General features: G+C 38.7%; 1 protein-coding gene across 3 annotated transcripts; it reads right to left on the bottom strand.

The window, feature by feature from the left end:
• Positions 1 to 29,976: 29,976 nt before the first annotated feature.
• Positions 29,977 to 31,848, bottom strand: LOC111883527 (TMV resistance protein N). Of its 3 annotated transcripts, none has more exons than XR_002847476.3 (2): positions 31,313 to 31,848; positions 29,977 to 30,872 (listed from the first exon to the last, which is right to left on the bottom strand). XR_002847476.3 is itself a non-coding variant. In XM_023879850.3 (2 exons), exons 1-2 carry the CDS (start codon positions 31,714 to 31,716, stop codon positions 30,635 to 30,637), a joined length of 429 nt encoding a protein of 142 aa, XP_023735618.1. In that variant the 5' UTR covers positions 31,717 to 31,848; the 3' UTR covers positions 29,977 to 30,634. The 3 variants fall into 3 exon arrangements, 1 of the variants encoding a protein (XP_023735618.1); XR_002847477.3 differs by having other exon boundaries at positions 29,977 to 31,391; positions 31,526 to 31,848; XM_023879850.3 differs by having other exon boundaries at positions 31,526 to 31,848.
• Positions 31,849 to 72,089: the final 40,241 nt, after the last annotated feature.

Genomic DNA, 72,089 nt, shown 5'->3' with positions numbered 1-72,089 from the left:
TTGAGTTTTGTATGTTTAACTCATTTGTATCAAAAGTTGAACCGAAGACAGTGAACACTGCCCTCGATCACTCTGATTGGGTTCAAGCAATGCAAGACGAACTAAACGAGTTTGAGAGAAACAAAGTCTGGCGCCTCATTCCAACTCCTCCGGATGCTTCAGTTGTCGGTCTCAAATGGGTTTTTAGAAACAAAATGGACAAGGAAGGTAATGTCATAAGGAACAAGGCTCGTCTGGTTGTCAAAGGATACTGTCAGGAGGAAGGGATCGATTACGAAGAGACGTTCGCTCCAGTAGCTAGGCTAGAATCGGTTAGAATATTTCTGGCCTATGCTGCTCACAAAAACTTTGAGGTCTTCCAAATGGACGTCAAGTGCGCATTTCTCAATGGAGAACTTGAAGAAACGGTGTATGTGGAGCAACCTCCTGAGTTCGTGAACGAAAAGTATCCAAATCATTGCTACATTCTGGATAAAGCTGTGTACGGCCTCAAACAAGCTCCGAGAGCCTGGTATGAAACGCTTACAAAATTTTTAAAGATGTCCAAATTTAAACAAGGTTCGGTTGACCCAACCTTCTTTCGCAAAAAGGAAGGTAACCACCTTATGATAGTTCAAATTTATGTCGATGACATCATCTTTGGCTCTACGAATCCCAGCTTAACAGCTGAATTCAGAAAGTTGATGGAGACTAAGTTTGAAATGAGCTCAATGGGTCCTATTAATTTTTTCCTTGGTTTAAATATAAGACAGGGACCCAAAGGCATCTTTATCAATCAGGAAGCTTACACGAAGACTCTCCTAGCAAAGTTTGGCATGATGGGAGACTCAAAAGTCAAAGTCCCTATGGCATTCGGCACCAAACTTACCCCTTCACTAGATAAAACGGTCGTCGACATCACGCTCTATCGTCAAATGATAGGCTCACTGATGTATCTAACTGCTAGCAGGCCTGATATCATGTTTTCTGTGTGTTATTGTGCTCGATTTCAGGCTAACCCACGCGAACCTCACATGCTGGCAGTGAAGAACATCCTACGCTATCTCAAGCGAACCGCCTCCTTAGGTCTATGGTATCCATCCAATTCAGGCTTCTTCATTCAAGCCTATTCTGATGCTGACCTTGGAGGATGTGGACTCGACCGCAAAAGCACAACTGGCGGCTGTCAATTTCTTGATGGGAAGTTGGTCAGCTGGCAATCCAAGAAACAAACATGTGTGTCGCTGTCTACTGCTGAAGCGGAATACATTGCCGCTGCATCCTGCACATCACAAGTGATTTGGATCCAAAGTCAACTTCGAGACTATGGACTCAATATGAAGAAGATCCCTCTATATTGTGACTCTGAAAGTGCAATTAGGATCTGTCATAACCCGGTGCAACACTCTAAAACCAAACACATAGCACTGCGGTATCACTTCATCAAAGATCATGTGGAAGATGGAAATGTCGAAGTTCACTTCGTAAGAACCACTGATCAACTGGCTGACGTCTTCACCAAAGCTCTTCCAGAAGCTTCATTCAATAAAATTTTGCAAGGGCTAGGTATGATGGAATCAGAGTCAGTTCCTCACACTGCCTCTCAATCTCAAACGTAAGAAGCGAAACCAACCGAACGTTCGGGTTCGGTTCAACCATTTCACTCGCTCATTACTTCAAAGGTAGTTTTTCTGAGTTGTATATTTCTTGTGCAAAATTTGTTTTTCTTTATGTAAAAAGTTTTTTTATTGCATATCTAACCTCCTTGGTTTTTCAAAATTTTCTTGAACCGAAACCAACCGAAGGTTCAGGTTCGGTTTTTCAAAATTCAGGTTCGGTTTTTCAACTTTTTCCAACCGAAACCAACCGAAGGTTCGGGTTCGGTTTTTCACCTTTTTCCAACCGAAACCAACCGAACGCTCGGGTTCGGTTTTACAATCTTTTTCCAAGTTTTTTTTTATTTTTATTTTTTTTACTCTTCTATAATTTTTTTTTTTGGTCTTATTTTTCATTTTTTTTATTTATTACATAAATTTCAAAAACTCCAAAAATATTTTATTTTTCTTAGTGTGCTCATTTGTTTATGGGAATATATTCCATGCCTTACTTAAGTGTCCCTAGAAGCATGCTGTTGTATGTGTCCCAAGCCTCATAAGATTTTGAATACTAGCCTTCATGACCTGGTATACACAAACCTTGTCTTCCCAATAAGGCTAACTCATTTATTCTAATCGTGAGCTACCTCACTCTATTCTCACACGAGTTTAGATTCTCCTGCTTGGTCCTTATGTTCTCAGCAGAGGTACTATATCTTCTTTCATAATCCCCATTACACTTCTCCATAACATTCGTTTCATCATTGTAACCCTTGAGACTCTCAGAAACAACCACTGAGGTTTATGGTTACACAACCTCTGTGTTTATGATCTTAGTTTCGTGCCACTACGAACTGAGTGAAACCCAAAATTCAACACCAACGAATTGACGGTGACCAATTAACTTGATCAAGTTTTAACCAATGAATTGACGAATGTACCTTCATGAAATCTCAATTTCTTTTGTTTTTGCGTGGTTCCAATGAAATTGTTACACACCATAACATTTCTTCCCATGGGGTCCAGTTTTAAATTTTTATCTGAGATTTCATATTAATCCAAGCCACTACAGAATCAACTCAAACCTACTTGTTCAACAGACTACACTGGTCTCACAAGTACTTTGTTCACATTCGTTCTTATATCAAGAATTGGATTGATGAATCAAAGCGAAACCACCCTTAAGTTGCCTTATTAAAAGAAGCCTTTCAACATTTATTAATAAATGTTTGATCGTAATTCAACGGGATTCCACACTAACACTTTGAGGTCTCTCTTGACCTTGAAGGAAGAGATTCATGCCCGGGATCATCAGTTTTGTGTCAGTCTTGACATCACAGATTATCCTAAAAAGAGTTGCTTTATTTCTTTATTTTTTTTACACTCTTTGCACGAAAATCCTAGATTTTCAAAAATTCCGTTACTAATTATTTTACAGGCTGGATAATTAATGGATGGTTTATAATGAAGTTGTGGTTACCAATAATCCACGTGGGCGTTTTATTCAAAAGAAAGCAGATTAACAAAGGGGAAGAGACAAAAGATGCTGACGCGGCGGAAGTTCAAAGGATAGAAATTCAAACGACGGTAAAAAGGCGGGCGCGTGAATTTGCAGAGACCGCGCTTTTTCTGACACTATTGGACGCGTGTGCAGTATTGAAGCGTCATCCATCTGGCATTAATGGCGCGTGTGGAAATGGAAACGGTTCCTCTCTCTGAATCGGCGCTTATTGGGCGGCGTGATCCTCGGAATCTGACACTCTCTCTCCTACGTGATCATCGCACGTCCCAACTGTCACCAATCAATCACTCAAAAACCCTTCCGTATTTCAACAAGAGATTTGAAACGATCTTTCTCTCTCCTGTTACCTACTATAAAAAGCCATCCACACCACCTTTTACCTCTTTACTTCCCCCATAATTTCCAAAGCAAAAATACTCCCAAAGCTCTCTCCCGGTCATCTTCTTCTCCACACCTGCAACAATGGCTGAATCTTCATCTGTTCATGCCACCTCTCAAATTCTTCCCATCAGACCTCAACAATGCCTTGTCATTGATCTAAACCCACTAGCCTACGATCCCTACATGTCGCCGGTTATTGAATGCCTCAAATACTCCCAACTTGCTCCGGCATTGTCCCGGATTGAAACGGTGCCCATGGTGGCTCTCTCTCAGGTTTATGCGACGGCCTACTACGACAAGGGTGTCGACAGAATCTTTTTCGAAGTGGCGGAACACAAGACGTCGATTTCTCGTCCCCGCTTCTGCACCATGCTTGGGTTTCCTGCAGACCCATTACGTGTTAACCCGGAGACAATTCCGGTTGGCATGTTATACAGCATGTTCTACAACATGGGCTACACGGAAGTTCTAACCTCCGTTGCAAGGTTCAAGAAGTCATGCCTACCGCCCCTGTGGAATGGGTTATTTACAGTTCTCTTCAAGGGACTGTCTGAGCGGAGTTCAGGATCGGACGGGGCCAGTCGTCTTTTCCTGTCAATCATGTATGGGGTCTACAACGGGATCAACCTCGATTACGGGTCTGTCCTTTGGCAACAACTGATTCAGAGCCTTTCTTCCACATCTCGACACTCTGAAGTGTCGCTGGCCCGGTTCTGGATCTTGATCACAAGATGGGCCATGGACAGGTTTGACGTACCAACTGCTGACGATGCACCGATGTCTTCTGTTGGTACATTCCATACCAAGAAGATCATCGTATCCGATGCATCAAAGTTCTCCTTCATTGGCTCCATCCCGGAGTCGATGTATGGCAGTGTGCCATCAGACAGCAGTATGATCAAGGCGATCAAGGAGGTAGGGCCATCTGGTCCGAGGGAACTGACACCGGACTTGCTTCGCTCAATTCATGATGCCGACAAACCGGTGGCAAGGGGTAAAAAGGCAGACAAGGGGAAGAAACCATCAAAAGCCCCAAAACCCACCCCCAAGAAACGCAAACAACCAAAGCATGCTTCCTCTCCAAAACCGAAACGGAGGAAGACCCAACCGAAACAGACGCTCGTCCTTTCCTCAACCTCCAGTGAATCCGAAGGTGGGAGTTCGGACTCTGAGGGGTCACAAGGAGACGTATCTCCACAAAGAGGCAACACACCCCCTCGGTCCCCAACCCCGGAGATGGAACTTCACCAATCCCCAGTTCCTTCCCCTCCACCCACAATTCCTATTTCCATTCCCACCATAAACCCTACTATACCACCTACCTCATTTCCTATCCCACCACCCATATTCACCACATCAACCGAAACCCCACCTGTAACCGAACCTCCACAAACCGAAACCCATTCACAACCACCACCTGAAACTAACCCCCCACCCACTCAACCTGAACCAACCAAACCCACAACACCACCACCTCAATCTCCAGAAGACGCCTCCGATGGCGATGATCAATACCTAGGTGGTGATCACCTGAACTTTGATTCGGTCTACTATAGTCCATTTCAAGTTCAAAGTGATGAGGAGGATGATGCTCCTGTGACCAAGAAGCATCTTCGCGAGCTGAACGAGAAGGTTGATCAACTTCTCGCCTCCTCTTCCAATCAGCAGTCATCCTTATCTGAAGCTGCCCTTCAGAGGATTGTTGATGCCTTCTCTAGGGCTCAACATGACTCAGTGGCCTCCGCTACTGCTGCAATAGACGCCTCCACCCGAGCTTGTGAGGCTGCGACCGAAAAAGTCGATAAACTATTCCATGACGCTACACTCCTGCTGCAGTCTATGCAGGAAAGCGCCGAAGCCACCAAAACAACACTGGAACCACTTGTTAATCAATTGGCCCAGTTTGTGAAGACGGAGTTATCCTCGTTCGCTACCCTCAGACAAAACCTTAGCGACGACAACTCGGCACTCCGTGCCTCCATTGAAGCCCGCTTGGCAAAGCTACAAGAGGATCTTGCGGCTGAAAATAAACTAATGGACGTCCTGGCGAGTAAGACTACTGCCCTCAAGGTCAAGAGCACCCAACTTTCCAATTCCGAACAACAATTGGAGGCTCTTCGATCTGAAAGGGAAATCATCAAGACGTGTGTTTCGGATGTCCACGCCGCTCTATCCAACATCCTGGAAGCACACGACCCCATCCTCAATCACTCGGTGAGGCGTACCCTCGCTGAGAAACTCTCTCCGGCCATGGCTCTCTTGAGTAAAATTGAAGGCCTACCCAGTTTCGTGTTCATTCCGAAACAAGGGGGAGATGAGAAGAAAGGATCGAAACCACCTCCTACCTCAAAAGCAACTCACACAACCGAACCACCCCCAACTGTTCATGCCTCGGGTTCGGGTGTGAAGGACAAGGGCAAAAACATTGCAGAGGGAGGAGATGAAGATGAAGATGAAGATGAAGACAAGGAGACTATTGCGGACATGTTAAAGAGAAAGAACAGTCGCAATACTGATGACGATGTCAGTCGTGTGGCACGTGAAGCTGAAGAAGCCGAACGTAAACAAAAAGAAGCCAACGATCTCCTTGAGAGCCGAAAGCTGCTCTTCCCTGCCTGGACCAGGGATCGTCTGATAAAAGAGGCCATAGAGACTCCAAGCATACTATGGCTCGAGCCGGTGATATCGTTCGACTGCATCAACTCGGTCGATTCGCAATTTGATATGCCGCTGACTCGAAAGGCGTTCATCTTCCACGCCTTCTCCAACATTTTCGAAGTCCCGCATCCGAACGATGAGCTTGACAGGGAGCTCATTGACTTTTATCTGGAAGCCGCTCGCCCTCAATACCTTACATGGAGCGCCCAGAAGATTGTCAGTGTTCGGGTGATGAAGCCATTTGCCGTGGGGAGATTCACAAACGTCAAGTTCAAGCTTATCCGAGGATCTGCAAGAACTGCTCACATGATCTCTCTGGCGGATCTGCCCAATCTGAACCCTCATGATTGGATAGTCTTGTACAACATCTTGCTGACAAACGAATCCGAATATGGTCCCATCTTAGACCATGTCAAAAGGATGCTGGCATGCTACATCATGGAGGTGGCCCTAATGGATCAGGAGGTTGCCACAGTGTTTAAGAAGAAACCGAAAGTCAAGCCTGTGGGATCGGCCAGTAATCTAAACACGATGAAAATGGGCATGATAGATTCGAGGCGAAACTCTGTGATGTTCACCAGAGCCGAAGGACAGAAATGTTTGTTCGCGTTAGCTGACAAGCACCTCTACACTACTACCTGCTTGGAACACGTCCTATCAATCGTCAAGCGGTGTAAGGACAATTCGGCTGATGACATCAAATACTTTGAAGATATGATCAATTGGTACATCCGGTTTAGACAGACCATCCTTTCCATAACAAAGTGTCTGTTTAGTACCGTGAAGAAGAAGGTACCAGCTTCAGGCGCCGGCCCAAGTAAGAAGTGAAGGTCTCGCTCCAAATTGACGCAAAGGGGGAGATTGTTGGGCTGAAGTTCTGTTTTGTATTGCGTCTTTTGGGCTCGTAGATTAGCCTTGTATTCTCTGGTTTGGGCCTGTCCAACCGAGAGCCTTTTATGTATTGTATATAAGTTATCGCTTGCATGCATATTAGGTTAAGATTCAAGATTTCTGTTTTGGCATTCCAGAGTTTACGATATTGCTTTCTTGTAATCTTCCAATCCTTTACAGTTGATGTTCTTAATCGAGCTCTTCTAAGGATTTTATTTAATCATTCGACACGTTTGATTCAAGCTGTTTGTTCTTATTATTGCGTTCCGTCTTGTTATTTATGTTGTGTTCTTGCAGTTTCATATTCATATACTTGTTCACGATCTAATCGATCTTTATAGATTAAAAAGTTATAGTTTTAATCTCATCACTTATGTTATATGTTTATGAGATTGATATGATGTATTCTCATGCTAGAGTGGGCTAGGTATTCCTATTAGGACTAGAGTGGCCTGATTTGTGATGCCTTAGCCTAGGGGGAGGTAAGCTGCTATGAGATGTTTGAGAGTGAGTAGGTAGCAGTGAGGAGCTTATGAGAGATCTGTTAGAGAGTGGATTATGCATAATAGAGTACTTGAGACTTGGGATCCTAGGAGGAGGACTTGGGGTGTATACTGATACGGTGCGGACAGTAGTATTGGGCCCGTACTACTGAAAACACCGGGGCGGTGTACAGTTCAAGTAAGAATCTTCGGGATGCCAGGGATCAAGGAGGGATGAGTTATCGAGTGCGAGTATGCTCGAGTGAGTTTCTAATGTATCGTATGTTGTATTTCAGAGGCAGATCATGGTGAGGACACGTCATACGCCAGAGAGCAGCGGGACTAGTGATGAGGAGATCCGCCAGATCATCCATGAGGAGGTGGCTGCGGCCATCAGGGTAGAGATACCAGAGATGTTCGGGTCTATTAAGACCACGTTGATTGAGAATTTTGACGAGCGTTATGCCGCTCTTTCTAAGGCTGCTGTTGCAATGGCCACCGCAGTCGTCGCTGCTGCTAGGCCGCAGGGGGGTGACTCGTTGTTGTTCAGGGAGTTCAGCAACACGAAGCCACCATAGTTTGATGGGACACAGGATCTGGTTGCAGTGATGAGATGGGTATCTGACATTGAGGGGTGTTTTTATACATGCTCGTGCCCGGAGCACTTGAGGGATCGGTTTGCGCTGAACCAGCTTCGCCTGGGGTCGAAGGACTAGTGGAAGTTCGTGACAGCACACTATTCTCCAGCAGAGCTTGCTGTGGTGACCTGGGAGAGGTTCACCACCATGTTTCGGGATGAGTACGTTCCCTCGGTGGAACAGGATCGATTGGCACAGGAGTTTTTGACCCTCAAGCAGGGTACAGAGTCTGTGACGGTTATTACCAGGATGTTTCATGACAGGGCGATGTTTTACCCTGAGCACGCGTCTACTGAGCAGGCACGTATGAGCCATTATTTGAGTATTTTGAGGAGAGATATTCGGGAGTTCGTGGCGAACTCCTCATACCGGACATTTACCGAGCTTCAGGCAAATGCCCAGAAGAGGGAGATCGAGCTAGAGACTCAGGCTAGGGAGGAGGCGGAGTCTCAGGGGAGGGATCGGCGACCAGCACAGTCCCAGCCGGCAGCCAAGCGGGTCAAGCCTGCTGATCCCAGAGCAGGGAGCTAGAAGGGCCGCACTTGTGGAAAGTGCGGAAAGGGTCATGATGGAGTTTGTAGAGCTGGATCTTGCTACAAGTGTGGCAAGGAGGGGCATATGGCCAAGGACTACCCCAAGGGGTTTGCAGTGTGTTTCCACTGCAACCAGACCGGACATCGGAAGGCCGAGTGTCCGCTGCTGCGAGGGACAGCACAAGGAGCTTCTCAGGGGTCTGCCCCTACTGCTGTTAGAGCTTCTGATAGTCGACCGGTGAAGACCGAGACGCCGAAGGCTCGGGGGAGAGCCTTCCAGTTGACTGCGGAAGAGTTCCGCGCAGCGCCCGATGTCGTGGCTGGTATGTATTCTTTCATGTATTTATTTTCATGTTTGAGATTTTGTGCTTATATTATGTTATGCGTAGGTACTTTTCTTGTGAGTTCTGTACCTGCTTTGGTGTTATTTGAATCGGGTGCGAGTCGATCTTTTATATCTTTGGCTTTTAGTCAGCACATCAGTATTAGTCGAGAGGCGTTGAGTCGACCTCTGAGAGTCTCCATCACCGATGAGAGAGCAGTGTATGCCACGGAGGTGATTCGAGGATGTGTACTCGATATTTTCGGTGTAGAGTTTCCTATTGATTTGGTCCCGATTGCGATGGGGGACGTTTGTGTCATCGTAGGCATGGATTGGTTGAGCAGATTTGGAGCAGTTATCGACTGCAAGCGGCAGCTGGTGACTATACGAGACCCAAGTGGGGGAGTTTTTACGGTGTACGGCGAGGGTACCCGTCCCGATTCAGCGTTTTGTTCGGTTGCTAGAGCGAGGCAGAGTCTACAGCAGGGTTGTAGTGGTTTTGTAGCGTATGTGATGGATACGAGAGTTGGTGCAGAGAGACCGTGTACGGTTGAGGAGGTCCCGATAGTGCGTGAATTCCCGGATGTTTTCCCGAGGAGTTACCAGGTGTGCCTCCCGAGAGGCAGGTTGAGTTTCGCATTGATTTGATTCCAGGGGCGGCACCTATTGCCAAGGCGCCCTATCGCCTTGCACCTCCAGGGATGCAGGAGTTATCCTCTCAGCTTCAAGAGCTGCTGGGAAGGGGTTTATACGGCCGAGCAGCTCGCCGTGGGGAGCACCGATCCTTTTTGTGAAGAAAAAGGATGGTTCGCACCGAATGTGCATAGATTATCGAGAGCTGAATAAGTTAACGGTCAAGAACCGTTATCCTTTGCCAAGGATCGACGATTTGTTCGATCAGCTGGAGGGAGCATCTTGGTTTTCCAAGATTGATCTGAGATCTGGATATCATCAGATGAGGGTGCGCGAGGAGGATATCCAGAAGACCGCATTCAGGACTCGTTATGGGCATTACGAGTTCGTGGTGATACCATTCAGGCTCACCAATGCGCCTACAGCGTTCATGGATCTCATGAACAGGGTATGCAGACCGATGCTGGATCGATCAGTGATTGTGTTCATTGACGACATTTTGGTGTATTCGAAGTCCAGGGAACAGCATGAGGAGCATTTGCGAGAGATCCTCAGCATGCTGAGATTGAAGAGGCTTTACGCCAAATTCTCCAAGTGCGATTTTTGGTTACGAGAGGTGCAGTTTCTTGGTCACCTCGTTAACCAAAAGGGGATTTTGGTCGATCCGGCCAAGATCGAGGCGGTGATGAGTTGGGAGGTGCCGAAATCTCCTTCTGAGATCAGGAGTCTGTTGGATTAATGTCTAAGTCCATAACTATATTTGGTAAGACTTGACCCGACCCGGCATGGTCCATTTGGGTTGCATACCATCATGCACTTGGATAGACTATAATGAGAGGAATAAGACACTTATGGTTATTAATATATTATAAGTTCTAGTATATTAATAATAAGAATAATAAGATTATTTAATTAGTATTGATCAAGAATTAATCTAGGATTAATTAAGTGATCAAAAGAAGACTAATTAAATATATGGGTTGATTGTGTAAATCATCCATACTTGTATAGTGGGCTAATGCTCCATGGATAATCAAGTTGGGCTAAAACCCATAGGATGGTCCATGGATGCTCCATGGTGTATTTGTACCCATGGATCCAAGGAAATGGAAAGCCATGACAATTAAGAGTTTACCCTAATTGTGTAACTATATAATCATATTATTATTGAGAAAAAATCGGCCACTAGTGTGTGTGAAGAAAGGGCTAGCCGATTTTGGTGAGTGTAGAATTCTCTCAAGTCATTCTAAGTGTTTTGATGATTGTGATTCCATTTGAGGTGTCACACTTGGGGCACTAAGCACTCAAACTTCATGAAGACTTTCTACATCAAGAGGTATGTATTCTATCTTGTTACATTCATTGTTTTGTATGCTAGATTAGGATAATACCTTGGAAGTTCTTATTTGCATGTATAATAGAGAAAACATAGATCCAAGGTTATTAGGGTTGCATGTACACTTAGGAAGTGTTAGAATGCTCAAAACCCAACAGTGGTATCAGAGCCACGGGTTGTTTTCTGTTATATTGATGCAAATATTTTATTTTCAAAGTTGGAAAAAAAGAAAAAAAAAACCATGAAGTTTGTCAAATTTTAAGATAATTACTTGTTCTTGTGAAAAACTAATTATTTGTAAAATTTGAATAATTTGCTTTATGAGTTGAATTAGGTCAAATTTAATAAAAGATAAAATAATATGATTATTTTATTAGTTTTAAAAGTTTGATCTAAAAAGTTTTATTTTTTTTGAAACCTCCATAAGTTATGGATTTGAAAAGGTTTTAAAAAAAAAATTGATTCAAAGTTTTTTTGGAGTTACAAAATTTGGTGTTAATGTTTTAAAGGATTACATAACTTAAGAATAAGTTATGGATCACCAAAAGTTTTTTGTGTTATCTTGTTTTATGAGTGAATTTGGATTAATGATGAAATTTATGTGATAGTTGGTTTTAATCCAAATTAATCTAAGAATTGATTCAAAAATGTGTTTTTGTAACTTGTCCTCAAGTTATATGAAAAGTCACATTTAAGAATCATAAAACTCATAAAAATTGGCAAAGGTTACAAAATGAAGAGTCTAGTTCTAATTAAATGGTTTTATGACTCCATAACTTGTCCTCAAGTTATGGAGGACCAAGAGTCTCTTCATTTAATAAAATAAAATAAAATAAAAAAAAGTGTAACCTTAATTAATTCCATAAGTTATAAAATAAAGAAAAGTTAATTCTTTTATTAGTTTAAAGTCTTCCATAACTTGTCCTCAAGTTATGGAACTTGAAGAGTTTTTGGATTAAAACTACTTTAAACACATAAGTTATGGAATTAATTAGTTTTGAATAGTTTCAAAACTTGCCCTCAAGTTTTGGAATTTGTAAAGTTTTCTCTAATGAATACTTTAATTCCAAGTTAGCCCTTAGAATTTTAAAAGTTAAAATTCAACCCTTATACTTTATAATATTATAAGTTAATAATATATATATGTATAAGAGTAAAGTCAGTCTTACCGCTAGTACGCCTCATTCACGAAGCCGGTCTATAAGGTGGGTATAAGGTTGTTGCCTATAAAATGGCAACTTAATGGGTGTCCACTCTCACCCACCGCTTGCTTGACTGGTGGAGGGTCGTTAGCCGAACGGGTTTGACAGGACTAGAATTCTCCCTTCATTAAAAGTATTAATGAAAAATACTAAGTAACTAAACTCTTAATAATACCCAATCTTAGCTACTTAGGAAAAATGTGAATAAGGTGCTAATCCATGAAATTACACTTTACACTTTGTCTAAGTCGTTAGTGGAGCGTGTGTGGTTAACCGGCACACTAACTTGGACTTAACAAGGTAGGTAAAGGGTGACTTAATATTTATCATAGTATCGATGGAGCGTGTGTGGTTAACCGGCACATCGATTGAGGGGTAATTTATTAAGGGTACCAAGTGATTTGCATGGTTACTTCACACCTTGTTTTGTGATCCTCGGCATCCCAGTCACAAAACCTGAAGGGCACACTCGAGATTGAAACATGCCTTTGAAAAGTTCAATGAATCTCAAAGATCTAGGAGTTTCAAAACCAATTAAAACCTAATAATACATTTCGTTTATCTTGGTGGAAATTGGTGAATCGTCATTCACCTACCTTCAAATATTTTATAGCTTGGATTACGGCATACCTCTTCTAAGTTATAAAATAGTTTGTTGGGTCCTAGCCTTAATATTTCATATTGGGTGTCATATTAAGGACTTTAAATCAACTATCTTGAATATCTCCCAAAAGATGTCTGGTTTAGACACCTATGATCTTCCCAAATCTCTTGAAACAAGGTTTCCTAATGAAGATGATGTCCCATGGATATCATACTTCTTCACCTCTTCAAATTATTCTCCCTAACCCACAAGTTCTTGAAAAGTTTAAGGTCACTCAGGCCCTATTAGGCAAGGCAAGGTCTAGGTGTGGTCACATCTTGGAGATGTAGTCACATATTGACAAGCCGGGAGAGTTGGGTGTCAAAGTCTTGAGAAAGTTGGTGGTTCAACTACTTTCTAAGTCACATAGTGAGTTCTTTTGGAACACCTATGAAAAAGACTATGACAAGACCCTTAATGATCTTATCTATTTGTTAAGATCAACTTCCTAAAACTTTATGGACATTGACAATGATGACATTGGATATCCAGTAAAGCATTCTCTTCCCAATGGAAAGGGATCGGCTATAGTCAACTCGGTTGACCAAATGGTAAAGAGAAAAGCTAAGTCTGTGATAGTCCTGTGTACCATTATCAAAGGGTCCATATGTTTGTATTGCCAAAGAAAGGGCATTGGTTGCGAAGCTGCCAAATTTACCTAAGGATGTTAAAGTCAATAAGTTTGACTCTACTTCAGGTAAAATCCACTATCTAACTCTGTTAAGTTTCTATTCTGAGATTCTTGATACATGATGTGACCGGGTCGCATGGTGATGGTTTAAGAATCAAAGGAAAGTGAAGAAACTTAAAGGAAGAATATGCTGAATCTGATCGCATAGATGGATTTCTATCGCATAGTTTGAAAAATCGGATTCTTGAGCTACTTCTTAGGAGTTATGAGATATTGCTTAGGAATAGATAACAACAAGTTTTCATATGGATTGTAAGGATAGTTTTTCCGCAAAGTTTTAAAATAAAAGGAAATTTATGATTTTATTTATTTTAAAATATCCTTACAATGGCATCTGTGGAAATTTTTGTTGCTTATAAGATTCCATTAGTAGCAAGAGTGGAAGTATGAAATTGATTCTTTCATTTGTGGTAATGTCTAAATTTACCAAATAAGGAAAGATTCTCATCACCTTAGTTTCAATTGGACCGGAACTTGGAATCATGCAAGTTGTATAGCATGATGAATGAGAACTTTCAAGTTTTGGAAAATTAAGACTAATTACTTGTTCACATGGATGTGTGAGTCAAGTAAAGGACTTAGGGATCGAGTACACATTCTTGTGCACTGATTAAGTCCACCACTAAAGATCGATAAGAAGAATCAAATAAGGCAGAAGGATAAAAGTTTCTCAAATCTGAAAAGATGGGAGAGTACTTTAGTATCAGTTTTGTGATCATCTTAATGATTAAGAAACCATATCAAAATTAGTTCTCTAAGAAGAGGAACTTGAATTGTTGAAATGGTTAAATCAAGAAGATGAGTCATACTTCGTTCCAATACAAGTCTTAGAGTCATACTCCAAGATTGTCATTTGAGTGACATGTCTTAAAGAAGGTTTAAAACACTTGTCAAATGTAAGAGTAAAAGTTTTCTACTCTTGTACATTTGAAATTGGTAAGTTGTGATGTTTTGGATAAAACAAAGACCAACTTAGGCCAATTGGGTAAAGTGTTTTTCTTGATTAGAATCCGCACTATCTCTTGGATGTTTGACAAGGGAGTCTTATATGTCAAGAGGACAGTGGGAGTCTTAAAGGTCTTGAAAGTCTCAAGAACTAATCAAGAATAAAACCTAAAGTTCTTCTCTAGCACACAATTTGAGGTTTATAATCTATTGTGTTGACATATCAGTGCCCATTCCAGTTAAAGTTGGCTTTGCATATGAGTTCTTAGAGTTCTCAGTTTGTTGCATAACAACTTGGAAGCAATGGCAGGCCCTTGAGGTTCCAGGTGGCAAGAAGTTAAGATTGAGTTCAATCCATATGGTTTTGGATTTGTCATTATCTTTGTCTTGTGATTATGGTTTGACAAATTCATATGGGTAGGAACTCATACACCATATAAATCTAAGTGTCATAAGGTTTCTCTCCGATTCATGAAAATGATGGTGAGGAAACACTTTCACTAAGTAGATTTTATCTAGATAGCAATTTTGATATTTGCATTCTCAAAGTCGTTAGTGGAGCGCGTGTGGTTAACCGGCACACTAACCTGGACTTGTGAGAAGTGGCAAAAAGGTCTAACCATTATGATTACGGCATACCTCTTCATAATTGTTTAGACTCACAAGTGTGCTATCTAAGGGAAGGTGTATGATTTTGATACAAGACTTATCAAAACAATCTAGTATCAGAAATCTGAACTTTGGTAAGAAAGTCAGCTGATTTCTGAGTACATGTCAAAGCTAGTGGGAGCATAAGTGTTATGCTAATAATCATCATGTTAGTGGGAGCATGATAATTATGATAAGTATTGCAAGTTAGCAATGTTAATTATAGAAAACAAAAGTTTCAATTGGGAAAAAGTTGTTTTGCTATAATTAAGGGAGAGGAAATTATGCTTCATCTCAAATCTATAAGCTTAGATCGTGAGGTTTTTATCATTTAGTCAAGGATATATATGACTTTCATGTTGGAATGGCTCAACATAAGGAAATTTTGTATATGGGTCCATTATTTGCGTTCTAAAATTCGATTATGATTACGGCATCCCTTTTCATAATCTGAATTATGAGAACTTGGCAAATTGAAATGGAAATGTTATAGCAAAAGACTGGTTTAGTCTTTATGTGAGACATCATGAATCGTGTCCCATATGCTTCGGATATAGGATCAATTACATGTGCTATAATCATCCGTTCTAAAATTTTCCAAATGCCTGGGGCATTAAGAAGGGAAAAGGTTTAGAACTGGATATGACTAAAAGGATTAAACAATTGTCGAGGACAATCTAAGGTTTACCAAAGATTGGTTGCTCAAGGATAGTTGGAAGTATAGTGATAATTCTGGAAGGACCATATTGACATAATCTGTAAGGAGGCAACTCTTGTTCAGAAGTGATAGTCAAAATGGAATCTGGAAATGTTTCAAAGTTAGAATTTTCACTCTGTGTAAGATTAAGGAAACTTAATGCAAGAAGGATGGTTCCAAGGAGTTGATCTCCTTTGGAATGATCTGTAATGTTTGTTGTCAAGTCTTTATGACTTTGTGCATAATCATTACAAGAGGATCAATGCATATAAGTTTAGAATCTGACAGATTCCAGTAAATGGCATGAATTTGGAATTCTTGCATTTGCAGTAAGGATTTGCGAGTGTGAAAAGAGAATCTTTGAAGTTATGTTCAATGGATCTAGTTCACAAAGTAAAGATCATAGACAAACATAGTATGCATACTTAGTGTGTGGCATGACTAGTGTTTTGAAAAAAAACATAGTGTACATGCTTGGAGCATGGGACAACTATTGTTTTAAATTCAAGAATAAAGTTGATAGCTGAAACAGTGTACAATGAATAATGTGTAATCATATGGTGATAAATAAAAGGTGTTTTATTTATGTTCAAAGGGTTGATACCATATTGGATTCAATTATTATTGTGTTTCACTTTGCATGTTTTGACTTCCCGAATAAACTAGGTTATTCTTCCGGAATGACTAAGTTATTCAAACCATCCACAGTCGGTCGTATTTTGGAAGTAGATATGAATTAAGACTGTCATGATGGGTTGTAGAGGTCTAAGGTGTTGGACAAGGCTACAACAATCATGAGTGCTCATAAGTTCTGAGTATTGGATTCAACCCGCGCTCATTGGAATCACTTCATGGATTTTATCACGAGTGATCATGAGACGATAATATCTTATATTCTTCAAACCTAGAGATATGAGTTGTTACTATGAGTTGATAGTACATTGATAGCACGAAAACGCATTTGGTAACTCGGTGATATAAAACGTGCCTTTGTGTATGATTCAACAAGTAGTAGAACAAGCCATATGAGTCGAAGTTTATCCGTTCCTTTTACCTTCGGGATAAAAGCGATATCTGTGGGCCCCTCGATGATTTGATGATGACAAATGGAAGTGCTCGGCCGGGCCATGACTGATTTGATTTGTTCAATTAGTCAGTTGTCATAAATCGGAAATCGGGAAACAACAAATGGACAGAGAGAATGATTATAATCCATGTCTCAGTCCATATGATATCTAGAATGGAGGAATATATGATCCCTTATCTAATGGACAAGTCATTGACAAAGGTCAGAGTTCATCGACAAGCTCAGAGTTCGACAGAAGCTTTTGAGAGCTACGATTGCCGGTTGGTTCCTGAAGTCATACGCAATAATAGTTTTAGACTTATCCAAGTGGGAGACTGTTGGATTAATGTCTAAGTCCATAACTATATTTGGTAAGACTTGACCCGACCCGGCATGGTCCATTTGGGTTGCATACCATCATGCACTTGGATAGACTATAATGAGAGGAATAAGACACTTATGGTTATTAATATATTATAAGTTCTAGTATATTAATAATAAGAATAATAAGATTATTTAATTAGTATTGATCAAGAATTAATCTAGGATTAATTAAGTGATCAAAAGAAGACTAATTAAATATATGGGTTGATTGTGTAAATCATCCATACTTGTATAGTGGGCTAATGCTCCATGGATAATCAAGTTGGGCTAAAACCCATAGGATGGTCCATGGATGCTCCATGGTGTATTTGTACCCATGGATCCAAGGAAATGGAAAGCCATGACAATTAAGAGTTTACCCTAATTGTGTAACTATATAATCATATTATTATTGAGAAAAAATCGGCCACTAGTGTGTGTGAAGAAAGGGCTAGCCGATTTTGGTGAGTGTAGAATTCTCTCAAGTCATTCTAAGTGTTTTGATGATTGTGATTCCATTTGAGGTGTCACACTTGGGGCACTAAGCACTCAAACTTCATGAAGACTTTCTACATCAAGAGGTATGTATTCTATCTTGTTACATTCATTGTTTTGTATGCTAGATTAGGATAATACCTTGGAAGTTCTTATTTGCATGTATAATAGAGAAAACATAGATCCAAGGTTATTAGGGTTGCATGTACACTTAGGAAGTGTTAGAATGCTCAAAACCCAACAGAGTTTTCTAGGGTTGGCCGGCTATTATTGAAGGTTCATCAGGGATTTCTCCAAGATTGTTGTTCCTCTCACCAGGTTGACCCAGAAGGGTGTGGTGTTCAGCTGGGGCCCAGAGCAGCAGGCCTCATTTGAGACTCTTCGCCAGAGATTGTGCAAAGCCCCGGTGTTGACTCTTCCAGAGGGGATGGAGGACTTCGTGGTGTATTGTGACGCATCGATATCTGGGTTGGGCACGGTGTTGATGCAGAGGGGCATGTGATCGCGTACGCCTCGAGGCAGCTGAAGCCCCATGAGGCAAGGCATCTTACCCACGATCTCGAGTTGGGGGCTGTGGTGTTCGCCCTCAAGATTTGGCGCCATTATCTGTATGGGGCTCAGTGTACGATATACACGGACCACAAGAGTTTGAAGTATTTGATGGATCAGCCAAACCTGAACATGCGTCAGAGGAGATGGTTGGATGTGGTAACGGATTATGATTGCGAGATCCTGTACCACCTGGGCAAGGCTAATGTGGTAGCTGACGCCCTGAGTCGTAGGGCAGAGAGTGCCCCGATTCGGGATATTTATATGAGATTGACGGTAATGACTCCTGTGTTGGACACCATCAGAGGGGCTCAGGCTGAGGCAGTGAGACCGGAGAACCGTAAGAGAGAGCGAGTTATCGGACAGGTGTCGGAGTTCGTGACCGATAGCAGAGGGCTTATAACCTTCCAAGGTCGGATTTGGGTACCATTTGTTGGAGGAACGCGTACCATCTTGATGGAGGAGGCGCATAGATCGAGGTTCTCGATCCATCCCGGGGCCACTAAGATGTTTCTGGATCTAAAAAGGGAGTATTGGTGGCCCTGTATGAAGAGAGATGTAGCGTGGTTTGTTGAGAGGTGCCTAACCTGTCATAAGGTTAAGGCCGAACATCAGAGACCGCATGGTAAGTTGCAGCCATTGGAAGTCCCAGAGTGGAAATGGGAGCAAATATCCATGGATTTTATCACCAAATTGCCGAGAACGGCGAGGGGTGTCGATGTAATTTGGGTGATAGTAGACCGCTTGACAAAGAGCGATCACTTTCTCGCCATTAGTGAGAGTTCTTCTACGGAGAAGTTAGCAGAGATATATGTGAGAGAGGTGGTATCGCGGCATGGGGTGCCAATCTTGATTGTGTCAGATCGAGATGTGCGTTTCACTTCCAGATTTTGGAAGAAATACCATGAGGAGTTGGGTACGAGACTGCATTTTAGTACCGCATACCACCCACAGACTGACGGTCAGAGCGAAGGACGATTCAGACGCTCAAGGACATGCTCCGAGCATGTGTGTTGGATTTTGGCGGAAGTTGGGACACGTATTTATCCTTAGCGGAGTTCTCCTACAACAACAACCATCATTCGAGCATTGGTATGCCACCCTTTGAGCTGTTGTATGGGAGGAGGTGTCGGACTCCCATTTGTTGGGGAGAGGTAGGGCAACGAGTGATGGGTAGCACGGAGATTGTGCTTCAGACGACATAGCATATTCAGCAGGTCAGGCAGAGATTGTTGACCGCTCAGAGTCGCCAGAAGAGTTATGCGGATAGGCAACGATCCGAGCTTGAGTTCCAGGTCGGTGATTATGTTCTCCTGAAAGTATCTCCTTGGAAAGGAGTGATTCGATTCAGGAAGAGGGGCAAGCTAGGGCCCCGGTATATTGGGCCGTTCAGAGTGATCGCGAGGGTGGGCAGAGTAGCGTATCGCTTGGAGCTACCTGCGGAGTTGAGCGGATTCATAATACCTTCCATGTGTCTCAGCTGAGGAAGTGTATAGCCGACGAGTCGGCGGTAGTCCCGTTAGAGGACATTCAGGTGGATGCGAGCCTGAACTATGTGGAGAGGCCAGTTGTGATTATTGATCGGAAGATCAAGGTTCTAAGGAACAAGGAGGTGCCTCTGGTGCAGGTTCAGTGGCAACATCGGAGAGGATCCGAATTGACTTGGGATCCAGAGCGGGAGATGCGTGAGCAGCATCCAGAGCTATTTCAGGGATGAGACTTCGAGGGCGAAGTTTGATTCCAGTGGGGGAGAATTGTAACTTCCGGAATTTCAGGTATTATATTTGTTCGATTAAATTTCAAGTTTTGTGGGAGAACTCGGCGAGTTGATGCGTAGACTCGCCGAGTAGAGACGCGAATCATTATCCGGGTGGACGGCTGGACTCGGCGAGTCCACGCTGTTTAATGAAACCCTAATTCCTCGGGTTTGGATCCTATTTAAAGGGCCTTATGGCCGTCATTTGCGGCTACCAGACCCCAGAGAGAAACCCTAAGTAAGCTACAACGTTTGTGAAAGGAAAGGAGTCATTTCTTGATCTTTGTTAGTGTTTTTGCAAATAGAAGAGGACCAAGACAAGAGGAGGCTGAAGAGGGTGCTAATCCAATGATTCCAGGGCTCAGAGACTTCATTTTGAGGTATTCATTCGACCCTTCTTCAGTTTATGGTGTAATTCTTAGAGTTAGGGATTTTTAGCCCCATTAGAGGATGGTTATATGGAGTAATTGGTCCCTTCTCGTGTTGGTGCTGTAGATCTGGACCCAAAGAGGTCCAGAGACCCTTTTCCCTTGAGCTTTATGGGTATTAATGGAGGTTATGAACTTAGGATGTCATTTTAGAGGCCATATCTTCATATAAGGCCTTTGATCCTTTGCATGTGCACCAAGATGTTAGCTTTATGTGATTATAATGCTTTGGGAAGCTGGATCTATGGTTTAGTGAAGCGGATCTGACCTCAAGAGGTCAATTCAGCTTGAGCATGGCATGAACTCGTCGAGTCCAATAGCCGACTCGGCGAGTAGGACGAGGGTTTTCCCGATAATCACACAGTTGGTGACTCAATGAGTTGGGGAAGCGACACGGTGAGTCAGAGGGAATCTAGAGGACAGAGTGCACGATGCTACTCGCCGAGTCAGGAGTTGGACTCGGCGAGTTGGGCCGGGACATTTCACAGATTGTGATCAGTGATGATTTGCAGAGTTGAGGTTGACTCAGTGAGTCGAATGAGGACTAGGAGAGTGAAGAACACGTGTGGACTCGTTGAGTCACAGCTGTGCACTCGACGAGTTTGGTCAAGGTTGACCGTTGACTTCGTTGACTTTTAGGGTTAGCCAATGTTTGGACCTTAGAGTCATTGGAAGGGTAGGATAGTCTTTTACCCTTCCTAGAGGATGTATTGAGAGGAAGAGATTAGCCTAGCCCTAAGGGTTGTATTAATTAGAGTATTTATTTCATGTGATTAGGCAGGGGCTAGACCAGAGTTTACCGAGTCAGAGATTTACTGAGATATCCGAGGTGAGTCTTCTCATTATACTTTACCTTGAGTAGGTAACTAGAGTTATGTGATACAGTGTTTGTATGCTATATATGTGTTATGTGTTGCACTGCATTATTCTATGTGATTTATGTTGTGCATGTTTACAGAGTTAGAACCTGAGGGTTCACAGAGTTTGGGTGCACGGACCCATAGAGTTATAGCCTCGAGTGGCTAATATGTGTTATATGTGGTATTTTGGGGAACTCACTAAGATTTGTGCTTACAGTGTTTTATGTTATGTGTTTCAGGTACTAGTGAGGATCGCGGAAAGGCACCGGCTTGATCAGTACACACACGGGATTTTTATGTTATGAGATCTTGGGATTGATATATGTTATGAATTGAGTTTTCAAACAATGATGTTTTTATGAATAATGAATGAATTATTTTTTTATAAAATGTAAAAAATTGTTTTGGAAATTTACGGTGTTACAGACTCTTGTCTTAACATTTAAACGATTTCAAAACCGTTTCAAACCATTTGCAATTGTTTCAAACTGATTTAATATCTACATTTTATCACACACACACACATATCTATATCTATATATCTATATATATATATATATATATATATATATATATATATATATATATATATATATATATAAGGTTCAATAGACTTAGAATTCGCGATTCCATCCTAAATTTTGTTCCTTGCCTGGTTGTGGGTTTAGGATAGAATTATTTATTCGACTGTCTTTTCATTCTTAATTATATATGTTGTGAATATATATGCATATAACATATTGTTTGTTAAATTGATAACGCTTTTGTATCATATCGAGCAAAATGGTATTTTTCACAAATCTCTTACTACCGCTTTATATACATTGTTAAATTGCAAACACTTTCAGTTCATTACAGAGCATACATGTCAAATATAATAGGTATAGTTTGTGAATCACTTTTACTGAGTTCAAGAAACGATACAAGAACATACTTTTAAACTATAATATGTATAGTTTAGGGAACACTACTAAATAATTATTTAAGTATAATTATTTTACATTACAAAGTACACTACTATAATGTAATACATACAGTTTCAAGTACAAGAGAACACTATAACACTACACGTAAGCTAGTTAATACAGGGTTGTGAGGCACTACTTCATTGTACCCATCAGGGTACAGGTTCAAGTCCTATAAATTATAACCAGAGTCTTCTGGAGGGAGAGCGTGAATTTGTGTATAGATCTATACGGAACTGACAATCCCGCACCTGAGTTGCTTGTAACAGCTAGGCCGTTAGGCCTGGGGTGACAAATGCCATAACATTCAGACGCCTAAAGAACGTTGTAGAGGTCACTAGTAATTTTAGCATGGTTATATGAAACTCACAATAGTATCAACTAAACATTGTTTACGATATTAACACTACTCCAAAGGTTTTATTTTAGAAATAAGACTACACAACTTTTCTAGTAACAAGAACATACAATTTAGAAGGGGCCTATAATGCTAATTCTATGATTCCTTAGTTTATACGTTAGGGTTATATGTAAATAGGATCCGATAGGCAGCATTATGTGTGATTTCCGCTTTACTTCCTGTTCCTTGTTTGGTTGTGGGCTTAGAGCAAATCCATACAGTCTACTATCCATTCGATCCTAGCTATATATGACTTGTATACCCTAAGTGATCATAGGGGAAAACAGGTATGGGTTAGGTTACTATATACAAGTACAAAACACTATTTTCTAGTACAGAACTCACAGTTCTGGGGAAAACATATATTAACATAGTTTTATCAAGTAATAAAACTCCAAGTATACAAACTTAGTGTACATTAACATGCATACGTTTTGTTCTAAGGGTCTAAGACTACATCTCAATTATACTAAGAAAATATTGCATTTTCTGGAAGGACACACTCACATTTCAAAAAGGACCATTACAGTTAACTCTGCAAGTATCTAGTGAATACATTAGGGTTATATACAATGAAGATCCGACGGAAAATGGAATGTATGTTTTCCGCCTCATTTTCTGTTCCTTGTTTGGTTGTGAGCTTAGGGAAGAACCGCACAATCGATTGTCTGTTCGATCCGGATTGTATATAACTTGTATATACTAAGTACTCGTAGAAGGAATTAGTATGGGTCACATTTCTTACATTTCATTACATCAGAAAATATAGGATTTTCTGAAGGAACACACTAAGGTTTTCAAGGAACAAAGAACATACTTTCTAAAACAAAATGCTTATGAACTCACCAACTTTAGTGTTGACACTTTCAAAACCACTTGTATTCTCAGGACACTAGTAGACAGGTAATCGCACAGGTTTCGAGAAAATGGAGTTTGCTATTTACTTTTGGAGTCAATCATATATGATTCGAACACAATGTAAACACTATATTATCAATACAATGGTTGTTGTTACTTTGATTACTATTATTCAATTGTTGTGATATTGTACATGACATCCTCCGCCCCCAAACGTTGTCTTCGTCTTGGTTTGGGGGTGTGACAAAGAATGACGTTACCTACTATGGAGGTTGTCATGATAGAGTCCCTGGTCGAGATGTTAAGTAGGAGTGGAATTCACCAGTAGAAGATGTTGAGGAAGAGCCGACATCCTTGATCAAAGCAGCTGTGTTTTTTGTTCAATTGTTGTTTTCTTTTTAGGTCTCGACTCCCGAGGGCAGATAAAAGAAAAGAAGAGACTTTTTTTCAGCCAAAGTATTTGAGGCTTACCGAGTAGGGATAATGACTTAAAAGGGTAATATATTTTTTGATTTGTACACGTGAGTTTTTTTTCATCCATATTTACCCCTTCAACTTGTTAAACTGTACACATTCAGTCCTTATGACCGGTTACTCCAGGTTAGTTGGGAAAAATGATTTAATAGGGTAATATATTTCTCACTTTGTACAAATTTAGTCCTTAATATTTTTGTACATATTTAGTCTTAATATTTTTTGTTTCAAAATAAGTCATTTTTGTTTTGTACTCATTCATTACTTATAAATGATTTCCTTAGGTTTTTCACACCACATCCTACGTCGAACAATCCTTAATGAGGTGTTTGGGGTAGTTGATGCTTATGTGCATCGCGATCAAGATCGTTTGGTTGCGTATGTCTTGTGGTTTGGCTAAGGTCTTGTATTCTGAATGTGCTAACTTCTTCATATGATATCAGATTTTAAAAAAATTTATATCCACGTTTTCGCTTTTTGAGTCTACTACAACTTTTGTTAAGACTGCTCCCATTAAAATGTAATATATTTGTACTTATGATTTTATTAAAGAAACGTACATACATGCATTCATAAAAAAAACATACGGATATAAAGATCGTAAGTAAAAATATATTACTTTTTAATGGGAATAATCTAAATGGAAGTTGTAGTAGACTAAAATACGAACACATGAATATAAAGATCGTTAAAACTCAAGATCGTATGAAGAAGTTATAACGTTCAGAACACATGACCTAAGCAACCAAGTAGTCGAGATTGTGATGGACATAAGCATCAAAAGACCCAAACACCTCATTAATGAATGTCTCACGTAAGATGTCGTGAGAAAAACTTAAAGAAATCATTCATACGTACTAAATGAGTACAAAAACAAAAATGACTTATTTTGCAACAAAATGTGTACCAAAATATTAAGGACTAAATGTGTACCAAAATATTAAGGATTAAATGTGTACAAAGTGAGAAATATATTACCTGTTAAGTCAATTTTACCGGCTTACCTGGAGTAGCCGGTCATAAGGACTGAATGTGTACGGTTTAACAAGTTGAAGGGGTAAATGTGGACAAAAAAAACTCAATGATCAAATGTGTACAAATCGAAAAGTATGACCAAGTCAGCATAAATTTGAAGCTATAAACACGCTGATTGCTGACCAAGTCAACAGTCAGCTCTAATCGGACTTGGTAAGTGCAAAACAAACAACCCCTAATTTTCTCAAAAGGCGACAAATAATATCTTTCATTCATTTTCCTAAAACCAAAATCATACCAAAATATCTTTCATTCATTTTCCTAAAACCAAAATCATACCAAAATAGTCTGTTTTTAGGTATAACAACCAGCTTTTTTTCAATTTTGGAATCATCCTTTCGATTTTTTTTAGCCTGTAGCTTTTTTTTGTATGTATATGTATGATTAACAACTTCGTTGAGATGTCACGTGTAATATACATCTTTACTAATAACTTTTTTTGGAACGACAAATCTAATATAATCCTAAACCACTCCTAGTTCACCTATGTCTCAAACAAGACTTGAACCTTCGACCTCAAGAAAAGAGGACGACATATGATACTGTTAGGCTAGAAGTCATTTGGTCATGCTTACTAAGATGCTTACTAAGAACAACTTGATTGGGAAAACACACCATCGTTTTACTATAGTAATTATAATCTTCAAACTTTGATTTAATCCTATTGCAAAATCAACTTTTTATTACTATAATTAGTTCAATATTTCAAAAAAAAATGTCTTATTAAAAAAGTTAGAAAAAAAAATATTCTAGTCGAAAATCAAAAGTGGACAATAAATATAGGATATATGAAATATAACATAAGTTTTATCCTTTTGCATCACTAACATCCCATGTTTTGAAAACCGGACCAGACCGACCGGTTCATTGGGGAATCGGTTCTGGCTCTGGTTCTTAGAGGACAAAAACCGTTTGTCATGTGAATCGGTGAAAACCGGTCCGGTCGAACCAGTAAAAATCTGAAATTTTAACGGTCGAACCAGTAAAAACCGGTTCAGTTCGACCGGTAAAAAGGGAAATTTTCAAAAATATATTTTTTTTTATATTTTGTACATTTTATATGATTAAAATTAATAATAATATAATTATAACATTATCCGTTTTTTTTTTCGGTTTTTAAGACCGGTTGTCAGAACAGTTAAACTATCAAACCAGTAAGATAGCCAGTTCGGTCCCCGGTTTAGTTTTCAAAACCTTGCTAACATCTCACAGGAAGCTCCCTACATACAAGTTGGATAATGCTCATATGGATCTCAATTTTGACATTTTAAACCATTACTTTTGACCATTCATACATCCTATCTAATAAATGAATGTATTTTTGCCACTTTTCACACTCTCATTCAATTTGTCAAATATTATTTTTTTTTCACATAATATTTAATGTAATAATTGCAATAAATATAGTAATAAATTGATATCAATTTCATTAATAAACTTACCTTTTAATTTCAAATTTTCCAAAATTAAAGCTCATTAGTTTCTTTTATTTATTTAAATTATTTGTTTAAATTTAAAAGATAAAAAACATTTTCATTATAAAAATTTCATTATTTTTCTTATTTTCTTATAAATTCAAAGTTCTTAAATATTTTGACATATATATTTAGTTTTTTATTTTTTCAAATTAACTCATATAATACATGAGTCTCACAATTAGTATCGAATATAAGTAAACCAATGAATCAACATAACCAAATAGATTACTAAGAAAATCAACACAATCATTAAACCAATTTTGATCATTTTGAACCACTTTTGACATTCTTCTTTGACCCATCCGAAATTTCAATCAACAAACATAATATCACCAAACTTCCTATAAACAAATCCATCCCATAATCCAGTCGATTTTTCAGATCAAACACTTGACAAAAAAAATTATTGTGTTCTTGAGGGTTCTTTCAGCAACATATCTTACGAACCACATAAATGAGTAATTTTGAGATAAAGCCAAGATTAGAGTCTAACAACATCAATTCGTCCAGAATCATCAATATACAACCCAACTCATCAATATCATCGCCATACCCGAAAGATTTGCCAAAATTGTGAATGAGCTCAACTAATTTGCAAAACTCATCCACAAATAGCAAATCGTTCCACACTCATAAGCTTTTTCATATCAAAATCAATTATTATCCAAAACATCATTATCGATCTCCTCAATAACTCGAACGTAGTATTCTTCTCCAATCGATTGATTATTAATATCCAAAAAGTTTTCCAGAACAAACATAATGTTCGATTGTCAGCAGAAGAAGACCAAGAATGAGTTTGAATATTCGATTAAGAGTGTAAATGGAGAAAAGAAAGTGAAACAAAAGATGTGAATCAATATGTCGTACAAAACGAGAACAATCAGATAATGGATCTAATTGATTTACGACTTCAAACTGCACGGTAAATAGTATTGGAACTAATGATTGGGCCATGGACTTAACAAATGAATTGGATCTAAATTTGAGCTATATCAATTATAAATTAGGATTTGGGATTGAACATATCAAATATAGGAACACAGATATTAGGATTTGGGATTGAACGTATCAAATATAGGAACACAATACAATAACATTGATTCCATGAGATCTTACTAAAAACCGATTGAATTACATAGAATTGTCAAATAATCATGAACCGTTCAATATGGTTTGGCTATAGTACCACTTGCTATGACTTGAATGTTTGATTTGACAGCATAATAATAAGAACGACACAACTGACACGACTCTTTTGGTATTAAAAGATATATTCGACATACTGAGGAGAACAAAAATCATGATCAATATCTAAATCTAAATAAATAACTCAACTCACAACTCTCAATGATTACATCTCTCATGCACATCTAAGTAAATAACTCCATCAAGGAATTTTTTGAGTCTTCTCTTGTTATTTTCCATGTAGAATTTTGCATCCAATAGAGATCAATTGCGGAACACTAGGGATATTTTTGATATGTCAAGATTTGAATCATGAACCCCTACGTAGCTTCCACCCCTAAACCGTTGGGATCCAATCGCTGGAGCTTTGGTTGTTTTTGTCCATGAAATTCTTTTAATTGAAGGTAGAGGTTGTAGATTATCATTGTTTAACCTCACAATAATCCTTAAATAACACATTAGGATTGTTTTTTCCTATAAATACTAGGTGGGAGACCCGTATGTTATACGAGTTTAATAAAACAAAAAATTAAATATGAAAGTTTAAACAAAATTTTATTTAAATTTGAAATTTTAGATTCAAAATTTTAAATTTAAAATTTGAATTTAAAAGGAAACATATTAAATAATATGAGTATTAATTAATATTGTAATTTATTGGTTATTTTCAATTAAGACAATTATTGATTGAGGTGTAAATATGATGTGTTAATTAAGAAAATATAAAAAAAATAAGAAAATGACAAATGGAAAAAATATTTAATCAAAAATACCAAAAAATGACATGTGTGAAAATTAATGAGGTAGTGACATATGATAAAATTATTTTCATTTATTATGGAGGATTAACCAATTATATACATTACTAGTTTATTACCCGTGAAACCACGGTTACAAAATTAATCAGAGGCGGATTTAGGGGGTTCATCGGTGGCACCGGCAACCCCTCATTTTTTTGGCCGCAGTGAAAAATTTTTAAAAATTTTATTTTTTCTATTATCGTGCAACCCCTAATTTTCCCGTGCAACCCCTACTGTGAAATCTTGCGTCCGCCCCTAAAATTAATTAAACTTTAATAGTTAGAACACAAAATTATTAATCAATTATAATTGTTAACTTAAATAAGTATGTGAAACTATATCACTTTAAATTTGTATTAATTTTATTTTAATTTTTATTCCATTGTTATTAATTTATTGTAATTAAAGTGAAAATATTAAAATTTGAAATAGATAATTAATAGGTTGACAAGTGTCATGCATTAATTAAGAGGTTTAATATGGTGACACATGGTAAAAAAAGAATAAAGTGTGTATTAATTAGGAGGTCTAATATGATCACACATGTCAAAAGGGGGTTAAAAGCTATTCTTTTATTAGAATAGAGATGTGTAGCTGTCCCTCATCAACCAGGTTTAAGTGGATAAATCAAAAACACAAGGGTAGTGAAATTACATAAATGGTCCTTGTTTAAAACAAAAATTATAGTAATGGTCCTTGTGTAAGACAAAGTTATAGAAATAATCCTTATCTAATACGGAAATTACAGAATTGGTCAATGAGATTATGGAAATGATCATTGTGTCTGACAAAATACAGTAATGCTCTCAATCGGTGTAATAGCGGAATTACAAAAACGATCTTTGTGTAGTTGTGTAAGACAACCTTACAAATGGTATCGAAAACATAAGATTAATAAACCCATTGCAACCCTCGGACCATCCACACTAGTTATGAAGAAAAAACTAGCTAATTGGGGCAATTACACATTATGGAATGGTCCACGTGTAATTTATGCTAATAATAAACAAAGCTTATATTGGGTTGGGTTAAGGGATTTAAGGAACAAATTGATTTATAATTTACAAAAAAAAATATTGGTATTTCATCCAAAAAAAATGATTAAATGTACATGCTTAGATTGAATCGAAGCTTCTATAAGCTAAGCGCTCCAAATATGATGTGTCGCCTTTGTAAGCTAACCGGTCCATATACGATAGCTTTGTAGTCTGTCTGATGAGATTTTCTCCATCCACAAGTGTGATATTATTATTAATTTGCAGCTTTTTAATGTTGACGAAAAGCATGATCAGCTCAAAGACGAAGTTACCTTTATGGGGATTCATATCACCAACTAATATGTTTAACCAATCAGGCATCTATTAATGAGGATCTTAATTCCAGCCATTGCATGCCACTCATGCTCCAATATCGTTACCACATAATCATCATATAATCATATTCACCAACAAAGAAAAAAGCAATATGCAAAAACAACTCTTTATTACAGGCATGTGGTAAATGATTCAAATCTCTTTTGTAGTATACCTTGAATTTTACAATCAGAATCTCCTTTCAACAAATTCAATGAACTTCTCCAAAATTCTATCATGCTATTTTTTCCTCACAGATCAACAGATAAAGAATAACCTAGTACTTTAAGAGCTAGTGGGCTTCCACCCTTTAAGAGCTAGTGGGCTTCCACCACAATAATGTGCTAATTGAACTGCAAGCTCCTTGAAATCTTCCATAGGCGTCTGGAATCCAAATGCATGGTGACTTAAAAGCTCTAATGATTCATGATCATTCAACAATTCAAGTTCATGCATCCTACAGCTCCAAGATATGGACCTAAACCATGAACGTATATCTAAATGCCTAGTTGTTATTATGATCTTGATTTGTGCATGAAAAGCGATTGTTCCAAGTAAAGCGCTTAATTCATCATGTTCATCAATGTCATCAAGAACAATAAACATATTTTTCACTTGTAATGCCTCCTCAACACTCCTCGTACCTTCAGATACACTAAATATACTCACATTCTTTCCCCGTAGAATGTCTCTAAGAAGTTGTTTCTGTAGCCCAAGCAAACCATCTGATTGTTTATAATGATTTCCAATCTCTTCAAGGTAACTGCTACTTCAAAATTTTTGTTTGTTTGAGTTGTAAATGAATTGAGCCAGTGTCTTTCCAATACCACCCATGCCACAAATTGCTAGAGCATTATCCCCAGATTGCTCATTTTCCAACAAAGAGTTGATAAATCTAGCTCGAGAATCCATTCCTATTAGATTAGCTGGAGTAGCTAGTTTCATATCTAGTTTATAATTAACTATATCAACAATTTTCGCAATAAAGTCTACTTCAGAGTCTTCAGACCTGTGTGAAAAGAATAAAGAAAATAAGCACAAGGGTGAGAATGGCATGATATCTATACATAAGTGACAGAAAATATATTTCTCAGATCAAATGAAAATTTCAATTATACAAACTGTTGAAAGTTAATCTAGACTAAAGTTTACTTCAAATTTATTACGGTTAATTTGGCAATTATAGTTAGGCAGCAGTTAAATTATCAACCACAAATGAAAGGTTGCAACAATTTGTGTAGGGGTGTCTTCTTAAGAGGCACATTAGTTATCGGTTGTGATGGCTTCATAGGCTACATGTGTATGTAATATGATGTAAAATGTTGTTACAAGTGATAAATAAAAATTCTGTTTTGTTACACAAGAAACTTTCCTGTTCTATCTTGTCTTCAATGTAATTTCTCCAACACAAACACAAACACAAACACACACATGTAAGCATGTAATTACCTGGTTCTGCTCTTTGCAGTTTGCATACATTCAAAGCAATATAAGCAAAAGAAGAGACATGATGCTTGCATACCTGAATCTGATCATCAGTTAGGCACAAATTACGATTCCTTATCAAATTTAAGGCCCACAACTATTAAACAAATCAGTATTGGATCCTGGTTGCGTTATTTTTAAAGGATTAAACTTTAAGCATGAATAGAGAAAGCATACCCAGAAGCAATCATTCCGATCAAATCAGCAACCTCTGTAAGGGCTGCCTTCCATCGATTGACTTTATACTCTGTCCGTTTTGACCCTGTCACTTCTATCTCAAAATTTCGTCTGTGGTTCCTGACATGGTAAAAAATCGGTAAAATGAAATGATTAAAGTTCCGCCTCTGCGCAAGGATCAGCAGCAACATCTGGAATTCGCATATCTCTCCGACAATACAATTATAGAAGCCCTAGATTGTGTGATTGCTCTCTCGATTTCCGGCGTCAGTTCTTGACCTCGTTCTATATTATCGTTATCCCTAAAAGTGCGAAGTCGTGCTCTAACTAAGAGGTTGTTTATAAATTAAGGGGTTGTTGGGATTCCTTTTTCTACCCAATTTTTTTTTTATAAAATTTATTTTCTTAAAAGTTTTTTTAGAAAAATTAAAATTAAAAGTTGTTTTAAAAAAATGTTTTGATGATATTTTTTGATTTTTAAATCTTTTTTACCTTTTAAAATATCAAAAGTACAAAAAGATACAATTTCTGATTTTTGAAAAATTCTTTTTTTCTTCTTTGACAAAAAATTATTTTGAAAAGATCTTTTTTAATTCTCAGATATCTTTTTTTTTATTGAAATCAAATATAGTTCATTACATATGGATGGAAGTCAAATGGACAACAAGCTGCACTTCAGATATCTTTTTTTTTATTGAAATCAAATATAGTTCATTACATATGGATGGAAGTCAAATGGACAACAAGCTGCACTGCTAGTTTTTTCTTGATAGCAAAACTAATACTTTTGAAAAAAACATCTTTAGAATTTTTTAATCTTTAAAAGAAGCTAGAAGTCAAAAAATGATTTTAAAAGCAATCACAAACACCCTCTAACTTATCACAAACACCCTCTAACTTATAGCTTATTACTAGTCTATAACCCGTGAGAACCGCGGTTATAAAATTAATTAAATTTTCACATTAAAGAGTCAAAATTATTAACCAATTATTTTAAATAAATTATTACTTAAGAGATGTTTTTTTAGTTATATAAAATTATAATCATTGATTTAAATAAATACGTGAAGTTATATCATCTTATAATATATATTAATTTTATTTTATTTTTAATCTAATATTATTGATTAATATAATTAGAGTGAATTTTAAAATTTGAAATTTAAAATGGAGAATCAATTTTTAATTTAATGTAAAATGCAATTAGAATTAAAATTTGAAATTGATAATTAATAGGTTGACAAGTGTCATGATAGGTAACATATAATATTGATGAAGAGTTCTAATAGTATGACACTTGTCAATAGGAGAATAAACGTATTCGTTTATTAGAATATGAGGATGAGGATGAAGATATGGAGATATGGAGATTAGCTTATAGCGGTGTGAGAAAGTAGCTTGTTTAGCTTCTCCCCACCACAATAAGCTGGTTTTTAATATTTCCTATCCAAACACTTAAACTTAGCTTATAACAGTGTGACAACCAGGAAGTTTTTGATCCAAGCAAAGTACTTATACAGATAATATAGAAACCACATCACGTCTTCATTGTAATAAACATTCGAAAAGATTATATTGAAATTTAATTAATATAAAGAATGTATTAAGTTTGACTTGGAAGTGTTCAAATTGGACAAAGAAGCCTTTCGGCCAAGAGAACCCTCGGACCGGAGACCCTAAACGAAGGAGGGGGATTTTGGTCACCCTTGGATCAAGAACCCTCCTGATTTCAGTAAGGATCTCGGCTGGGAATTTAAGGGCCCGAGGTTTGACTTGGGATGTGACACACCAACTTTTCTTCCCTTTACCCATCAAACATCTATATTATACATATCATTATACATCAAACTTCCATACAAGACACACAAGTAACCACCAAACATCCATGTTATACATACAATTGTCCATCAAACATCCATACAAAGCACTTAAACTACCAACATGTAAAAACAAAAGGCATCACCCCTCCTTCCTTTTAAACTCGACCGAGATTGGGTTTATCCCACTCTTGCCATCTTATTTTCACTAAAACTCTCTCATACTCACAAGTTTAAGTTCAATTCCTTTCAAGAATCACCATTTCAAGGTCGGTTCTAGGGTATTTGGTAAGCATATTCGACATCCTCTAGTAGTTTAACACATTTTTGAGTAAATTTCAACATGTTTACACATATTTTTCGTGTGTGAAATCCTTAGAAGAATCATCCTACAAGAAGCTCGTCAACTTTCCACACAAGAAGCTAGGCTCGAAAGCTCTCATCTCTTTCCTTCAAACCACACACGAAATTTACTAAGGTGAGTTCATACCCCTTTATTTTCAAGTTTTTCCAAGTTTTAGGGGGGGGGGGGGATACAAGTAAACAAATCCTATTTGGATGATCTAAAGGCTTTGCAAACTAAAAATACAAGTTATGTCACTAAAACATATCTAAGCTTAAAAATCAGCTTTTTATAGAAAAGTTGTTCAACTGACTATTTCCGGATGACGACATGATTCTGTTACACAGAAAGAAAAGGAGTTAGTGAGCTATTATGGTTGAACCTAGATGTATTTCGATCGTTCAAGTAAAGAGTAGAAGTATGTTCTCGAGGGTTCGACCTACATCCCTATGATGCAGTCCTAGTACAGAGTAGAAGTAAGTTCATAGAATGATCTCAAGACGTTTGTCGTCCAAACCAGGATACCATTGGTTGGTGAATAACATGATCCAACCTTTGAAAGATAATTGGTAATGATCCCTGAGCTAAATTAACCTAGTCCAATAACTTGACTAGAGTGGGTTTCAGATAGACTCCAACGATAGTATGATGAAAGTACTCAAATAAGGAGTGACACAGAAATTAGCCAACTGTCAATACCATTGATATTCATGACATAATAAGTTTGGGAAAAATGACCTTGGAGTAGGTCTTACATCACATCCAGAGTAGAAAGGTTTTTGGCCGCATAAAGGCCTAACTAAAAGTACTTACAGTACAAGATAGTTTCATAGAAAAACACCACATAGGACATATACAGGAAAAACGATCCCTTAAAACAAAAAAAAGGAAAGTAAAGCATCTCCTACTGGTGACGGTCATCCCTCTAGTGAACTCTCAGTTCAGCTAGTTGACGTTCCATATCAAGCAGGTGTCTTTCGTACACCCTCTGGCGTACTCGGAGCTCTATGACTTCGGCTCGTGTTTCAGTTAGTGCTTGTAGCAGGGTCTCATGGTCTCTCTCAGATCTCTCCTGAGTGTGTTTAAGGCGATTGGTGCGGATGGTATGCATTCCTGCATTGGCATCAACCTCTACAATATGATGGAGAGCTGTCCTGCCCTGAATCTCGTTTCGGGCAACTTTACGGACCAGGAATTGTAGAATTCTGTCTCTCGAGTTTCCTTCACTTATGTTGTAGAAGCTTTGGTCTCCATTGAATATCATGGGCTGATTCCGCTCTTCGCTCCATGTCTCCAAGCATTCTACCCAAGGAGGCGTCGGGCCATGAAAAGTCGAACGAGGGTTAGGATTTGGAATGGGAGCTATCGAGGGTAGGTTCTCAACTTCGGGTTTGGATTTAGCATCATCCGAAAGGTCTTCAGCATGGTGATCATTCAAAGGGATTAGATGATTATCCTCTGGTTCTTCTCCAAACCATCCATCATTTCCTTCGTTCGGAAGGTACGGGTTGTCGTGGGGATGGAGTCCAGCCATGTTATCTACGCGAGAATTAGAGTAAGGAAATAATTATTAGACGAACTATCTAGATAATTATTAGATAATCTTCATTAGTTACATCACTATTTGTAAAGTGCATACAAGTTATATGTAATCAAAACAGGATAGGCCTTCGAATAAGTGACCTCAACTCCAAACTCACAAGGAATAGGGGTAAGGCAAAATTTCACATATTCTAAGTCTATGACATCCTAGTAACATATAACCTTAGTGTATCCACTTAGCAACCATTGACCTAGTAATGAAGATCTTTTTAGTTCTCAAGTAAGGAATTATAGTAACACCAAATACTCCTATAGTATTCTAGACCTATGATCTGCTCTAGAGTTCTCATTATGGTAGTGTTGGTAAGTTTTTAGACTTGTTGTCACATCACAACCATTCTTGGGCATGTGCTAATCACTCCTCCGACCAACATAGTTGATCAGGCTATGCCACTCCCAAGACTGACCATACATCCCCGAGCTTACTTGTGATATTCAACAATCGTAATACTTTTGTTCTTGTCATTGTAACACTGATTTTAGTATGAATGCATGTATGTATACTTAGTTAAATATTTTAATATTTAAAAGTATAACTCTTGGTCAGAGTATTTTAATCCCATTGTATTTATACTTAGTATATCTTTTATGGGTTGGTATACTTAATTCACTATAAACAATGTTTTGATACCAATCTGTCACACCCCAAAACCAAGAACGGCGGAAACGTTATAGGGCGGAGGACGTCATGTAAAGTATCACAACAATGCAAAGTAGTAAACAAGCAACAACATCATCCATTTCATTAATAGTATAATTTTAAATACATGTGTGCTCTTTCATAGTATAAAACAACATAATGAATTATCAAAATAAAAGACGAGTCTTGACTGCTCCGTCTTCACAAAACCTGGTCGTCGTACTTGTCTATTTGTGACATGAGAATACAATTTATTTTGAAAGCGAGTATCAGCAATAAAGCTGGTGAATTCATAAGTATTTATGTGTCTTTGACTTGTAAAAACTGTAAAGGAAAGACTTGTAAATGTTTGAAGAAAAGTTTGTATAAGTACGAAAATGTTTGCAAGTAATTGTAAACGTTTGAAAACCCTAGAAAATCTCATATTTCCTACTAGTATAAAAAGGTAGTCTTCAACTAAGACCCAACTGTTTTGAAAGTAGCATTCTACCAAGACCCGACTGTTTTGAAAGTAGCCTTTTACCAAGACCTGACTGTTTTGAAAGTAGCCTTCTACCAAGACCCGACTGTTTTGAAAGTATGAACCTCTACTTAAGTGAAGGTTTTTCCTTGTACAACTATTATTATTCAAATATAATCTACCTCATCAATTATGTGAATATGACACAAAGTAAAGGTAATAATAATATATTAATTGGAATTGTATCCTTTTGTACTTGTCGTATGTACAGTGTAAGTACTGTACTATTTGTAATAAGTGACTACTATTGTACTAATTGCCTTAATTGAGTATTAAGGTATAATGTGATGGCTAGATCCCATACTAAACGCTCCCCTGTCAAGAGATTCTGAGACCCAAACGCGACCCCTGCAATGATTGCAAGCCATGAACATCCACATTATTATGATCATGTATACCCAATATAACTATCACCTTTTGTTTAGAACAATGCGTTAGTGATTCATTGGTATAGTTAGATCCTGTAATTGTTCTATGCTATAGCACCTTTTCGTGTATTGTATCTTCCTCCCTGTTTCTCTTTATTGTGTGTTCTATGTTATCGTGTATTGTATCTATGAAATAGTATCTATGTAATAGTATCTCTTCATATAGTATGTAATGTATTAGTATGTCTGTAATTGTACTTGTGTAATTGTATCTCTTCATATAGTATGTATTGTATTAGTATAGACTCATGAATGAACTGACTCTTGTGTGATTCCCTGTACTTGGAATAGTAAGTAGTATGTCCTAACTATACCTATTATAGCTACTAGTAATGTACGTGTATAACCGAAGTATGCCTTTGCTACCCAAAGGTACTGAACTGACTAATGGAACTTTTATGTCTATATATGTATACATGATATATAACTAATATTTAGACGACATTTGGACGAATAACCGATACCCTAAGGCCACTTTCCAACGAGGAAAAAGAAATAAAGTGAGCTAGCCGTCCCAGGTCCTTTAAACATTACTTATATAACTATACATATCTGGGCATGCATTTGACAATATAAAAGTATAAAAGAAGTTTTGTAAAACCTTTGAAAAGTTTAATAACTAATAAATGATGACTTGATGTCAGGTTGTAAAACAATTTGAAAACAGTTTGTTTGATAAGAACAGTTTTAAGCATAAGAAAACCTTTGTTTGAAACACAATTGTAACAGAGTTTGAAAGGAAACATATAGTATGTAAGACAGTTTGATAAAGAGTTCTAACATGTAAAAACGTTTAAGAAAGTCATTTGAAGTAATCTGTTTGGTAAAACAACTAAAAGTGTAGTAAATCCATTTGAATGCTAGTTATTAATCACATGTGATTAATGTACTAACTAGCATGATTCAACTTGTATCCCCCCCCCCCATAAAATCATTTATAAACATTTAGAAACATTTAAAGGTTAATTAAGGGGTATGAACTCACCTGTAGTGAGTGGTTTGGATGAACGGATGGTATAGGATGCTAAGTGTCAAGTGAAGACTTGAGCACACACGGATCCTATTTATCATATAATAACACATATATGTTTCCAATTAGTCATTTAACAACTAATTAACCAATTTAAGACACCCTAGGATATGGAAAAACACTTTGATTCAAGTGCTAGAAGTATCAAGGGTTGCATCTAAGGGTTGTATAGCCACTTAAGGGGGCTTTCGGTCCAAGTGGTATGTTTCTTGTGGTTTTCGGTCCATATGGCTTTCGGTCCAAGAGGTTTTCGGTCCAAAAGGTTGGCCGAAAACTCTTGTTATTTGATGCATAAGGTGATTTCCAAGGGCTTTCAACAAGCAAATAAGTGTTCTAGACTCAATACTAAGCATTAGGAAAGGCTTAAGGTCATTTTGCACCTTTCATAAGGGTTTTCAGTCTAAGGAGATGCACTAGACCGAAAACACCTTTGTTCTTGGATAAATGGATGTTTTCAAGGCTCTAAATTAGATATCCTTACTAGATAACAAGTATAGGAGATAGATACTTACAATATGGAAGCAAAGAAGGTGCTTTCTGGCCCAAAACACTAGTGTGTGTTCTTGGTGTTCTTGAAGAACACTTGATGATATAAGAAAATGGAATGATTTCACGGATGAAATCATGTAAGATCACTAGATAATGGAAGAGATCAACTAAACAAGGAAGGAAACACTTACAATCTTGAAGATCTTGACAAAAATTCAGATGATACTTGAGAGATAATTGTTCTTGACTTGGAAATGGAAAAAGAATGGTAAAAATGACTAAGTGTCATTTATATATGTAACAACTCAAATTTTCAAACAAATTTTTCTTTTTAATAATAGAGTAATTTCATTCAAAACAAGGCATAAATAATTTAAGTGTCATGTCAAATACAAACTGTCTAAATCCCAAGATCATCAAAAACATTCTTCAGTGTGTATTGATCACGCCGGCGCCTTCCCACGGTCCTCGCTAGTACCTGAAACACATACATCACCAATGTAAGCATAAATGCTTAGTGAGTCCCCCAATATACACTTACGCACATACGCCTTTCCAGGCCCTGACCTTCCGGTCCTCAACACAACGCCTTCCGGCCCATAACATAATCGCCTTCCGGCCCATAACATATTGCCTTCCGGCCCACATAACATACATAGCACACATATAACAAATAACTTACCACATATAGCATACATATCACATATCATATCTGACCTTCCGGTCACAAAGTCAAACCCTTCCGGGTACAGTGTAGTGAGAAGACTCACCTCGTAAATGCTGAAAGCTAGCAAATCCTGAAATCACTCGTGCACAATCCGACGAGCTACAACCTCCCTATAACATCACATAACTCTCATTAACACTTATATCTTCTAAGTGTGACTATCCCTAAGAAGTCAGACTTAGGTCAACTCTGGTCAACGGTCAACGGTCAACTCGACCGGACTCGGCGAGTGCCATGGCGACTCGGCGAGTCTAGACGTTCTCCAACTCTCTGAGAGTCCCTATCTACTCGTCGAGTATCCTCCTTGACCCGACGAGTTACTCCTGGAAGAATCGCGGGGCCACCCCGACTCCACTCGCCGAGTCTGAAGAACAGCTCGACGAGTTCCAGTCAATCTCCAAGCTACTCGCCGAGTCTGTTCATCGGACTCGGCGAGTCCATGCCATGCAGTCGATCAAACTGCTTCCTGAGATAAGTTTCGTCCCGAAATACCCAAGCATGGGACCTTCTGGACCTCTAAAGGTCCTAATTTAGGATTATAGTCGTTGGGTAACAAGGTACTAATTCATCTAATCACCAAATGGGTTCCATAAACCCTAAATCCATGCACACATCAACATAACAGAAAGGAATCCGAAATATTACCTGAAATATGCACTCTCTGTGTCCCCAAACCGCAGAACTCGAATCCCTTGCTGTTCCTTTAGCCAAAGCTCTTCTCCTCCTTGCACAACCATTTCTTCAAAGCCCTAATATCCTTCAATCTTGCTCTAGATGCCCACAGCCGTTTAGGGTTCTTCTCAGTCGACTAAAGACGGACAATGACGGCCTATAAGTGCATTATATACGACCCAAACCTGAACGGTTAGGGTTTTCGCTAAACAGCGTAGACTCGCTGAGTCCATATCGGACTCGTTGAGTCCAGTCGCGAACCCGCGACCAAGTCTGCGATCCTACTCGGCGAGTCTAGGCTCCAACTCGCCGAGTCCCCTCTTAACTCACCCCAAAAACATAATTTAACAATACCTGAGATTCCGGGCTGTTACAACTCTCCCCCACTTGGATTAGACTTCGCCCTCGAAGTCTCACTCTGAAAATAGTTCCGGATGCTGCTCCCGCATCTCACGTTCCGGCTCCCAAGTCATTTCCGACCCCTTACGGTGTTGCCACTGGACCAACACCAGAGGTACTTCCTTGTTCCTCAGAACCTTGATCTTCCGATCCCTGATGGCCACTGGTCTCTCGGCATAATTCAGGCTCGCATCCACCTGAATATCCTCCAATGGAACCACTGCCGACTCATCGGCTATGCACTTCCTCAATTGCGACACATGAAAAGTGTCGTGGATCTGTCCCAACTCCGCTGGCAACTCCAACCGATATGCTACCCGGCCTATCCTTGCAATCACACGAAATGGCCCAATATACCGGGGCCCCAACTTGCCCCTCTTCCTGAATCGAATCACTCCTTTCCAAGGGGAGACCTTCAGGAGAACGAAGTCGCCGACCTGAAATTCAAGCTCGGATCGGCGCCTGTCTGCATAACTCTTCTGTCGGCTCTGGGCAGTCAATAACCTCTGCCTAACTTGCTGAATCTGCTCTGTCGTCTGAAGCACGATCTCCGTGCTGCCCATCACTCTCTGTCCCACCTCTCCCCAGCAAAGGGGGTCCGCCATCTCCTACCATACAACAGCTCAAAAGGTGGCATACCAATGCTCGAATGATGGCTGTTGTTGTAGGAAAACTATGCCAATGGTAAATACACATCCCAACTACCCCCGAAGTCTAACACACATGCCCGGAGCATGTCCTCCAGCGTCTGAATCATCCGCTCGCTCTGACCGTCTGTCTGGGGATGGTATGCGGTACTAAAATGCAATTTAGTACCCAGCTCCTCATGGAATTTCTTCCAGAATCTGGAAGTGAAGCGCACATCACGGTCTGAAACAATCGAGATCGGTACTCCATGCCGAGATACCACTTCTCTCACATATATCTCTGCCAACTTCTCCGCTGAAGAACTCTCGCTGATGGCAAGGAAGTGTGCACTCTTCGTCAACCTATCCACAATCACCCAAATTGCATCAACTCCCCTGGCAGTCCTCGGCAATTTGGTGATGAAATCCATAGTGACTTGTTCCCACTTCCACTCGGGGATCTCCAATGGCTGTAACTTGTCATGCGGTCTCTGGTGCTCGGCCTTGACCCTACGGCAGGTCAAGCACCTCTCAACGAACCATGCGACGTCCCTCTTCATACAGGGCCACTAATACTCTTTCCTCAAGTCCAAATACATCTTCGTAGCACCGGGATGGATCGAAAATTTCGATCTATGAGCCTCTTCCATCAAAGTAATACGCGTACCGCCCACAAACGGTACCCAAATCCGACCCTGAAACGTCATAAGCCCTCGCCCATCCTTAACGAACTCTGAAATTAACCCCACAACCCGCTCTTTCTTCTGCATTTCTGGTCGCACAGCTTCGGTCTGCGCCCCACGAATAGCATCCAATACTGGAGTCATCACAGTCAGTCTCAAGCATACATCTCGCAATGGAGTGCTCTCCGCCCTGCGGCTCAACGCGTCGGCTACCACATTAGCCTTACCTGGGTGGTACAGGATCTCACAATCATAATCCTTGACCACATCCAACCACCTCCTCTGACGCATATTTAGGTTGGGCTGATCCATCAAATACTTCAAGCTCTTATGGTCCGTATATATTGCACATCGAACCCCATACAGGTAGTGACGCCAAATCTTGAGAGCGAACACTACTGCTCCCAACTCTAAATCATGCGTGGGGTATCTCGCCTCATGAGGCTTCAGCTGCCTCGACGCGTAAGCTATCACATGACCCCTTTGCATCAACACTGCACCCAGTCCCGAAATCGATGCGTCGCAATATACCACAAAATCTTCCATCCCTTCTGGGAGAGCTAATACCGGGGCTTCGCACAACCTCTTGCGAAGTGTCTCAAAGGAGGTCTTCTGCTCGGGCCCCCATGAGAATGCAACACCCTTCCGGGTCAATCTGGTGAGTGGCACTGCGATCTTGGAGAAATCCTTGATGAATCTCCGATAATACCCTGCCAACCCAAGGAAGCTCCTGATCTCAGAAGGTGACTTCGGCACTTCCCAACTCATCACCGCCTCAACCTTGGCCGGATCGACCAATATCCCTTTCTGATTAACGACATGTCCTAGAAATTGGACCTCCCGCAGCCAGAAGTCACATTTGGAGAACTTTGCATAAAGCTTCTCCGACCTCAATACCTCGAGGACCTCCCTCAAATGCTCCTCATGGTGCTCTCTAGATCTAGAATACACCAGAATGTCGTCGATAAATACAATCACCGATCGATCCAACATCGGTCTGCATACCCTGTTCATGAGATCCATGAACACAGCCGGGGCATTGGTGAGCCCGAAAGGCATCACCACAAACTCATAATGCCCATATCGCGTCCTAAACGCTGTCTTCTGGACATCCTCATCCCGCACTCTCACCTGATGGTACCCTGACCTCAGATCGATCTTGGAAAACCAAGACGCTCCCTGCAACTGATCGAATAAATCATCGATCCTCGGTAACGGGTAACGGTTCTTGACCGTCAACTTGTTCAACTCCCGGTAATCAATGCACATCCGGTGTGAACCATCCTTCTTCTTGACGAACAGAATAGGTGCTCCCCACGGCGAGCTGCTCGGCCGAATGAATCCCTTCCCCAGCAACTCCTGGAGCTGCGAGGACAACTCTTGCATCTCTGGAGGTGCAAGACGATAAGACACTTTAGCAATAGGCGTGGCCCCCGGAACCAGATCGATACCAAACTCTACTTGCCTCACAGGAGGTACTCCCGGCAGCTCCTCGGGGAAAACATATGGAAACTCACGCACCACAGGGACCTCCTCAACTGACTTCGGTCTCTCGGAAACCACCCGCGTATCCATCACATACGCCACAAAACCCTTACAGCCCTGCTGTAGACACTGCCTCGCCCTAGCGGCCGAACAAAAAGTTGATCCCGAACGGGTACCCTCGCCGTACACCGAGAGAACTCCCCCACTATGGTCTCGTATGGTCACCAACTGACGCTCACAGTCGATGACAGCGCCGAATCGGCTCAACCAGTCCATGCCTACGATGACACAGACATCACCCATCACAATAGGAATCAGGTCAATCGGGAATTCGACCCCGAAAATCTCTAGCACGCATCCCCGAAGAACCTCCGTGGCACAAATCACTTTCTCGTCAGCTATAGAAACCCTCAAAGGTCGACTCAACGACTCACGACTAGCGCTGATATGCTGACTAAAGGCTAAGGACACAAAGGACCTACTCGCACCCGAGTCAAATAACACTAAGGCAGGCACAGAGTTCACAAGGAAAGTACCTACGCATATAATAACATGAGCATAACATCTCGACATTAAAATAAATACATGAATTACAACATACCTGCCACGACATCGGGCGCAGCGCGGACCTCCTCCGCAGTCAGCTGAAAGGCTCTCCCACGAGCCCTCGGGGCCTCGACCTTCACCGGTCGAGCCTCAGTAGTCCTGGCAATAGGTGCAGATCCCTGATGAAACTGCGGACACTCGGCCTTCCGATGGCCGGTCTGGTTGCAATGAAAGCAAACCATAAACCCCTTGGGGCACTCCCTAGCAATGTGCCCCTCCTTGCCGCACTTGTAGCAAGCACCGGCTCGACATGCCCCATCGTGACCCTTGCCGCACTTTCCGCAAGTGCGGCTCTTCGGACCTCCTGTCCTCGAATCGGCGGACTTGATCTGCTTGGCTGCCGGCTGAGACTGAGCCGGCCGCCGGTCTGCCTGCTGAGACTCGGCCTCCTCCCTGGCCTGAGTCTCCAACTCGATCTCACGCTTCCTGGCATTCGCCTGAAGCTCCGTAAAAGTATGATAGGTGGAGTTCGACACAAACTCCCGGATATCCCTCCTCAAGACACCCAAGTACCGGCTCATCCGAGCCTGCTCTGTGGACACCAGCTCGAGGCAAAACATCGCCCTCTCATGAAACTTCCGCGTGATCGCCGCCACCGAATCTGTACCCTGCTTGAGGGTTAAGAACTCCTGAACCAATCGTTCCCGCTCCACCGGGGGAACGTACTCATCCCTGAACATGGCAGTAAACCCCTCCCATGTCACCGCTGTAGTCTCTGCCAAAGTGAAGTTCGCCGTCACGAACTTCCACCAGTCCTTCGCTCCCAGACGGAGCTGGTTCAAAGCGAACCGTACCCTCAGGTGCTCCGGGCATGAACAAGTGTAGAAGCACCCCTCTATGTCCGCGATCCACCTCATCGCAGCAATCGGATCCTACGTCCCATCAAACTCCGGTGGCTTCGTGTTGCTGAACTCTCGGAACAGCAACGAGTCACCTCCCTGTGGCCTAGCAGCGGCCACAACTGCGGTAGCTGCAGCGGTTGCAGCCTCGGTCAATGCGGCGTACCGCTCATCGAATGTCTCCATCAGGGTGGTCTTAATAGACCCAAACATCTCCGGGATCTCAGCCCGGATCGCCGCCGCCACCTCCTCGTGAATCATCTGACGAATCTCCTCGTCACTCACACCGCTCGTACTCGCTCCGTGGCGTGGTCTAACCATGATGTCTCTGAAATACAACATAAAACTATCAGAGACTCCATCGAGTGTCATTATACTCGATAACGCAACCCTACTCAGTCTCCGATATCCAGGGATTCGTACTTGGGTCTCCCACTAACCCGGTGTCTTCGGTAGTACGGGCCCAATACTACCGACCACACCGCATCAGCATTGATCCCAAGTCTTCCTCCCCAAACCCCGGATAGTGAGTACTCTACTTCTGATATGCACTATCTACCCGCATACTAGCAAAGCATCTCATATCGGCAAACTTCCCTAGACTAAGGCATCACAAATCAGGCCACTCTAGTCCTATCATGAATACCTAGTCTTCTAGCATGCATAACAATTTACATTATATAACATTGTAAGGTATTTTGGGGATCTTTACCGTTCGGGCGCTGACTGATCGTACACACTGTTTCTTTCTTGCTTACCACAAAACCATTTACAAAAGTTTATGCCTTTATTTAAAAAGTTTTCCTCAAATCCTCGGTTTGAGTTCAGTTACTCCCGAAGGTGCACCCGAATCCCTCAAACCAAGGCTCTGATACCAATTGTAACAACTCAAATTTTCAAACAAATTTTTCTTTTTAATAATAGAGTAATTTCATTCAAAACAAGGCATAAATAATTTAAGTGTCATGTCAAATACAAACTGTCTAAATCCCAAGATCATCGAAAACATTCTTCAGTGTGTATCGATCACGCCGGCGCCTTCCCACGGTCCTCGCTAGTACCTGAAACACATACATCACCACTGTAAGCATAAATTCTTAGTGAGTCCCCCAATATACACTTACGCACATACGCCTTTCCAGGCCCTGACCTTCCGGTCCTCAACACAACGCCTTCCGGCCCATAACATAATCGCCTTCCGGCCCATAACATATTGCCTTCCGGCCCACATAACATACATAGCACACATATAACAAATAACTTACCACATATAGCATACATATCACATATCATATCTGACCTTCCGGTCACAAAGTCAAACCCTTCCGGGTACAGTGTAGTGAGAAGACTCACCTCGTAAATGCTGAAAGCTAGCAAATCCTGAAATCACTCGTGCACAATCCGACGAGCTACAACCTCCCTATAACATCACATAACTCTCATTAACACTTATATCTTCTAAGTGTGACTATCCCTAAGAAGTCAGACTTAGGTCAACTCTGGTCAACGGTCAACGGTCAACTCGACCGGACTCGGCGAGTCTAGACGTTCTCCAACTCTCTGAGAGTCCCTATCTACTCGTCGAGTATCCTCCTTGACCCGACGAGTTACTCCTGGAAGAATCGCGGGGCCACCCCGACTCCACTCGCCGAGTCTGAAGAACAGCTCGACGAGTTCCAGTCAATCTCCAAGCTACTCGCCGAGTCTGTTCATCGGACTCGGCGAGTCCATGCCATGCAGTCGATCAAACTGCTTCCTGAGATAAGTTTCGTCCCGAAATACCCAAGCATGGGACCTTCTGGACCTCTAAAGGTCCTAATTTAGGATTATAGTCGTTGGGTAACAAGGTACTAATTCATCTAATCACCAAATGGGTTCCATAAACCCTAAATCCATGCACACATCAACATAACAGAAAGGAATCCGAAATATTACCTGAAATATGCACTCTCTGTGTCCCCAAACCGCAGAACTCGAATCCCTTGCTGTTCCTTTAGCCAAAGCTCTTCTCCTTGCACAACAATTTCTTCAAAGCCCTAATATCCTTCAATCTTGCTCTAGATGCCCACAGCCGTTTAGGGTTCTTCTCAGTCGACTAAAGACGAACAATGACGGCCTATAAGTGCATTATATACGACCCAAACCTGAACGGTTAGGGTTTTCGCTAAACAGCGTAGACTCGCCGAGTCCATATCGGACTCGTCGAGTCCAGTCGCGAACCCGCGACCAAGTCTGCGATCCTACTCGGCGAGTCTAGGCTCCAACTCGCCGAGTCCCCTCTTAACTCACCCCAAAAACATAATTTAACAATACCTGAGATTCCGGGCTGTTACAATATACCCTTTAGGGTTTTCGGTCCAAACACCAATTGGGCCAAAAACTCCTAACTCTTGGAGTTTTGTGACTTAAATGTTGTACCATTAATCCTAAAGTATACTTCCTTTTGTTTTTTCTTTCGAAGGATAAATATTTAAAAATACCCAAACAGACTTTAAACTGCGCTAAAAATTAGCAGAAATGAATTGACTTTTTAATTGAAGTGTTTGACTGTAGAGTTCAAACAAAAGAAAATTTCGGGTTATCACAAGTTTTTCCAAGTTTTATGGGGGGGTGGAATACAATTAAACACATCCTATTTGGATGATCTAAAGGCTTTGCAAACTAAAAATACAAGTTATGTCACTAAAACATATCAAAGCTTAAAAATCAGCTTTTTATAGAAAAGTTATGGTCTGTTCATGGACTGTTTTACCCTGCTTAAACTTCATATCTTTCAAAACTATTCAATATGAAAATAGTTCAGGTTTATACCTTTTTAAGTACTACCCGCACACGTTCATACGATTTTTCTATAATTTATGGTGATTTTTACAAAACTGTCTATCATTTCAGAACATTTTCGAACCAGTCTGTAAAAATGAACGTTTTCATTCTGGTTAGGATCCACTTAAGGTCAGGGAAAAATATTATGGACAAAGTAGACTCATTTTCTAAACTCTGAGAGTTTATGGATCCAAATTTCGACTTACGATGATTCTTCTATAATTTTTCTAAGAACATAAACAGAAAAGTCAAAAACTAGAAATTGTCTTGATCATACTAAATGTATTTATACTTGTGTTTATATGTAAGTTTATATGTTATAATCTTTTTAAACATCTAGACATGATAACTTTCATGTATTTATATATTTGATTATATAAATGGACTTGACAAAACATACAAAACAAACTATAAAAGGTATAGTTTGGGAGTCACAAAACCACACTTTCATTTCAGAAGAACTATATAATTATTCAATGGTATAATTATTTCATTTTACAAGAAAAAAGAGTCATACATAGATCACGTAAATCTATTGATGCTCTTGTGAGACATTATCTTCACCGTACCTACCTAGCGTACACTTTAAGTCCTGCATTATAACCAGAGTCTCTTGGAGGGAGAGTGAGATAGTTTTGTATAGATCTATATGGGATTGACAACCTCACACCTCAGCTGTTTGCTATAGCTAGACCGACAAGTCTAGGGTGACAAATTTCTACCAATGTCGACGCCTGAAGAACAACGTCGTTCAGGCATATCAATCATATTTTGCATGGTTATAATAACTTACATAGGGATTAACAATACTACTCGGTTTACAGGAAGCTTACACTTCATCAGTTTTATAAAAAGAGAAAACTACATACTATCTTTCAGTATAACATTACTTACATTTCTGGTCTTAGGGTTTAAGACTACAATTCATATATAAGAAAATATTGGATTTTCTGGAAACATACATTATCATTTTACAAGGAAAATATACAAAGAAAATACATACATTTTTAGTCTTAGATATAAGACTTACAGCTCGTTTTTAAAGAAAATATCATATTTTCTGGAAATATACAAAACCATTTTACGCAAAACAGTTACAAACTCGTTTCATACAACATGCTTATGAACTCACCAACTTAATTGTTGACACTTTTCAAAATCACTTGTATTCTCAGGAAATCAGTAAATAGGTATTCAAACCATTTTGAGGGTCGGCGTCCCTGTTTCATGTTTTCTAGTTTTTAGTTATTTGTATTCAATTTTCGAGCAAACAAAGTTTTGTAAACAATTTAATACTTAAAATCTCAATGTATGAATGTTCGTGTTGCTATGTTTCATTTATATTCAATTGTTATGATACTGTACATGAAGTCATCTGCCCTCAGACGTTTTCATCGTTCCGGTTCGGGGGTGTGACAAGCGGTGGGGATAAACAATAAGTTATAAGCTCTTTTTTTTCCCTATCCAAACACCCTCTAAAGCTGCATACAGATGATCTTTAAATGTATTACGAGTATCTTCGCCCCTAACTTCTAAGATAAGAAGTTGTTTGGGAGTGTTTTTTGAACTCTAAAAAGTATTTTTAGATAAAAGTGCATATTGGTTTATAGTGGTAGTAAAATGAGTTTTTTTAAAAAGTGTTTGGATTGGTTTTTATGGTGAAAAAGCCAATAAGTCAATAAGTTAAAAAGTGTTTGGCTTAAAAAGTGTTTTTTGAAGTTATTTTGCTTAAAAATTTGAAAGCAGTTTCAAAAAGTAATGTTTTACATGTTTTTAAAAAAATCATTTTTGATGTTTATGAAAAAACTATTCTGAAAAGTGTATTTGAGTTTGTCAATTTTTTTTTGACTTATTAGCTTTTCAAAAAGTCATAAGCAAATAAGTTGTTTTGAAAAGCAATCGAAACACCCCCTAAAGCTTAACAAAACGTCAAAGCAGCTGGTACGATTTAGCAGAGAAGCAGATGCCATAAAATTAGCATACAAGAGATTGCAAAAAGAAGGAATATGAAGGTATCGAAAGGGAAAACAATTATCTTTTCGTCTTCAAAATAGGCAAAAAAATTAATAGTAACTTGTTAAATGTGTTGATATATCACATGTGGCAATGGTAATATTGATGGGTTTTAGCCATATGAACATTCCTATGTGCACATACAAAACCCTAATGCTTGGATCTAGGTTTCTCTAATTGAACATACATTGAATCCAAGACTTCTAATGGCTAATAGAGTATAATAACAATATGAAATCAGAGATTAGAAGTTTACCTTGAATCACTTGCTTGATCTTCTTGTCCTTGAGGCTTTAGAGTCACAATTATCACTCCTCTAATGGCTTACAAACACCAACTAGCAAGAAGATGATTTAGGAGAGAGGAGAGGGGATCAAATCGGCCAGGGTTTCTTTCCAAAGCACAAGTGCCGATTTCTCTTGACCCCTAGGGTCTATTTATACTAGTTAGGCTCCCAGGGTTTCACCTTTAAACCCTAATTGGATAACTTAGGCCCTAAGCAATCCTAATCCCTTCATGATAAGCCTTTGGACGATTTCAAGGCCTATCGGCCACCCTTTATCCATAAGGGATTTATAGCCCAAAGTATAACTGTCACACATTTGACAGTTTATGCCCCTTTATTCAATTAATCTCCTTAAGCCACCAAATTAATTCCTAATTAATCTATGACTTATATTACTCAAATAACAATATTATTATTCCTTATATTATTCTTATAATATATTAATAATATTCCTTCTCTCATTATAAATCATCCTGTCAAGTTGCTATGGTGAAGGCAACCAAAAAAGCATGCACAACCGGGTCAAATACTTGCCTAATATAGTTGTAGCCTTAGACACTATTCCAACAGTCTCCCACTTGGATAAGTCTAGTAACTATATATACAAGTATATTCCGATTAGCAATCGTAGCTCTCAAAGACGCTGTTAAACTCTCATATAATCAATTCTGTCCTTTAGATAAGGGATCGTACAGTCCTCTGTTCAGATATCATGCAGACATTTCTATGGAACCAATTGTCTAGCATTTGGTTTCTCGATTTCAGATTTATTCGACATAGAACTTAATCGAACACATCAATTCAGTTCTGACCGGGCCCGACACATAAGTCAAATCAAATCATTGAGCAGCCGAGATATCGCTTTTAACCTCTTAGGATAAAAGTAACAGATAAACTTCAACTTATATGCACTTACTTATTCATTAATCAATCTTACACAACAATGTGTTTTATAACATCAAGTTACTGATGCGGTTTCGCATTATCAATGTACAACCAATTAACAAATAACAAACCATATATCTAGGTTTTAAGACCATATGATATTATCGTCTTGCGATCACCCTTTTTATCATATTCCATAAGGTGATTCCAGCAAGCGCGGGTTTGTTCCAATGCTCAAAACTAGTTCATAAGCACTCATGAACGCTGCAACAATCTTTTGATATGTCTAATACCATTTAGACAATCTACATACCAATTCATGACAATCTTCATTCATACCTACTTTCAAAATATGAACGATTGTGGATTATTTGAATAATTCGATTATTCTTAATAAACTCAATTATTCTGGAAGTCAAAACATGTAAAGTGAAACAATAGTTAAATGATTAACATAAGACAGTAACATTACTCATAAATAATACTCTTTTATTTAATCATCAAATGTTAATTACATTTATCTATTACACGTTTCTAATACTATCTAATCTATACTAATATCATCCTTTAGCCCAATACTCCTAGCATGCTGCAAGAGCTTAACCCTACTCAGTCCCTTCGTAAGCGGATCTGTTGGGTTATCTTCTGATGATATCCTCTTCACAACGAGTTGTCCTTCTTCTACATGATGTCTAATAAAGTGGTATTTTTTTGTCGATATGTCGAGATCTACCATGATCCCTTGGTTCCTTGGTCAAGGCAACCGCTCCTTCATTATCACAGAAAATCTCCACAGGCTCCTTTATGGCAGGTACAACTCCAAGATCACCGATGAAGTTCTTCAACCATATTGCCTCCTTCAACGCCTCACTTGCTGAAATGTACTCTGATTCGCACGTTGAATCAGCTAAGGTTTCCTGCTTGGAACTCTTCCAAGTCACTGCTCCTCCATTAAGGGTAAAGACCCAGCCCGACTGCGAACGGTAGTTGTCTCTGTCGGTTTGAAAACTGGCGTCACTATACCCTCGCACCTTTAAGTCATCACTCCCTCCGAGAACTAAGAACCATTCCTTCGTCCTCCGAAGGTACTTAAGGATATTCTTGACCACAATCCAATGGGCTCTGCTAGGGTTCCCTTGATATCTACTAACCATGCTCAAAGCAAAGGCTACATCAAGGTGAGTAGAAGTCATAGCATACATGATTGAGCCAACTGCGGAAGCGTATGGTACTCGGCTCATTTCTGCTATTTCAGCTTCGGTACTCGGACTTTGAGTCTTACTCAACTTGGAATTACTTTGTATCGATAATTCTCCCTTCTTCGAGTTTTCCATACTAAAACGTTTTAGTACTTTATCTAAGTAAGTGTTTTGACTAAGTCCTATTAGTCTCCTACTTCGCTCTCTCACTATCCTTATTCCCAAAATATAGGAAGCTTCTCCGAGGTCCTTCATAGCGAAGCACTTCTCGAGTCAGGACTTAACTTCCTGCAGAGTCGGGATGTCGTTTCCTATGAGTAGTATGTCATCGACATACAAAACGAGAAAGCTAACTATGCTCCCACTGGCTTTGACATATACACACGATTCATCTCCGCTTCGTACAAATCCAAACTCTTTGACTTTCTCATTGAAACAAAGATTCCATCTGCGAGATGCTTGCTTAAGTCCATAGATGGACTTCTCAAGCTTACACACTCTATTCGGATGCTTCGGATCAACAAAACCCTTTGGCTGAGCCATGCAAACGTCCTCAGCCAACTTCCCGTTAAGGAAAGCGGTTTTGACATCCATTTGCCAAATCTCATACTCATGAAATGCGGCAATAGCTAGCATCACTCTAATAGATTTTATCTTTGCAACTGGTGAGAAGGTCTCATCATAGTCAACTCCGGGAGTTTGAGTAAAGCCCTTCGCGGCCAATCGCGTCTTATATGTGTGTACGTTTCCATCCATGTCGGTCTTCTTCTTGAAGATCCATTTGCACCCAACGGTCTTACGTCCGAGCACATTATCAACCAAATTCCAAACTTGGTTGTCATACATGCACTGGATCTCGCTGTCCATTGCCTCTTTCCATTTTGCAGACTCCAGGCCTACCATGGCTTCCTTAAAGCTATTAGGTTCATTTAGATTTATTAGTGTACTATCACTAATATACGTGTCCCCTTCGGTAGTAATATGAAAACCATAAAACTGGGGTTGAACTCTAACTCTAACGGAACGTTTAAGAGGTAAGGACTGGTCAATAGGCTCAACCGGAGTTTCCTCCTCGGGTTGAGTGCCAGCGGTAGAGGTTCCTTCATCTATCGACTCTTGAATCTCTTCAAGCTCGATTTGCCTCCCACTGTCCCCTTGGCTTATGAGTTATCGCTCTCGGAAAACTCCTCTCCTCGCAACGAAGACTACATTGTCCTTCGGTCTATAGAAGAGATATCCAAAGGATTTCTGCGGGTAGCCGATGAAAATACATCGCTCACTACGAGGTTCGAGCTTGTCGTGAGTATCTCGTCTTACGAAAGCCTCACAACCCCAAACCTTGATATGTGCCAACGAGGGAGCTTTCCCTGTCCACATCTCGTGAGGTGTTTTGGCAACCTTCTTGGTAGGGACGCGGTTAAGGATGTAGGCGGCAGTCTCTAAGGCATACCCCCAAAATGAGATAGATAGTGAAGCACGACTCATCATAGAGCGAACCATGTCTAACAAGGTTCGATTACGCCTTTCTGCCACACCATTCAACTGTGGTGTCCTAGGTGGCATCAATTGTGAAACTATTCCACACTCCTTGAGATAGTCGTGGAATTCAAGACTTAGGTACTCTCCTCCTCGATCGGATCGAAGTATCTTGATTTTCCTGCCCAATTGATTCTCCACTTCATTCTTGAACTCTTTGAACTTTTCAAACGTTTCTGACTTTTGCTTGATTAAGTAGATATACCCATATCTACTATAGTCATCGGTAAAAGTCACATAGAAGCGGTTCCCATCCTTTGTGGTTGATCTAAATGGTCCACATACATCGGTATGTATGAGGTCCAATAGACCCTCACCCCTTTCACATGTACTAGTGAAGGGTGACTTGGTCATCTTTCCAAGTAAACAAGACTCGCATGTGTCATCTTCCCTAAGGTCGAATGACTCCAACACTCCATCCTTTTGGAGTTGGGCAATGCGCTTCTTGTTGACATGTCCAAGACGACAATGCCACAAGGATGCTCTATCCATACTATTGGAAGAATCCATGCATAAAACATCATTTCCTAAGTTATTTACAATCATAACAGTTTCATAAATTTCATTACATGGTATAGCTTCAAAGTATAAGACACCATTTAGATAAGCATAAATAGAACCATTCTCATTATTAAAAGAAAATCTAAAACCTTGTCTAAACAAACCATGAAATGAAATGATGTTTCTTGCCATTTCTGGTGAATAGCAACAATTGTTCAAATCTAAACACAAACCATTCCTAAGCACTAAAGAATACACTCCAATCTTGGTCACAGGTGACGATCTTCTGTTCCCCATGATTAGGTTTATTCTTCCATGCTCCACATCCCTATTTCTTCTTAGTCCCTGCAATTCAGAACAAATATGGTAACCACAACCGGTATCAAGGACCCATGAAATAGCATGAGATGAATCATTAGATTTAATTGTATAAATATCTGCGAAACATGGCTTGATCTTTCCTTCCCTGATGGCTTGCAGGTAGTCTGGGCAGCTTCTCTTCCAATGCCCTATTTTATGGCAGTGGTGGCACTCTGCCTCCTTGGGGTTAGGGTTAGGCTTAGCGGGATCAACTTTGGTCCCACTAGAAGAGGAACCATCTCGGGACTTTCCCTTGCGGTGGCTCTTAGACAGAGCCTTCCTCTTCTTACCTCTTCCTTGCCCACTGGCCAAAACAGGAGCAGCTGGTGGATTGGGAGTGGGTGCAACAGACTTGTCCTTGAGGTTGCTTTCAGCAACCCTAAGGAGACCTTGGAGCTTGCTTAGGGTGACTTCTTCCTTGTTCATGTGGTAGGTCATCCTAAATTGATTGTAACACGGAGGCAAAGAGTGAAGCACCATGTCGATCGCCAAGTCTTCCCGAAAGTCAACATTCAACTTGCGAAGACGATCGACATACCTTTGCATCTTCTGCAGGTGCACGATAAGAGATTCTCCATGACCCATTTTGGCGGAAATCTTGTTAGTGAAAATCTCGTAACACTCTTGCCTCGCGTTTTGGTGGTATCGCTCAAACAAGTCTTGGTGCATTTTGTACGGATACATGTCCTCATAGGACTTTTGGAATTCGGAGTTCATGGTGGCTATCATGATGCAATGTACCTTCGTTGCATCACGCTCATGAGTTTCAAAAGCGGTGATTTTAGCTGGAGTAGCGATTTCAGGGTTGATCTTCTCGAGCTTCTCATCGAGGACATACTCCTTGTCCTCATAGCGAGTAATAGTACGAATGTATCTTATCCATTCGCTAAAGTTCGTCCCATCAAAAGTCACCTTTTGACAAAGGCTCATCAATGTGAACGAGCTTGCAGCAGCGTTGTTCGCGTTCAACATCTACAAATAGAAAGGACAAAGATAGATTAGAATTTGAATCCCTAATAATTACCCAATAAGAAAATTAGGGCTAGGATCCAACAACAATATTTACATATTAGAAAAGGGATACCGTAATCTAACATGCAAACATTTTGAAGGTAAGTGAATGACGATTCACTAATTCTCCACCATAAAACATAACTTTAAGTCTAAATGTATTGAGAATTCCTAGGTTTAGATGAGATTCATTGAAACTTTTCAATGGCATGTTTAAATCTCGATATGCCCCTCTCGTTTGTGACTGGGATACCGAGGATCACAAAGTGGGTGTGAATTACCATGCAAATTCACATGGTGCCTTCATTGTAACAATCACCTATTCGACGTGCCGGTAAACCACACACGCTCCATCGAACTATGATAAACAATGAATCACCCTTTGCCATCTTTGCTTAGAACCAATTAGTGTGCTGGTAAACCACACACGCTCCACTAACTTCTTAGCAAGGGTGCAAAGTGTAATTTCATGGGATTACATCAATTCACTTTTCCTAAAGTAACTAGGATTGGGAATATTTTTGAAAAACATGTAGTTACTTTATAGGTTCATTATACTTATTAATGAGGAGAGAGAGTTGCCCTATTTTACCCGTTCGGCTAACGACCCTCCACCGATCAAGCAAGCGGTGGGTGAGAGTGTTCACCCATTAAGCCCCATTTTATAGGCAGCAACCTTATACCCCCTTTATAGACCGGCTTCGTGAATGAGGCCTACTAACGGTAAGACTAGCATTTTAATTATACATATATACATATTAATCTTGTAATATTATATTAGTATAGGGTTGAATTTTAAACTTGTAAAATTCTAGGGTTTGAAATTTAAATTGTCTAAATTAAGCTTTTAATTACAAAACATAAATTTCAAAACTTGAGGACAAGTTTTAAACTTTTTAAAACATGAGGGATCAAGTAACAAATAATCCAAATTAACATTTAATCACATAATTATCCATATTTGATTTATTTAATGATTTCTTGCAAAACAATTTACCAATTTAATTAAAATAATTAATCAATTATCACATAAGGAAATAAATATTTTATTAATTGATAAATATCTTCAATTAGGTCAAGAATATATATATATATATATATATATATATATATATATATATATATATATATATATATATAATAAAATCGGATTTATATTGATCTAATATGATAAAGGCAAGTATTTCAAAGATAAACAACAAGAAATCCCGAAGTTATCTCTTTCTGACGCTCGAACTCGCCGAGTACCCAGATGGACTCGCCGAGTTGAGCCTACTCGCCGAGTACCACCATGGGACTCGCCGAGTTCATCAGGAAGAGGACAAAAAAACGATTTTTTAAGCAACAAACACGCAATCAATATATCAATTCAATAGAAACCAATCTAGGCTCTGATACCACTGATGGGTTTTAGCCATATGAACATTCCTATGTGCACATACAAAACCCTAATGCTTGGATCTAGGTTTCTCTAATTGAACATACATTGAATCCAAGACTTCTAATGGCTAATAGAGTATAATAACAATATGAAATCAGAGATTAGAAGTTTACCTTGAATCACTTGCTTGATCTTCTTGTCCTTGAGGCTTTAGAGTCACAATTGTCACTCCTCTAATGGCTTACAAACACCAACTAGCAAGAATATGATTTAGGAGAGAGGAGAGGGGATCAAATCGGCCACGGTTTCTTTCCAAAGCACAAGTGTCGATTTCTCTTGACCCCTAGGGTCTATTTATACTAGTTAGGCTCCTAGGGTTTCACCTTTAAACCCTAATTGGATAACTTAGGCCCTAAGCAATCCTAATCCCTTCATGATAAGCCTTTGGACGATTTCAAGGCCTATCGGCCACCCTTTATCCATAAGGGATTTATAGCCCAAAGTATAACTATCACACATTTGACAGTTTATGCTCCTTTATTCAATTAATCTCCTTAAGTCACCAAATTAATTCCTAATTAATCTATGAATTATATTAATCAAATAACAATATTATTATTATTCCTTATATTATTCTTATAATATATTAATAATATTCCTTCTCTCTCATTATAAATCATCATGTCAAGTTGTTATGGTGAAGGTAACCCAAAAGGACCATGCACAACCGGGTCAAATACTTGCCTAATATAGTTGTAGCCTTAGACACTATTCCAACAAATATGTGAATAACAAGTTAAATTGTTAAATAAGTACAAAAAATTTGCTTAAATGTGAACATTTTTAACAAGTTAAATGGTCAAATAGGTACAAAAAAAAAAAAGTTGATGAAATGTGAACATTTTTTTTTACAAATTTCTTAAGACTTTTTATAATTTTTTATGATATTTTTTTCCTATAGTTTTTCTAATACAATGTTTTAAACTTTAATTATATATTTTTTTTAACTATTTTTATACTTTTATATAGTTTTTATACAAGTGCTTTTTAAACCAAATATTTTCCAAATGTTTACAATTTTTCTTACGAGTTTTAATTTTCTTTTTTATATTTTCATACAATTTTTTTTTATAAATTTCATACAACATTTTCTAAACTTTATTCTACAACATTTTCAAAGCGTTTCCTAGATTTTGTATGACAATTTAATAACTTTATAAAACATTTTAAAATACTTTCGTTAAGTACTTGTTTAGAACATTATATTAAAAAATTAAAAAGTGTATAAACTTCTAATTAAAAAGTATAAAAAAGTTCTAATAATTTTAAACATTTAAATTATTTGGATGAAACTAAATTGTCAGTCAATTTGGATAAGACTATTTGGTTCGGATATTCGGGTTTTTGATTGACTTTCATCAAAACCGTATTATAATTTTGGATTTCAGATTGATTTTGATTTATAAAATAAGAACCGAATAGTTGTTAATAAATTTTCAATCACAACTAAGTAATTTGTTTTTGGTTTTTGAAAACCAAATTATAAAAACCGATTTGTAATTGGATCGGATCATATTTGAATTTAATTTGTACTATTTGGATCCATATTTTGAAGATCGAAATTGGATTTAGTTAATCGGATCGGATGGAACCGATCATCCAAACGAACACATTTAGGCAATTTATGTTTGAAAAATAATAACAACAAATATGAAAAATAAATCGCTATTAGAAGTGGGAAAAGTGACTTATAAGGGTAATTAATTTTTTGTTTTGTTCACATTTAGGCAATTTATGTTTTTTGTACACATTTGACCATTTAACTTGTTAAATGTGTTCATATGTTACTATAGTTACCTAAGATAGCCGGTGACAATGGTGCTATATGAACACATTTAACAAATTAAATCAAATGTGTACAGAAAAAGAAGTTGTCTAAATGTAAACAAAGCGAAACAGATGATTACCCTGGTAAGTCATGTGACATCCCCAAAATCACGGCCAGAAAAGACCGATTTAACTTATGCTTTTAAAATAATTTTCAGAGTAATCCTTTGATTAAAAGAGTTGCGGAATTTCTTCCCAAAACAAAATATGATAAACAAAATTTATCAAAGCATTCCTTAAAGAAATGTATTTTCATATATAACAAAACTCGGGATGTCATGTTCCGATATAGACCAAAAGAATAAACGGCACATTATAAGTCTTACAACAATTATATACAACTACTAGCCTATAAACAAAATAACTTGATGATTCATCCATCTTATGCTCTCGCGCCACTACCTATAATACAAATAAAACTGAGTGGGTCAGGCTTGGGATCCTGGTGAGCATATAGGGTTTTCAACCCACAATAAATAATTATATTTAATTTCACCAACCAACAATAACCCGATTACCCATTCCCGTTATCCTCACTTTACGTCTCTAAAACAACTTCTATTACCAGGGACCTAATATGGGATTTTCATCGGGATGGACATTACTGTAAAGGGGTTTCCTCAACAATAGATGTCCTAAAGGCAACCATGAGGGGGATACAGTACACTGGTGAACACATCGTTCACAACACCTACAGGTTATGAACCTGCCAGCGTTCCACTGGACAGTCTAGAAAGAGTCCGTGGTCATCATCCATACTCCGCTAGATGACTAGATTAACAACAACATCGAGGCCTCTCATCATTTTTATTTCATCACACATCACTATCTACCCATGTTCTACCCAGCATATATTTAGATAAAATATACTTGTTTATATACAACTTAAAACTTGTATAACATATTCAATTAATACTTAGATAGTCAGTTAGCATGTATTTCATAGAGTATAATTCATATATGTGTATTATCATAAAGCAACTACACACTTATATATATATATATATATATATATATATATATATATATATATATATGTATATATATATATGTATATATATATATATATATATATATATATATTCATCAATACTTGTATTAAAATCATGTATGCGAAAGGGACTATGCACTCACTTGATAAGATGATGCTTGGACAACACAACTGCTCTTAAACTTGTATTCTTCGATGAAACCGGGATGCTTCCTTGAAAACCGGGCTTCTCGCGGGCAGAGTTTCAGCTCGGGAACTCTATTTCTCGGGATCTTTGAGGCTTCGGGACTTGCTTTGGGTCTCGGGATGATACGGGGGCTTCGGGGGTATAACTTGCACGTAAATCGAGGTAATATGGAGTGAGAGGATAGAAATTGAGCAACCAATTTGGCTGGAATCGACTTCTATTTAAAGGGGGCTGAATTTCTATGCTCACGTCGTGAGCTTGAATATGTCATTGCGTTCATCATCAGGCCACTTGCCCTGGAAGACGTCCATCACCTGCTCACGTCGTGAACACTGTGCTCACGTCGTGAGCTCTAACATAGGTGGAAATTCGTGCCCCGAACTTCATATATTCATATCTTTCGCATATGAGCTACGTTTTCGACGTTCTTAATATCCACGCGTAGGTGAGATTATGCTCTACAACTCTCGTTTAGACTCCGTCGGCTAATTTTGGCTTTAACTTTTATTATATTATTTTTAGTAGGCCGAGACAGGAAAACTTCGTTAGAAATTCATAACTCCTTCATCTGATGTCAGTTTTCGTCTGTCTTTTTACTGTTGCATTACTATCGATGAGATCTTCGATTCTCTTTTAGATTTTTTCGGCTAGAAATCACTCGATCTCATATTCGAACTTTGGGTTGCATACCGCTAAGTCGAAACTTCGAAAAATCATAACTTCCTCATACGAAGTCAGATTTAGACATTCTTTTTATGCACGCTCTCGGTTTAACTTATTCTACGACTTTCGTTTAGATCACTAAGGCTAAATATCGCTCTATCATAAACTCACTATTTATGTCATACAGTGTCCCACTAATTCTGTCGCGAAACGTCGACAGGTCCTAACTCCTTCATTGTAACTCGGATTTCGGCATTGTTTATATTTTCGGAAACCTTGCAACGACCACTACGTCCTTACGTATCGATATCGGTTTTATCTACCAGTTTATTATTACGTTTAGTTTTATTCTTAATACATTTAAGCCACACAATTAAGCAAAAAACACATAATACTCAAATAATACATTCTTATTATTTCAAAATGAGTTACGAAGGTTAACCTAGACTATTACATCAACATTAATGCCTAGCTCAGAAACATGTGTTTTACAAGTCATTTTCCCTTATTCCCGGCATCAAAAGTAGGAGTGTTTTGGATGGCTTATCTAGGCCATTAATATGCATGTCACAAAACCTCTTCTCGCCTTACAAGGCAATGTGGTGAAATATGGTTTGATTACTACATCTAATTTTCTTTCTTTTTCTCTCATTCTTTTTTATATTTAAATTAATTAAAAGAATATTCTTTTTAATAAAAAATGAAAATGAAAATAATAAATATGAATGACACCACTTTTGGTGTGTGTGGTGTGATGGATATTGCTCATTGTCTTAAAAAAATGGAAAATGAACTAAAATTAACGTTTCGAATTAGGGGCGGTTTTAGTATAGGGCACGTAGTGGCACATGCAACTCCTAACTCTTTCAAGTGCAATTTTTTTTGAAATTTTTTTTCTACTATCATGCAACCCCTGACTTTCCTATAACACCCTACTATGAAATCCTGCGTCCGTCCATGTTTCAAATAATGTATTATCTTCACATTTGTAAATAGCTTATTATCTTTTTTCTATTTTTATAAAAATCATAATATTTCTGATCATATTATACTATGAAAGGTCAATCTCTTTGCATAGACACACAAATACCAATCACATACAAAATTCACAAAGAAAACAAGTCTACAAGTTTTTGTGTTGGTTTGAGGGATTTTGACCATTTTTCGAGCCATGTTATTATGTTAAATTTTTAATTTGTAAGTTTGTTATATACTAATTCTTTTTTTATTGGTTTAAGTATTCTTTTAAGACAAACATTGTATGTTGTGGTTGAAATTTTAATGTAAATTAGATTAGATTCATGTTATCGATCATATGTTATGGAATATGATATCGATAATATTTAATTAAATATTGTATATATGTTTGTATGTTTGTGTTGCTTCAAAGAAATAATTATTTAAAAATCATGGATATGTCATATTATCCATATTATCTATGTAAGTCTCTTTTAAAATGAAAATTGTCTATCTTATCATTTTATATTTTAGTATATGTTTAACATTTTAAGTATAATAATAAGTGTTTTTTAAAATTATTCTTTCACTTATTAATAATAATAAGTTGTTTTAAAATTAACGAATAACAGTTATAAATAATAAAATCAAATTATAAAAATTATGGATATATGATATTATCCATGCAAGTTTCTTTTGAAATGCAAATTGTCAATCTTATCACTTTATTATTTAGTATATGTTTCATATTTGAATAATAATATTAAGCGTTTCTTAAAGGTATTATTTAAATTATTAAGAATAATAAGTGGTTTAAAGGTAATGAACAATAATTTTAAATGATAATAACATCAAACTATAAATTACATAACATTAGCTACAAATAAATTGTATTTTAAATAAACATCAATAATGAAATTAGAAAATAATTGCATAAGTAAAAGATTTTAATTAATCAATCATAACAATTGTTAAAAATAATACTAAATAGATAATTATATTTAATTTTATTAATGAGGATTGTGGGTTGATGTCAATGAATATTATTGTTCAAAATAGTTGATATAAAATAAGTGGGTTGATGTTAATGAATATTATTGTTCAAAATAGTTGAGATAAAATAAGTGGCTTTGATGTCTTCCATTTTGTAGCACTGTTGACTATTCACTAAGTAACGCCCCAGAATTCAAAACCAAAACCTTTTCTTTTCATATTAAATAAACATCGACCAAACATGTTTATCAAAACCAAAGGTAAATCGTAATGTATTCATAATCATCCAAAACACATCAGAGTCAAAAAGTGAAAATCATGGTGTGTATGATGTGATCATCCCGAGCTCTTCCCCTTCGATCTGGAAGTACCTTAAACATAACTAAAAACTGTAAGCATAAAGCTTAGTGAGTTCCCCAAAATACCACATACCATACATATACGCCAACTCAAGGTTGTTCCGGGTCTATTTCACACTCGGGTTTATTTCACTCCCGAGTCTATTTCAACTCATATGTCAGCACAAGGCTTTACCGAGTCTATTTCACCCACACATACATATAGCAAACAAGCACACATGCATACAACATATACAAAAGGAGTCACAAAGACTAAAAGCACATAACATATCCTAGTATCCTACAATATAGTGAACAAACTTACATCGATCTGTTGTCGGTCAAACAAATGATCGGGATGCTGAACAGGAGAATCCCCATACTAACCAATCAAATAAAACCCCAATTAATAATTGGGCCATAAACCATAACCGAGAATCTAGTTCATTTGTCCAACACCCATGGTAAAAGACCATTTTACCCTTTCATCACTTGGCCCAATTACTGAGGCCCAAACTCAATGGCACTAAAAGCCCAATAGTAGCCTAATTCCTAAAGAACACCGAAAGCCCAATATGGAGGCCCAAAACCTAACAATGGCCCAAAGTTAGAAAGGCTAGTGGCCCAATAAAGCCCAAAACCCTAATAGTCCAAATATAGCCAAACTACAAAGCCCATGACCAGGCCTAGTACATTGCGCATACCAGAAGTACGCCCGACGTACTGGGTGGTTTGCCTGATCGGGGACTCGAATGCGTACGCCCAACGTACACACCCATTAAGCACTTAATATTTACAACCAGACGTCCAAATTTCAGATCTAAGCCTTGGGAAGCGTCTTAATCCATAAAGGTACTAACTTGGAGATGGGTTTGAGCCAAAAGAACATCCTATGTGCTCATGCAAACCCTAATGCTTGGATCTAGGTTTCTCTATTGTACATGCAATTCATCCAAGACTTGCAAACCCTAGATCTAGTTTATATAATTCGAAATTGACATAACAAAACAGATCCAGATGATTACCTCTTGTTCAAAACTTGAATCTTCTTGTCCTTGGAGCTTAGAGTCACAAATGTCACTCCTCTAATGGCTTACAAACACCACAAGCAAGAGGATGATCTTGGAGAGAGGTTAGAAGCTCTTGAAGTCGGCTCTGGTACTCTTAGAAGTAGGGTTAGCCGATTTCTGAAGCCTTAGGGGTCTATTTATACTTGTGCTGCTAGGGTTTCAGTCAAAACCCAAATTGGATAGCTTAGGCCTTAAGCAGTCCAAAGAACCTTCCAGAATAAAGGCCTTAGACGAAATTAGATGGGCTCTCACTCTAATTTTCATCCACCCCTTAAATCCAAAAGGATTCTCAGCCCAAATCAACTATCACACAATTGACAGTTCCAGTCCCCTTTATTTAATTAATCTCTTTTAGCTACAAAATTAATTTTTAATTAATTCTTGTCTAATATTAATTAAACTATATGATTTCTCCTTTAATATATTATTTATATAACATATTAATAAATCATAATAACCTCTTTATTCATAAATAATCCTATCATGTTGCTTTGGTGAAGGCAACCCAAAAGGACCATGCACAACCGGGTCAAATACTTACCAAATATAGTTACGGGCTTAGACACTAATCCAACAGTCTTCCACTTGGATAAGTCTAGTAATTACAAATGCAAATACAATTCGGTTAGAAATCGTAGCTCTCAAAGACGCTATCGAACTCTGATATTATCAGTAACCTATCCTTTAGATAAGGGATCGTATAGTCCTCTGTTCTAGATATCATGCGGACAATTACATGGAACATAGTTATACTTATTGTCCAGCGGTTTGTTTCTCAATCTCAGATTTGTTTGACATAGAACTTAATTGAACACATCAATTCAGTCCTGACCGGGCTCGACACATAAGTCAAACCAAATCATCGAGGGGCCCTGATATCGCTTTTACCCTCTTAGGATAAAACGAACATATAAACTTCGACTTATATGAATTTACTATCCACTAATCAAATCATACACAATAATGTGTTTTATAACATCAAGTTACTGATGCGTTTACTCATTATCAATGCACAACCAATTAGTAAACAACAAACCATATATATATATATATATATATATATATATATATATATATATATATATATAGGTTTTAAGACCATATGATATTATCGTCTTGCGATCACTCGTGATAAATTCCATGAAGTGATTCCAGCAAGCGTGGGTTTATTCCAATGCTCAAATCAAGTTCATAAGCACTCATGAACGTTGTAGCAAACTTTTGCTATGTCTAATACACTTTAGACAATCTACACACCAATTCATGACAATCTTCATTCATACCTACTTCCAACATATGAATGACTGTGGACTATTCGAATAATCTTATTATTCAGGAAGTGAAAACATGCAAAATGAAACAATAGGTAAATAATTAACATAAGACAGTAACTTTACTCATAAATAATACCCATTTATTTAATCATTGAATGTTAATTACAATTTATCTATTACACGTTTCTAAACTATCTAATCTAAATTAATATCGTCCTTCAGCCCAATGCTCCTAGCGTGCTGCAAGTGCTTAAACCTACTCAGTCCCTTCATAAGCGGATCTGTTGGGTTATCCTCCGATGATACCCTCTTCACTATGAGGAGTCCTTCTTCCACCCGATGTCGAATAAAGTGATATTTACTGTCGATATGTCAAGATCTACCATGATCCCTCGGTTCCTTTGTCAAGGGAACCGCTCCATCATTATCACAGAAAACTTCCATAGGCTCCTGTATGGCCAGCACAACTCCAAGGTCTCTAATGAAGTTCTTCAACCATATTGCCTCTTTTGACACTTCGCTTGCTACACTGTACTCTGATTCGCACGTTGAATCAGCTACGGTCTCCTGCTTGGAACTTTTCCAAGTCACTACTCCTCCATTAAGGGTAAAGACCCAGCTCGACTGCGAACGGTAGTTGTCCCTGTCGGTCTGAAAATTGGCGTCACTATACCCCCGCACCCTTAAGTCATGACTCCCACCGAGGACTAGAAACCATTCATTGGTCCTCCGAAGGTACTTAAGAATATTCTTGAATGAGGTCCAATGTGATTTGCCAGGGTTCCCCTGATATCTGTTGACCATGCTCAAGGCGAAGGCCACATCAGGGCAAGTACAAGTCATACCAAACATAATCGAGCCAACTACGGAAGTGTATGGTACTCGGCTTATTTCTGCTATCTCGACTTCGGTACTCAGGCTTTGAGTCTTACTCAACTTGGCATTACTTTGGATTGGTAATGTAGGGTTTCAAAGCACTCCATGGATGATGGCAATGGGCCCCTTTGATGAATTCTAGGTTAAAAGCCCAAGACTTGTCTTTTCCCTATAAATAGTCATGTATTATTCCCAATTAGGGTTAAGAGTGAGGCAAAATGTAGCCGCCACGTAAGGTTTCTTATGTAGTGTTAGATTCTTTAGTCTATGCTGAAAGTGTAATTTATTCCTCATATTTGAATAAATCGAGTGATCATTCGACATAATCTTCATATTTGTGTTTGTTCTTATTTTCCGCATCTTGTTCATCAAATCTCAATTAGGGTTTTAATCTCAACAAATGGTATCAGAGCGGGTCTTTGAAGATCTATTGATTTTTGAAGTATCGGTTCTTGGTTTGATGATTTTCTGCACAACTTATTGAAGATTATTGGTTTTTGGCTTTTTGGAATCAATGTTCTTGTTCAAGCAACTGTTCATAAACACTCATGTTCTTCTACTGTTCATCTGGGTAATTTATTCTCATTCATATTCTGTTTGTATTTTTTTGATTGGATCTGTCCAGTTGTTCGATTCATAATCAAAATTTTACAATAACAGATCTATTCCATTGATTTAGCCTAACTGTTTTTAATCTATATTCATTCATCCGATGACATGTTGGTCATGAGCCCATCATTGTTGTTTACTATTCATTAGTTTCACTCAAATAGCCCACATATTTCGTTCATTGTTCATTGTTCCTATATTGCCGATTGAAATCACAAAATCTAACAAATCAAAAGTTTTTTTTGGGTTTAATTTTATGGCGATTGAATACTCTTTTGTTTTGCTATATCTTACAATTCTCGATTTCTATTTGAGTTTTGGTCTTCAAATCGATTTTGTTTGTCTCAATCGACGTTGTTCTCGAGTTTTGTTTTGGTCTTCAAATCAATTAGATAAAATGTTCTTGGAATCATCTGTTGGTATTTGTATGATTGATTGTAAAACTGGGTCTAGATTTGCCATTCAATGTTAATTAGGGATTGTTATTTTGAGAACTGATGATGAATAGCTGAAGAAGAATCGATAAGTGAATGTTTTTGGAACAATAGGGTAATGAATAAATTGGCAGTCGGAAGGATGTCATTTGACTGGAACTTCAATCTATACTGAAATTGCAAAATCAATTTGAATCATGTTGCCCAGAGTGAGTGAATCGGAGTGTTCAAATGATTGGAAAAAGATGATTTTGGTGGTCAATGCTAAAAAGTCAAAATTGACTGTGATTTGGGGTGAACTATGAACGAATGAATCTCGTTTTTTACGGGCTCACACTCATAACGCTCGTCGACATGCATTCGAATTGGGTTTGTTATCGATTTGATTCAGAGCAAAAGGTCAAGGAATCGGTGTTTCCTTGATTCATTCCATCGGAATCGGAGCAAACCTCTCACATTCGATGTTTCTGCTAAAAGCGAAACGACTTGAAATTGGCACTGCGAATGGCTCAGATTCACTTTGGTATCTGTGTTCTCGGAACGAAAGTCTACAAGGAGTTGATTGGAATCGTATCTGTGGTTTCGTTTGTGAACACTCGTATGAGTCCCCTTCCAGTCGTATTCTTTAAATTAGGGTTAAATTGGGGAAGATGACTTAACGTTTTTTTTTGTCCCTGCAACACCTACGATTTATGAATTCCGGTCCCTGTATTTTTCATGGCTTGGCGATTATGGACCATTTCTAGAATCTGTTACAAATGAAGGGGCATTTGATGCAGAATTACCTTTTTAGTCCCGGAACTTCAGCAATGTGACAGTTTCAGCCCGTTTTTCGAAAAGTTTACAAATTTGAGGGCTAGTGAACAGTTTTGAATTCTTTAATGCACATATTTTTTCATGAACAGAAAAATAAGGATTCCATCAAGTCTTGGCGGTTCAGAAAGTCATTTTTCGTGATATCGTCAAATTTTTCACGACTTTTTTTGGATTTTATACTTCATTATATATATCATTTTATCGCGGGGGAGCATAGTAATTTTTATCCATTCAAGATCATTCTCATGACCATTTGAAGGCTTTATAATCATGTTTTTGATTATAAATCGGGGGAGAATTTGGTATGGCCATTCGAAATTGGATTTGTGACTTTTCAAAGTTGAAGATTTTTGATAAAGCTTGTGGTAGAATTATGAAGGTAGCTTTTACAGCGGAAGTTCTTCATCGAGCTCTGCTAAAGCTTTTACAGAGAAGTATCCTTTACAGCGGAAGTTTTTCATTGAGCTCTGCTAAGGACTTGTTATATCTCCGACTTCTTGTATTTTCTCGATCAAGTGGCGTTACGAATCTTAAAGTTTGGGTTGTTACATGATATTTTTTGATGGCTTATATCATTAGCTTATTTGAAGATCATTGTGACTTGGAGGGGGAGCTCTTCAAAGACAAGAAGTGATTCTGTCTCTTTGTTCTGAAATGGGTTTTTATGGTGGGTTTGGTTTTCATGAAGATTCTTTGGGATTACATTCGAAAATGAAGTTTAAAGACATTACTTCAGTGCTTAATTTATATATCCTAGATCCCGTGTTTGAAGACTATTGAAGAATCAAGATTCGTGGATTGCTTCATATATTCCTCGTTGCAGATCTTTTTATTTGCTAGATGCTTGTTTTGGAAGTTAAAGCATTGTTATCCATTCCATACTTTGAGGGGGAGATTGTAGGGTTTCAAAGCACTCCATGGATGATGGCAATGGGCCCCTTTGATGAATTCTAGGTTAAAAGCCCAAGACTTGTCTTTTCCCTATAAATAGTCATGTATTATTCCCAATTAGGGTTAAGAGTGAGGCAAAATGTAGCCGCCACGTAAGGTTTCTTATGTAGTGTTAGATTCTTTAGTCTATGCTGAAAGTGTAATTTATTCCTCATATTTGAATAAATCGAGTGATCATTCGACATAATCTTCATATTTGTGTTTGTTCTTATTTTCTGCATCTTGTTCATCAAATCTCAATTAGGGTTTTAATCCCAACAGGTAACTCTCCCTTCTTTGAGTTCCCCATACTAAAATGTCTTAGTACCTTGTCCAAATAAGTATTCTGACTAAGTCCTATTAGCCTTTACTTATTTTTCTCATTATCCTTATTTCCAAAATATAGGCAGCCTCTCCGAGGTCCTTCATAACGAAGCACTTCCCGAGCCAGGACTTGACTTCATGCAACGTCGGGATATAATTTCCTATGAGTAGTATGTCATCGACATATAATATGAGGAAGCTTACTATAATCCCACTAGATTTGACATATACACATGATTCATCCTCACTTCGTAGAAAACCAAACTCTTTGACTTTCTCGTCAAAATAAAGATTCCATCTGCAAGACGCTTGTTTCAGTCCATAAATGGACTTCTCAAGCTTGCACACACTATCGGGATGCTTCGCATTGACAAAACCCTCTGGCTGAGCCATGTAAACATCCTCAACCAACCTTACATTAAGGAAAGTGGTTTTGAAATCCATCTACCATATTTCATAGTCATGAAATGCAGCAATGGCCAACATTACCCCAATAGACTTTATCTTCGCAACTGGTGAGAAGGTTTCATCATAGTCAACTCCGGGAGTTTGAGTGAAACCCTTTGCAATCAATCGCACCTTATAGTTGTGCACATTCCCATCCATGTTGGTCTTCTTCTTGAAGATCCATTTGCACCTGACCGTCTTATGACCTGTTACATTGTCAACCAAATTCCAAACTTGGTTGTCATACATGGATTGAATCTCGCTGTTCGTTGACTCTTTCCACTTTGCAGACTTCGGGCCTGCCATGGTTTCCTTATAGCTGTTAGGTTCGTCCAAATTCACTAGTGTACTATCACTAATGAACGTATCCCCTTCTGTAGTAATATGAAAAACATAAAACCGGGGTTGAACCCTAACTCTTTTGGAACGTCTTAGAGGTAAGGACTCGTCAATCGGTTCAACCGGAGTTTCCTCCTTGGGTTGAGCGGCAACGTTGGAGGTTCCTTCATCACTTGACTCTTGAATCTCTTAAAGATCGATTTGCCTCCCACTGTCCCCTTGGCTTATGAGTTATTGCTCACGGAAAACCCCTCTCCTTGCAACGAAGACAACATTGTCACTCAGTCTATAGAAGAGATATCCAAAGGACTTCTGTGGGTAGCCGATGAAAATACACCACTCACTACAAGGTTCGAGCTTGTCGTGATTCTCTCGTCTTACGAAAGCCTCTCAACCCCAAACCTTGATATGTGCTAATGAGGGAGGTTTCCCTGTCCACATCTCGAGAGGTGTTTTGGCAGCCTTCTTCGTAGGGACTAAGTTACGGATATGGGCGACAGTCTCTAAGGCATACCCCAAAAATGAGATAGGTAGAGAAGCATGACTCATCATGGAACGAACCATGTCTAGCAAGGTTCGATTACGCCTCTTAGCCACACCATTCAACTGTGGTGTCCTAGGTAGCGTCAATTACGAAAGGATTCCACATTCCTTGAGGTAGTCGTGGAATTCAAGACTTAGGTACTCTCCTCCTTGATCGGATCGAAGCATCTTGATTTTCCTGCCCAATTGATTATTCACTTCTTGTTTAAACTCTTTGAACTTTTCAAAGGTTTCTGACTTGTGATTGATTAAGTAGATTTACCCATATCTTCTATAATCATCGGTGAAAGTCACATAGAAGCGGCTCGCATCCCTTGTGGTGGATCTAAAGGGCCCACACACATCGGTGTGTATGAGATCCAATAAACCCTCACCCCTTTCACAAGTTCCAGTAAAGGGTGACTTGTTCATCTTTCCAAGTAAACAAGACTCGCACACGTCATCATCCCTAAGGTCGAATGACTCCAACACTCCATCCTTTGGAGTTGGGCTATGCGTTTCTTGTTGACATATCCAAGATGACAATGCCACAAGCATGCTTTATCCAAACCATTGGATGAGTCAATATATAACACATCATTTCCTAAGTTATTTACAACCATCACAGTTTCATATATTCCATAACAAGGCAATGCTTCAAAATAAAAGACACCATTAAGATAAGTATTAATAGAAACCCTTTTCATTATCAAATGAATATCTAAAACCTTGTCTATATAAACCTTGAAATCAAATGATGTTTCTTGCCATATCTGGAAAATAGCAACAATTATTTAAATTTAATCCTAATCCAATATTGAGCATTAAAGAGTAAACTCCGATCTTGGTGACAGGTGACGATCTTTTGTTCCCCATGATCAAATTTATCTTCCCATGCTCCACATCCCTATCTCTTCTTAGGCCCCGCAAATCAGAACAAATGTGAAAACCACATTCTGTATCAAGTACCCAAGAAATGACATGTGATGAATCGTTAGATTTAATAGTGTAAATACATGCGTAGGATGGCTTGATCTTCCCATCCTTGATTGCTTGCAGATATTTTGGGCAGCTTCGTTTCCAATTCCTTATCTTGTGGCAGTGGTGGCACTCTGCCTCTTTGGGGTTTAAGTTGGGTTTAGCAGAACCAACTTTAGGTCTACTGGAAGAGGTACCATCTTGGGACTTTCCTTTGTGGTGGCTCTTTGAGGGAGCCTTCCTTTTCTTACCCTTCCTTTGCCCAATTGCCAGGACTGGGGCGGCAGCGGGAGTAGGAGTTGATGCAACAGACTTATCTTTGAGATTGCTCTCGGCAGTCCTTAGCAAGCCTTGAAGCTTGCTCAAGGTGACCTCTTCCTTATTCATGTGGTAGGTCATGCGGAACTGGTTGTAGCATGGAGGCAAGGAGTGAAGGATGATGTCAATTTCCAACTCTTCATCAAAGTTAACATTCAACTTTAGTAGGCAATCAACATATCTCTGCATCTTTTGCAGATGAGCGTTAAGGGACTCTCCATTACCCATTTTGGTAGTGATCATCGAAGTGATGATCTCGTACCTTTCTTGCCTAGTGCTCTGGTGGTACCGGTCCAGCAAGTCTTGATGGATTTCATAGGGATACATGTCCTCATAGGACTTCTGGAGTTCTGCAGTCATAGTTGCTAGCATGATGCAATGGACCTTTGTAGCATCACGCTCATGGGCCTCAAAGGCCGCGATATATTCAGCAGAGGCAATGTTGACGTTGATTTCCTTTAGCTTCTCATTGAGGACATACTCTTTGTCCTCGTAACGAGTGACCATTCGCATGTTGTGGATCCAGTCATTGAAGTTGGACCCGTCAAAGAGCACTCTCCCACACAAGTTCATGAGTGAGAACGAGCTGGAGGAATTTGATCCGGAAGCATTTTGTTGACGTTCGACATCTGAAAAGGAAAAAGAACAAAGTTAGATTAGAAATGAATCCCCAATTAAACACCCAAATGAGAAATTAGGGCTAGGATCCA

This window comes from Lactuca sativa, chromosome 3 (genome assembly GCF_002870075.4).
Source record: "Lactuca sativa cultivar Salinas chromosome 3, Lsat_Salinas_v11, whole genome shotgun sequence".
NCBI lineage: Eukaryota > Viridiplantae > Streptophyta > Magnoliopsida > Asterales > Asteraceae > Lactuca > Lactuca sativa.
The sequence above is the reverse complement of the archived record's forward strand: the minus strand, read 5'-3'. Positions and strand labels throughout refer to the sequence as shown.

Excerpts from the sequence above, each read along its gene's own strand:
- LOC111883527 (XM_023879850.3), bottom strand. The coding sequence starts at position 31,716 with ATGTTGCTGCTGATCCTTGCGCAGAGGCGGAACTTTAATCATTTCATT. Across the intron at positions 30,873-31,525 it reads ATCGGAATGATTGCTTCTGG|GTCTGAAGACTCTGAAGTAG; the intron begins GTATGCTTTCTC and ends CTTTTCACACAG.